General features: G+C 40.2%; 5 protein-coding genes and 1 long non-coding RNA gene across 11 annotated transcripts in view; 4 read left to right on the forward strand and 2 right to left on the reverse strand.

Moving 5' to 3' along the window:
• Nucleotides 1-2559, reverse strand: part of LOC309692447 (plexin-C1-like) — an 11308-nt gene extending 8749 nt beyond the window's left edge. The window contains exons 1-2 of one of the 2 annotated variants that reach the window (XM_082510944.1): nucleotides 1461-2559; nucleotides 799-921 (exon numbers count right to left, since the gene is read on the reverse strand). In XM_082510944.1, coding sequence (XP_082367070.1) covers nucleotides 799-921; nucleotides 1461-2456 — 1119 coding nt within the window. In that variant the 5' untranslated portion in view covers nucleotides 2457-2559. The remainder of the gene's footprint in view (nucleotides 1-798; nucleotides 922-1460) is intronic. The other variant, XM_082510945.1, reaches the window with a different exon arrangement.
• Nucleotides 2560-10085: 7526 nt separating this feature from the next.
• On the forward strand, nucleotides 10086-12160 carry LOC309692980 (C-C motif chemokine 25-like). Its single transcript, XM_082511892.1, has 4 exons — nucleotides 10086-10236; nucleotides 11300-11411; nucleotides 11546-11634; nucleotides 11722-12160. Exons 1-4 carry the CDS (start codon nucleotides 10173-10175, stop codon nucleotides 11727-11729), a joined length of 273 nt encoding a protein of 90 aa, XP_082368018.1. The 5' UTR covers nucleotides 10086-10172; the 3' UTR covers nucleotides 11730-12160.
• Nucleotides 12161-17073: 4913 nt separating this feature from the next.
• LOC309692830 (putative C-type lectin domain family 20 member A) lies at nucleotides 17074-25135 on the forward strand. Of its 3 annotated transcripts, XM_082511652.1 has the most exons (6): nucleotides 17074-17122; nucleotides 21580-21640; nucleotides 21916-21969; nucleotides 22096-22482; nucleotides 22953-23312; nucleotides 24232-25135. In XM_082511652.1, the coding sequence occupies exons 3-6, from the start codon at nucleotides 21936-21938 to the stop codon at nucleotides 24576-24578; spliced, it is 1128 nt and encodes a 375-aa protein (XP_082367778.1). In that variant the 5' UTR covers nucleotides 17074-17122; nucleotides 21580-21640; nucleotides 21916-21935; the 3' UTR covers nucleotides 24579-25135. The 3 variants fall into 3 exon arrangements, with proteins under 3 accessions (XP_082367778.1, XP_082367780.1, XP_082367779.1); XM_082511654.1 differs by lacking the exon at nucleotides 17074-17122 and having other exon boundaries at nucleotides 21546-21640; nucleotides 22953-23180; XM_082511653.1 differs by lacking the exon at nucleotides 17074-17122 and having other exon boundaries at nucleotides 21546-21640; nucleotides 22096-22371.
• Nucleotides 25136-25898: 763 nt separating this feature from the next.
• Nucleotides 25899-29876, forward strand: LOC309692832 (macrophage mannose receptor 1-like). 3 transcript variants are annotated; one of them, XM_082511656.1, is made up of 6 exons: nucleotides 25899-25984; nucleotides 26068-26112; nucleotides 26379-26531; nucleotides 26769-27155; nucleotides 27626-27982; nucleotides 28581-29876. In XM_082511656.1, exons 3-6 carry the CDS (start codon nucleotides 26498-26500, stop codon nucleotides 28925-28927), a joined length of 1125 nt encoding a protein of 374 aa, XP_082367782.1. In that variant the 5' UTR covers nucleotides 25899-25984; nucleotides 26068-26112; nucleotides 26379-26497; the 3' UTR covers nucleotides 28928-29876. The 3 variants fall into 3 exon arrangements, with proteins under 3 accessions (XP_082367782.1, XP_082367784.1, XP_082367783.1); XM_082511658.1 differs by having other exon boundaries at nucleotides 26417-26531; XM_082511657.1 differs by lacking the exon at nucleotides 25899-25984 and having other exon boundaries at nucleotides 26060-26112.
• A 2509-nt stretch (nucleotides 29877-32385) lies between these two features.
• Nucleotides 32386-34144, reverse strand: LOC309692775. The gene is made up of 4 exons (XR_014272448.1): nucleotides 34092-34144; nucleotides 33365-33470; nucleotides 33092-33279; nucleotides 32386-32852 (listed from the first exon to the last, which is right to left on the reverse strand). It is a non-coding gene; the product is annotated as an uncharacterized lncRNA (long non-coding RNA).
• Nucleotides 34145-37866: 3722 nt separating this feature from the next.
• On the forward strand, nucleotides 37867-40643 carry LOC309693067 (macrophage mannose receptor 1-like; the record flags this gene model as incomplete). Its single annotated transcript, XM_082512043.1, has 5 exons — nucleotides 37867-38011; nucleotides 38289-38342; nucleotides 38489-38875; nucleotides 39345-39701; nucleotides 40297-40643. Exons 2-5 carry the CDS (start codon nucleotides 38309-38311, stop codon nucleotides 40641-40643), a joined length of 1125 nt encoding a protein of 374 aa, XP_082368169.1. The 5' UTR covers nucleotides 37867-38011; nucleotides 38289-38308.
• Between the last annotated feature and the right edge of the window lie 22022 nt (nucleotides 40644-62665).

A 62665-nucleotide genomic window follows, 5' to 3' on the forward strand; every position in this document is an offset into this window, starting at 1 on the left:
GATTAATCTAGTTACAACCTTGCTTTGAAAAAAATGGGACTCTAGGAAGAATGTAAAAAATAAATAAAGCTGATAATCATATAATTAAGATCACAAGTGTTAATGTTAGAATTTACACTAAAAACAAAACTATACAGCTTTTACACTTTTCTTCCCCCCGTTAACCATCATCCAGTAAATCTTTGTTTCTGTCCAAATATTTATTTTTAGGCATCTTTGAGATGTTTTCAGCCAGGTCTAATCTGGTCTTCCTGTGCCCGAGTGTAAACAATGGTTTCCGTATATACATTCCTGAAGGTGTCTCTTTAACTCAAAGTTTGATAAAGGACGACAAAACTACTTCTCCAAGGGTTTTCTTGGGATTCCATGATGCTCTGTAGCTGTAAACTAATGAAACACTGCTGCAAACATCCACATCGGTTGTCTTCTGTACTTGTTCAGACTCGTTGGATGTTCTTGATCTGGAATGTTGATTTGGCTTCTCCTACAGGCTCTGCCGTCTGTCTGCTTTCTTTTGCTTGTTCAGCCTTGTTTACTTGCACTGACACTTCTTTGGGCCTAATACGTTGACTTCCAGCGAAATGTTGTGACATAACGAAATTAGGCCTCAACTGACTGTGAAAATGGCAGCCTGTGTATAAAAATGGCTGTAATTCCTAAACAGTTAATGCATTAAATTTGTTTAGTTAACAGTTTCTCAATAGACACCCTACTGCTACTAGATGGCCTCTGAAATACTGAACATTAGCTTTATTTCTTTCTGTTAATAATAACTGATATATGATAATTTATACAAACCTTAATGAGCTGTCCGTCTCCTGTCCCAATATAGAAAACCATCCAGCCTCTCTGCCTCACTGCCAGCACTGAGGTCATGTAGCTCTGCCTGAAAATCACTGCCTTCGGTTTGAGGATCTTTGGCTGAGAAACAGAAAAACATCAGAAATAACTGACCTGAAGAACTGAACATCAGAAGTACTGAAAGTCCTGAAGCCTCACTGAAGCATGTCTGTTGCTGCATTGTCACCAAAGTCAGTTGAATTTCTTGATTTTGTCATTTTAGTTTGAAATATGAGGTTCAGACATGAAGTGTGGCCATTAGGACATCCCACAGTTGGCTTAATAGTTAAACTGGTTCATAGATAACATTTTTTTTTGTTATAGTATGTGTGGAGAAACAAATATATGGATTATTTTATCACCAATTGTACAAAAGTCTTAAACTGCTCTCTCATCTTTCTTCAGTCTATGATGCTCAAACATGACAAGATTTTTCCAGCAGCTGAAATGATATTACAAAAATAACTCTATTAAGACGCACAAAAGAACAAAACTTTCTTTTTGTTGTAGTTAAAATGTATATTTTAGTTATTTTATTCTTTTTTAAAGGGACATTTATCCAGAGGATACTGGAGCCATTAAATTAAGAACCATTAAATCAGAGTTTGAAAAGCTCTCACCGTCACTTCTGATGGCACAGAGGTGTAGAAGTCTGGATCTCTGTCGGCATCACTGCTGTAATCAGGGCTGATGTCAAACACCATTAGCTGAGTGTTGGTGTCTCCTCCATCCACACTGAACACGCCGCTCCAAAGCTCCCCCGGGATGACCGAGGAGGCCACGAGTCTGCTGTTTTCACTGTCAGAGACACTGAGAGTCGCGCCCCGCAGAGACTTGAGTGTATCAGTTTTGCTCTTTTCGCCTTCGAGCCAAATGAGACGGACTCTGTTTGTTTGAGCTGAGAGCGCGTTGGAGAACAGATAGATGGTTGAATTGATCTGAAACCCGTCAACAAACTCCACATCACCTTTACTTTTGATCCCAGGTGTGCCTGAAGCTCCATCAGTTAGAGAAAATATACCTCCACCCTGTTTGTTATCTGCATCCTGAAGATTGACAGTCTGCCGATTAATACCACACTTGTTGTTTTCGGGCTTTTCTGTGTTTTGTTGGATCGCGGTCAGAATGTAAGTGTCAGCCTGAGTTTTCTTCTTCACATCCACCAGAAAGCTGACTGACCTGCTGCTGCGCTTCAGAGGTCCCACCTGGATGTGTTCTCTGTGCAGAAGCTTGGAGATGTTCTTCAGGTCCAGAATCTCGCAGTGGCCGCAGTCATCGTCAGTCACACCGCAGCTGATCAGCGAGTCATTCTTTGTGAAAGGCAACAACACGTTGATGCTGAAAGTTGCGTTCCACTCAGCTGTGTCAGAAACCCGGTAAAACTGCACATCATCCTGCTGGTTTCCGGTCTTTAAGATTCCCCTCTGGGTCAGACTGTTGATCAAAGTCAAGTCGTGGCTCAGCTGGTACAGCCTCTCCTCTGTGGCGATGTAAAGCATATTGGGGGTCACGGCGAATTGGCGGATGTCTCCATCAAAGTTGAAGCCTTCATCCTCCTTCCGGCACAGACCCAGTTCTCCAGAGAGAACAGAAAGCAGAGCGAGCAGCAGGATCATCTTATAATAACGATAATTCTACCTGGGACAGGCTCACACAGCGATGCTCTGCGTGGCTCTCTGCTCTCTGTGTCTCTAAAGTTGTGTGTGAAGCGCAGCGCGAGCAGCGCGCGCAGCTGAAAAGAGAACCGCTGGAAGGAGGAGGGCTGGAGCGTGCCAAGCGAAAGTGAAAATATTTGAACATTTTCACTCAGCAGCTTCCGTCTCATTTCCACCCCGTACCTCTGTACAGGTCAATGTTACAAAAAAAAAAAAAAAGCCGGATATAGTGCGTCCCTAAGCAAAATCACCGCAATTACAGCCCTCAGCTGTATTCTTTAAACCTTCCATAAATGTTAGTGTAAAGTCAGATTTGGCTTAAATCAATGGAAAGATATGACCTCAGAAATGATTCTGAAACAAAAGCCATTCACACCAGGTTCCCCCAATCTTATAAACAGTACATTTGCATAAGATTGGGGAAACCTGCAGTCAGCTGAGACTGAAGATGTCACTTGGATGAGTGACGAAACGTTTCTCCCACAAAACGCTACGTCCAAATGAACAGAATCAACTTTTGGAGATTTACTTTCCTGGATGATTGAGAAAGCATCATGACATCTTAAAAGGTGCTGTATAAATAAAATTTTACCTTTACTTTACTACTGTATGGAAGAAGGACAAAGAAAAGTCACTGTGCTTGACCCTGAAACCAGAACCACAGGTTATTCATTCTAAACAAAGACCTAAAGACAAATTAATGAAGTGCTATCATGTTTTTTTTTTTAAACAATACCCCAAAATAAATATGCATAGTTAAGTTCAGCTTTGACTTAGAATTATCAGAATGACATTGCTCATGTTATCCAAAATGACTTCACTTCTTGTTGGGCCAGCAGGATCTAATGACTGACCATCCTTCAAGAAATATCTCTAACTGATGCAGAGTCACTTTAATAAATGCATTTCATACTTCCATCCATCTCACCAATGCCAGATCCCTCGGTAAACAAACCAGATGAGCTGCAATCAGAGATTTACTACAACTGCTTTTTCTGTGAGTGTTGTTTGTAGCTGAATCCTTCGTCCAAACATCCCCAATGCATCAGTCGAGGTACCGGGCCAGACATTACACTGCCATGACGGCAACAAAGACTCTAAGGGAAGGGGCCTAGAGCTCTGTGCTCATGTGCTTCAGGGTTGGTGCCATAACAGTAGAATTATAGACAGTCACTGCTCACCAGTCTTAGAGGCCAATGTGGAGGGCGTCCATATTGTTCCTGAGGACTTTAATCAGGTATGTTTGAAATCTGTACTCCCCAAATTCTACCAACATGGTAGTGTCCTACCAGAGGAAACAGGTCACTGGACCATTTGTACAGTAACATCAAGTATAGGCAAATTTGACGTTATCTCTTGCCCAGTTGGGCGACATCTCTCGCCCAACTGTGACAATTTGACCACCTCTCTCTGCTCCCCATTCTTCCTCCTCAGGAACCACACACTGTAAAATGTAATTCTAGATGTTTGTTATTGTAACATATTATTCTATATCAGTTTGATGATAGATGACTGAAGTTGTTGTTATAACATAGAATTACAAGTTAAAAATGTCCCAATTACATAAAAAAAAAAGCTAACTTGAAAACTCATGTCCAGCTAAATCAGCAACTTATGTGAACTTGACAATGTGGGGAAGTTGAGCACAGCAGGATTCAAAACTGTCCCACGTGATTGCTATCAACAATATAATGGTGGACTCTGCAGATGCTTATCTCATGCAAGTCAGTAGTTTTTCCTTTGTTTTGCAATTGAGCAGAGTCAAACCAATGTTTCTGAAATATTCATATTATGAAATGTTTCAGAAGCAGGCAGCACTCATTTTCAGAGAAATTGGTTCTGTGGAATTTGTTGCAATTGTAATTGAAGACAAATACAAGAGTTTGATGTCTTAGTTGTTGTAAACTGATCTTTACTGTCACTTATCAAAGGTTTTGTACTATTTTAATATTTCAAGTTTTATGCGAACAGGTGTGACTGAGCACAATGAAGTTTAAAAATATTGCAAATGTAAAGAATAACTTTTCTAAAATGGCAAGTGTCCCGTTGATACATTACATTAATGCAGACTTTATGTTGTTACTTTTAACACAGCAGTTTTTTATCTCATCCTGTTGAAAGTCTGATAAGCTCATGCCATGGTGAGGGTTCGGTTGACCAGCTGTCCGCAATTCACAAGAATCACTACTGCTCCTAAAGTATTGGTCAGAATTTAATCAAACTTGTGCAAAATAATCACCCAATCTGTCTTCACCCAAACTGGGCTCAAGACCCAGTTCAAATTTATTGCTTCACAGGGAGCAACCTATGAGTTTTGATGGATTGTGAGCCTGATGAGCTACGTCACAGATTTTTCTGTTTCTCAGATGACTAAGATGGCACAATAAATGGTGAATGTTGGGTGCTCATGAGTAATTGTCTTGTCATGTTCTTGAAACAAACTTTCTGCCTGCAATGATCAGATACACTTTAATGGAATCTGTGGGGTTTTATTTTTTTCTGTAAACAACAGAAAATTTATTTAAAGGAATGTAGATATTTAAACCTGAGATAAACCTAACAGGTAGTTTTGCTGAAATGGACGAAATTGGAAAGCTAAAAAAAAAATACTTAAGATGTTCAATACACATTTTCTTTACATCCAGTCAATCAACCCTGATAATTAAAATGAAACTGATTTATGAGTTCACACAGCTACCTTAAAGAGCTCAGTAAATTAATAAACTTAAATCAACTTAGCTAACAAATAATTTTAGTTAAGCTAAAATAGATTCCTAAGTTAAAAGAACTACTAAAGTCTTTGAATTAACTAAAAAACCCAAGTCAACTGAACTATGACAAGAGTTTAAACAATAGATTATTTTAATTTAGCTGAAAGGGTTTTCCCAATTTTTCCCAACTTTAATGACAATTAAAGGAGTTGAACTGACTAACAAATCGCAGTCAACTAAACTAAGACAAAAGTTTAGACAACATGTGATTTTTCATCAACATAACATTTAGTTGTGTTACAAGAATAAACTCTATTTCTTGAATTAACTTAAAATTTTAAGGCAGCCCTTTACATCATATTTTTAAGTTGAAACAACAAGTTATATTTTACAGTGCACCCTTTTCTTGTACTTTTTAGTTTTTCTTCTTTATTTTGTATAATTTTAAAAACCTTTTTATGTTTGGAATTACATACATCTATTGGCATGCATTTAAATTACGACATTATTATGTTCTTGTTTTTGCCTTGTTACTCTTCTATTACCGCTTTATTACCGAGCTGTAGTAGAAAGTGCTACCTCCAGTCAACAGTCAAAACTATTAAGTAGCTTATAAGATAAAACTACATCTATGTTAAACAATTCAGAAATTGCTCGCAGATGCAACAAAAGCCAAATTTTGAAAGAAATCCTAATATACCAGGATTGTCCAACTCCAGGCCTCAAGGGCCTGTGTCATGCAGGTTTTAGATGTGTCCTTGATCCAACACAGCGGATTTAAATGGCTAAATTACCTCCTCAACATGTCTTGAAGTTCTCCAGAGGCCTGGTAATGAACTAATCATTTGATTCAGGTGTGTTGACCCAGGGTGACATATAAAACCTGCAGGACACTGGCCCTTGCGGCCTGGATCTCCCCACCCCTGTAATACATATTTTGAGACAAAGAGGGAACTTTTTCTTAGTCACCACCAGTCATACAGAAAATTCCCTGCTGACTTGGCCTCAGGATGTCTAGAGGAAAGAATCAAGCGCACCCAAAGGCAATGAGCTCATCAGTGGTCATGTGCGCAAGCTGAGGGAGAGAGACTGAAGGAGCAGCAGCAGAGCATCACAGTTGTAACACGGTTTTGTGTGATGACGTGTGTGTTAATGAACCTACATCCAAGCTCATATTCGCATATACTGTATCTTCTACAACTATAAGTACATGTATGGCTGCACCACATTTGGATTACACATGGGAAGCTCTGATGTAACCAATTCTTCTGTGGAGCTTAATTAAAGACAGTGAACTCAACTCCTGGTAGTCTTTCTGCCCGAAGACTTAGGCCAGACTTGTATATCCAGCACTTCTAGTATTATAGGTTATAGTATTGAATATGCTATACATAATCTACTAGCCTGGTTATAGAATATAACCAGTCAGCAGCCAGAGCTTATTCATTTCACTTGTGAATGTCTTCTGCCAAACTAAGATAACCACCAACACTGAAAGACAAAGAGCAGTATATAAACACAGCAGAAAACTAAAACATCATCAGTAAAGTTGAGTAGAAAACATGAACTACACATCTGCTGCATTTAATTTTCTGAAAATAGCTGTTTGAAATGTAAGATTAATTTAAAACAACATTTTATTTGTTTCAGGTTTAGGGCACAAAATAAAAAGCAGACAGAATCAAATCACTTACCAACAATAACACAAGGCATCAGCAGGAAACGCTGTATTTGAAGGACCTTGTGTAAAGAAGACTGCGGCCCAAGTCTTATTGTCCTGCCACCATACTTTATCTAGAAAGAGGTTAAATGAATGTCATAGAGGCAGGTCTCACATTTACACCAGGACTTTGACTAAGTCACTCCAAAGTCTTCATTTTGGGATGTCTGTAGCTCAGGTGGTAGAGCAGGTCACCTACCTACTCACCGGAAGGTTGGTTGTTCGATACCTTACTCCACGCTGCATGCCAAATATCCTTGGTCAAGATACAAACCCCATATTGGTCTCTGATGCAGCCATCGGACTGTGAATGTTAGATAGAAGGTGCTTAGAGCCTAGAAAAAGTGCTTGGGTGAATGAGGCAAGTTGTGTAAAGTGCTCAGAGTAGAAAGGCACTAATATAAAAACCAGTCCATTTACCATTTTGTTTTTCTTAAGTCATTCAGAGGTGGACTTGCTGTTGTGTTTTGGATCATTGGCATGCTACAGAACCGTGCTTCAGCTTGAGGTCATGAACAGATAGCCGGACATTCTCCTTCAGGAGATTTTGGTAGAAAGCAGAATTTATGGTTCCATTTACCACAGCAAGTCTTCCAGGTCCTGAGGAAAACAGACCCCGACCATCACACTACCACCACCCCATTATACAGTTTGTATGATGCTCCTTTTCTGTAATGCTGTGTTACTTTTACGCCAGATGAAACGGGACTCAAACCTTTCTAAGAGGTAAACCTTTGTCAGTCAACAGAGCATTTTCTCAAAAGTCTTGGTGATCAGGAAGATGTTTTCTGGCAAAACTGGCATGAGCCATCATGTTCCTTTTGCTCAGCAGTGGTTTTTGCTTTGCACACCATTTTTGCCCAGTTTCTTTCTTTTCGTGGAGTTATGAACTCTGACCTTAACTGAGACATGGGAAGTCTGCATGCAGGTTTGGGTATATTTAGAAACTGCATTTTGTGTTTGCTTGTATTATCTAATATTTAAAATTTTGTTTATGTTTATGTTAAGCCTTAATTATAAAAGAGTCCCTTCTCCAACCTGTTCTGTTTTTAAGTTGTTAAATTTAAACATTATTTTGTGCTGATATTGCACGTCTTTTTCAGAACCAAAGAGTTTTTGAAATCTGCATAAAATTGCATTTTAAATTACTTTTGGAATATTACTTGAAATACTTTATTTGTTTTTTTTAAAGTTCATCTAAAAGTTTAAACTAAAAGATCAGAATTGCTGAACTGCAAATTATTTTGGGTGCAGTGCGTTTTTTGCATACAGGTGTAACAGAATAGCTTTAGTGTTTTGTTTCTATTTACATTTTCAAACAATAAAGGGATATCTTATGCCAGTTAAGGAAAACTGGACTTGAGAGTACAAGTAGATCTGAATCTAATTCAGATCTACTTGTACTTTCTTATCCTCTAATTCTTCTTCTTCAATCAGTAAGAAACTTGTACAGATGATCAAGATCATTTTCTGCAAGAAGTAATTCACACCAACACTAGATGGCGCACTCGAGCCATTAAAGATTCAAGATTCTTTATTTGTCAAATGCAAAACGCAGTGAAATGTATCCTGACTCGCTCTTCGACTGTGCAAAAGGGGAGAGAAGAGCATTATATACATTAACGAATATATACAAGGGGGACATTGTGTGCAGCAAGTAGGTGAATTATGTACATTAAATGAATTAAATAAACAAATTAAATAAAATCCACTAAATGCATCATGTTGCCACGTGTCTTTTACGTATAAAATCAGTAATTACGATCATTATAGCTGTGAACGTATGTTGGACATTTTTTAAGGAATAAAATAATATATAAATAAATAATTATATTATTTACAAACATTTGCATTCATAGACCAGGGTAAAACCTTTATTATATCACAGTTCACTGTGTGAGCTGTTGAGTAAGTAAAGCATCAATAGGAGAGGAGACAAGGCTTAAATCCTCCAAGTATTAAAAACTTTCATACTTGGATGGAAACATAATATTTAAAATGATGTTTATCCAGTTACCTTTGAGTTCCATGAGTCAAAAGGGAAAAGAGAGAAGCCTGACAACAAAGCCACATATATTGACAAATACGTATGTGTGGCTGGAAAGCTCTAATGAGTGACTGGATCTCAGTTAATCTAATGAACATTCATTGTTTAGCGTTTGGTTTTGGAGAAATCCCTACCTGCCATCAAACCCAGACTACAGGTACTGCCAGACAAGTTCTTTATGTGTAATGTGTGAACTGGATTTTCTCTCTGCTGAAAGACTTTTTGATCACTATGACTTAAAAATTAATTTTATTGAATAATTATTTAAATGAGGATTTAAATGGAAACAGTTTGTACATACAAATGAGATAAAAAGGTGAAAAAATTTAGATGGAGCTCAAAATGGAGTTCAGTTTATGTGGGACAAGCCACAGATTTCCACAGCCACAGTTACTGTATGTTCTGTCTTTTTATGTAGTATAATCTGTGACTCTAAATGTTTGTCCAAGTATTAAAGTTAATAGTGTTAACGGTTGTTCTGGTGCTACTGGCTCTTCTCTGAATCCCCAAAGATTGCAGCTCAAAGGCTTCCCCAAATTTACACTGATGTCTTTTGATTAATGGCTGGATGTCATGTTGGCTTCCTCCCACACTCCAAATGCATGTTGGGTTAATTGGCAGCCGTGTAAATGTGAACAAGAATGTTTGTGTCTCTACGTTAGCCCCGACCTTTCCAGGGTCCACCTAAGCTTCGGTCCCTTTGTGTGCCTGAAATAGATACGCTATTACAAAAATGGATGGAAAAATAAATAAATAAAATACAATATTTTACATTTAAAAAATGCCCCTCAATTTAGTTCATCATCCTTGCACGACTCCAGTATCATGTTTATGACCTTTGATGAACTGGGTCATATTTCTTCTTTCAAAACAATTGAGCTAGCCTTTCACATGAAAGCTAGATTATCCTCAGTTTTTAAAGGGGACACTTGCTGATATAAATATTTTTTATTATTTATTTTTTTTAGCTAATAACTCTTTCTTTATGTATGTCAAACTGTTATCTTTGGGGTTTTTTGTGTTGATTCAGCTAAAGAAACAAAAAGTAATCCCTCCCTCTGTGCTCTTTCATAATAGCTCTGAGGGAGGGATTTGAGAAAAAACTATATATTTGCCCAACATTTTCAAGACAGTGGGGGTGATAGATTCTGCCTCTAACTTTCTGTGCAGTCTGCAACACAAGAACAGCAGCAGCAACCATGAAGTTTCATGCTTTTGTTTTCATGCTGCTCTTCCTCTGCACGTACCTGAGTCTGGCACAAGGTAAGTGAAACAGAATTGTCTGGTTTCAAATCACTACTTTAACATTTCCACTTAAAAATGTATTTTTAAGAGAATTCACAAAAGTTTAACCATGCAGCTCTTCATGGTATCTCAAAAGCATTTTCTGGACAAAGCAAATTATTGAAAATATGCACCTGAGTGTCTCTTTTTATGACCTGTTCTGGTTTAACCACAGCTCCTGAAGCCACATCTCTTTGAAACTGTGAGGACAATTTTTCAGTGAATGAGATTCTGTTCAAAGCCATTTATCACAACTCTTTAAATGCACATGATCACTTGAATGTGGCAATCTGCAGAATTTTAAAAAGGACATAAGGACAGCTGTCACATGTACAGAGGACTTAAATAATAAATGAAGTTCTAAAAAAATTCTTAAACAATTGAATAATAAAAGAAAAGTAAAGTTGGACTAAAACAAAATCATTTTATTAAGTACTGTATGTTTATGTCTAAAATAATTGTTTCTTTGATGCAGCTGCAACATTCAAGGGAGGGACACAGACATTAATCATGAACCAGTAATGTGGGTATGATTTTGAAATGAGTACTACTTATCTGATTAAATACTATTGATACCTTTATACTGTAGTATTGCTACTTTGATTAAAGTAAAGATTCCTAAAGGATCCAAATACTTTTCATGTAAAACCAGCCCTTTCATGTTCAAGTGCTTTCACTTTTTTTCAGTGCATGCTGTGAAATTATTTGCAGCTGCTGCCAAGTGCAACAGGTCTACAGACATCGTATTTTCTCAGCATTTGTGCAAGCTGGCTTTGTTCAGAGGAATTCTCAATCAGCAGCATCAGTTCAGGCAGAGATGTTGAGGTTAAGGTAAAGTCAGCTAAAAACAACAATAAAACTAAGGAGAGGGGTGAGCGGTGAATTTGCTGAAATAGATCCTGAAAAAGATCCCCAAGTAAGGGGATGTGGGAATCTTCCTGGGCTGCTCTGGCAGACGTTCAGATCTGTTCAAATCATCAAAACGGTCAAATTCCAGTGGGCTGGTTTATTTGATCATAATTCTCTTTAACTTTCTCTCCAGGCTCGTATGCCAACTGCTGCCTCGGCTACGTTCGTGAGATAAAAAAGAAGAGAAACCTTGTCAGTTACACTATGCAGGAAACAGATGGGGACTGCAACATCAGAGCTGTTTTGTGAGTATCAACTGTGAAGTCCTTCACTTTTGGCACATTTTGTCAAATTCCATCATAATGACTTGGCACAGACCGAGGAAGTGACTGATCCCCATTTATCCACAGATTTTTAATAACGATACTCATATGTGTAGGTTTAAGTGGAAGAAGAGGGAACAACCTGTGTGTGCCAATCCAAATGATCACTGGGTGCAGAGGGAGATGAGGAGGCTGGATTTAATGCGTAAGAAGTTACACAACATGCTCTTAAAATGGCATACACTTTCACAGGTTATGCACATGAATCATCATAACTCCTGCCTCTTTACAGATGGCTAAGCGAGAAAAGGAAGATCAGAGAGGACAGCGGACGCTTCAACGAACTGTCAGACATCGTATATCATCCTTTGGTCATGTGCACAGTTCACCAATACAGAAAAATACTGTATCCTAATCCTTTTAAAGGCTGAACCATAAATAACTGTCAGAAAATTCTAATTATTTTTTGACACCCATGTATATATCAGATAAGATACATTTGGCATTAAGACGTTAATGTTAGAACGGTTGTGGGGAAAATGAATGTATATAAAACATATATGATATTGTACTATTCAGCTTTGAATCGTGAGTGAATACAAAGTGCATCTCTGAGAGAAACATACACTTTATTTTTTCATTATATACAACAGGTTTGCTAATTTTTGTATCAGCACTATAATTGTACTTTGTGTTTTTCTATTGCCAATAAAAAGCAAAACCATACAAAACCTCTGTTGTCCTACAAAAGTTTGTAATTAATCAGAAAAGCCAGGATCTGTTTTAAATATCTGATCCCTGTTCTGGTGTTTTCTAGAAGGCCCAGATGAGGTAAAGCAACCAGCCTTTGATTCAGTAATCTCTGATATATTCTTTTGGCAGCGATTTGAGCTGTTAATTGTCTATGTGCTACAACTGTAAAATACATTAAACAAGGTATTTGTTCTACTGTACACTTAATCCAACACTCAGAGTTGAGATAAAAGTGAATGCGTTGCCTTAACCAATCAATCCAGTCGGGATTAAAGGACAGATTCAACATATTTCACATCTGTCTTAAAGCAACAGTCACATGCACACATTAAAACTGGTTCTGTTAGCTGTCAGTGCTCCATTGTAAGTGTGTTTCCAACATTAGTCATGTCTCCATATTACTCACAGTACTCCCACGAAAATGTATTTATTACATTTTATATTACATTCCTACATACTTGGTACATTTTCCACATAATGCGGCATATGTATTTCAGAAACTTTTGACCTGTTGGGATTTTCCACACGATACAGAAAGTGAAAAACAGAAAATATCTGTTGATGTCAGAGGTCAGAGGAGAATGGCCAGACTTCTCCAAGCTCATGAAAGCAACTGTAGCTCATATAAACACTCACTACAACCAACTTGTGCAGAAAAGGCTTTCTACATGCACCAAATATGGAACTTTAAAGCAGATGAGCAACAGCAGCAAAAAACCACACTGTGTGCAGCTGGGTGTCCTGTCAGCTAAGAACAGAAAACTGAGGCTACAGTTCACACAGTCTCACCAAAATTGGAGAGTAGTAGACTGGGTAAACATTGTCTGGTCAATTTCTGCTGCAAAATTCAAAAGTAGGGTCAGAATTTGGGATAAAAAAAAATGACAGCATGGATCCATGCTTCCTGATGGTGGTGGGGATGCAATGGTATAGGGCAGCGGTCTCCAACCCCCGGAGTCGTTTGGCACTGGGCTGCAAGAGTTGATGTTCTGGTGTGAAATTTATGGTTTTCTGGGTTTTTATTGGTTTTTACCGTTATTTTATTTTTTATTATTTTTATCGTTAACTCGTTTTCCCTGAGTCTTTTCCTGTCTGTTATGAATAAATCTTCTTTTTTTGGTACCAGTACTGGTTTTATTTTGTTGTATTTATCCACAACACCTTTAAAACATTGTTATAATATATTGGCATAAACCGTTCCGTGGCGCAAAAAAGGTTGGGGACTGCTGGTGTAGGGGATATCTCAGATTATACCAAATTGGTTTCCAGAACAATGGTCTCCACAGTCATCAGATTCCAGTCCAACAGAGCACCTTGAGGATTTACTGAAACAAAAGATTCACATCATGGATGTGCAACCCACAACTCTCCACCAACTGTGCAATAACAGAATGTCTGAGGATTGTTTCCAGCACCTTGTTGAGTCTGTGCCATGGCCAAATGTGTGCCAAATGAGCACTGCACCTGGCCAGGTGAATCTGGAAGTTCGGATGTTCATCCCTCACACATCACAATGCCACTCATTTATTAGAACATGACTAATGTACCGTGAAAAGCCCTCAGACGTCAGCAACAACTACAGGGTATACTGGTAGTCTAAGGGCAAAGACATGGCCCATCAAAACAGCATGTCCCTGATTGATAATGCAGCCAAGAACCTTTTCATCAGCTTCTTAATCCTCCCAAGCCCGCACCCTTAACTGGCTGGTTTTTTAATGTGCAAAAGAATTTGTGGTGCAGTGTGTGTGCAGCCATGTTTTAGGTAGATTTACAACAAAACAGGACAAAAAGAAAAGCTCTGATTAAACTATTACAGTAAGCAGCAGCATTTTTCTCCAAAACCATCATACTGATTTCCCCTCTGCCTGGTCTCTGTGTATTTCTTGAGGGCTGATGCATACAAGTAACAGTTTAGATAGTTTAATTTCTTCCAGCTGGGTGAAACTCCCCCACCTCCTCGTTTCAGTCCAGTGCAGGATACAAAGGATTGAAAACTGTTTTTGGTGTAAATCTGTCCCTGCGTGTCAGTCTTGCTGTTTTTGTCATCCTGCCTACAGCTTAGTGTCAGAGTGCACATTGTTGCCCTCTAAGGTTAGCTTGCTCACTAGCTTCACTAACTAAACTGGGTGTGTGAGCGGCAAGCCACTAGTTGCTGGTCCTTTTGTTTGTGGTCTTCTTACAGCTTTCCTGCATATCTCAGGGATTACAGTTCAGATGGTTTAGGTATACCGATGCAGCTGGGGAGGTTTTTGGCTCAGAGGAAGCTGCTGGTTTCTCAGTGTTTATTGCAAAGAGAACATTATTCATTGCATCCTTGAACAGTTTAATGAATAATTGCGCAGAAAGTTGTGGAGATTACAACTTTCTCAAGTGGAAACGATAACAGAGACTCTTCAAGTAGTGATATTGAGCAAGAACAGGATTCCTAAACAATCAGCAAGTTAAGACGTATTCTTGGCACCTATTCCGATGTTAATAACCCCTCTCTATGTTTGCTCTTGCCCACACAATGTGTGCACATTCTTGTGCAAACAGGCTGTGGGCTTAAAACCCTTATTGCAAAATATTAAGTTATAGTGCCAAACTCTCATAAGAAACAGAGCCAGTGTGTGCACACGGACACTGCCAGGTTGTGTCACACACAACACTGACTCCTGGTTCAGAAAGACTTTTGTATCCTAAATGCAAGTGACGGGAAACTAAAGGCCCATCACTTGCACGTTTTGGTGTGAAATGACATGTTACAGTCACAAATACACAAACACAATTAAAGTTTTCATCATTTTCATGAAAGTGTTTGATTTGATTCCAAAATCAGTTCCCCAGAACTGACTCAAGATTCACTAATTTATCAAATTTCAAGGATTACAAATAATTCATCATAAATAAAATTTTACACCCCAGCAGAATCCTTGTTGGAAACTGTAAAAATCTGGAGTCTTGCACATGCTGCAGAAAAAGACAGTCGTATCATCCTTGGGGGAAGATGCCGAAACTGCTGAAAGAAAAGAACCAGAATTGTCCAGACGTAGAGATTGGAGGGGAAATAGTTCAAAACCGGTGTGAAAAAATATCTATTCTGTTCAGTAAATCTGGCTTTACTCTTTGTAATACAGTGGCTTGCAAAAGTATTTGGCCCCCTTGAACTTAAAATCATACATGATTCCAAACATTTTTTTACAAATAAATAACTGCAAAGTGGGGTGTGCGTAATTATTCAGCCCCCTTTGGTCTGAGTGCAGTCAGTTGCACATAGACATTGCCTGATGAGTGCTAATGACTAAATAGCATGCACCTGTGTGTAATCTAATGTCAGTACAAATACAGCTGCTCTGTGACGGCCTCAGAGGTTGTCTAAGAGAATATTGGGAGCAACAACACCATGAAGTCCAAAGAACACACCAGACAGGTCAAGGATAAAGTTATTGAGAAATTTAAAGCAGGCTTAGGCTACAAAAAGATTTCCCAAGCCTTGAACATCCCACGGAGCACTGTTCAAGCCATTATTCAGAAATGGAAGGAGTATGGCACAACTGTAACCCTACCAAGACAAGGCCGTCCACCTAAACTCACAGGCCGAACAAGGAGAGCGCTGATCAGAAATGCAGCCAAGAGGCCCATGGTGACTGTGGACGAGCTGCAGAGATCTACAGCTCAGGTGGGGAAATCTGTCCATAGGACAGCCATAAGTTTGCCTTTTTGGAGTTGCAAGAAGAAAGCCATTGTTAACAGAAAACCATGAGAAGTCCAGTTTGCAGTTTGCCACAAGCCATGTGGGGGACACAGCAAACGTGGAAGAAGGTGCTCTGGTCAGATGAGACCAAAATGGAAGTTTTTGGCCAAAATGCGAAATGCTATGTGTGGCGGAAAACTAACACTGCACATCACTCTGAACACACCATCCCCACTTTCAAATATGGTGGTGGCAGCATCCTGCTCTGGGGGTGCTTCTCTTCAGCAGGGACAGGGAAGCTGGTCAGAGTTGATGGGAAGATGGATGGAGCCAAATACAGGGCAGTCTTGGAAGAAAACCTCTTGGAGTCTGCAAAAGACTTGAGACTGGGGCGGAGGTTCACCTTCCAGCAGGACAACGACCCTAAACATAAAGCCAGGGCAACAATGGAATGGTTTAAAACAAAACATATCCATGTGTTAGAATGGCCCAGTCAAAGTCCAGATCTAAATCCAATTGAGAATCTGTGGCAAAATCTGAAAACTGCTGTTCACAAACGCTGCCCATCTAATCTGACTGAGCTGGAGCTGTTTTGCAAAGAAGAATGGGCAGGGATTTCAGTCTCTAGATGTGCAAAGCTGGTAGAGACAGACCCTAAAAGACTGGCAGCTGGAATTGCAGCAAAAGGTGGTTCTACAAAGTATTGACTCAGCGGGCTGAATAATTACGCACACCCCACTTTGCAGTTATTTGTAAAAAATGTTTGGAATCATGTATGATTTTCATTCCACTTCTCACGTGTACACCACTGTGTTGGTCTTTCACGTGGAATTCCAATAAAACTGATTCATGTTTGTGGCTGTAATGTGACAAAATGTGGAAAAGTTCAAGCCACTGTAATTACTGAGGCAGAGTGGCTTTAAGCTCAGGCTGGCATCCCTGAAGGATTTATGAAAATATTCATACAATCATTTACACAGATATAAACAAAATTTAAATAAAACCATGGAAAACTTTCAACATTATTTGTGCTCTTAACGTTCCTCCCCAGTGAATAAACTTCATTATGAGAGCTTTTAATCACACAAATGTCTGTGATCACCTTGTTAAGAGCCACTACTTAATTGAGCAGCTGAGCTTCAGTCAGTGCTGGGTTGCTGCATTACTGCAGTGAGTAAAATCACGGCTTCGTTTATTACCTGCCACAACACTTACCTGCTCTTTCTTGTTGTGCAGGAATCTGTGGATCAGCGGTCTGGATACTGTGGTGAGCAATCAGAAATACTGAGTGAGTGTAAATATATTGTCTGGTTTGATGTCTCAAATCAACAAATTTGCTAAAAAATTTCAAAGTTCGGATTTAATGCTGACAGACAAAGAACTCCTCAGTTTAACTGCGCATTTATTGGATGTAGCAATACTGCTTCGCGTCCTCTCGTCATAAGTTACTGATACACTGGTTTTAGAGAGATTTTTTTTATTTAAATTGGACCTCTTCTGTTCATTTCCTGTTTCATATGTTCTTATTCTTGGACTCTCTAAAGTAGCTTTGCATGATTCACAGCTTAAAACAATTCTTGTTTATCACACTTGGATTTAAAACAGAGCGAAAGTAGTGAGATCAAGATTTAATGAAAGAAAGTACCATCCCTCCATAACTGGGAGAGCCTACAAGCTTTAATATTGTCCAGATCTGAACTCCAACTGGAAAAACAGAAAGACTAACCTTCATCTCTGAGTTCAACCACTGTTATCAGCAGCTTAACAATACGCATTGCAGACACTGGCACACTCTAGAGACTGAAGCATTGCTGAGTGCTGATACTGGAGCAACTTCCCGTCTTATTATTTTAAGGAGCTCAGACAGTTAGGGATCATCTTGTCAATATTGTTCAAATAAACTGAACGATGTTTCAGATGTATTTTACTCATCCACACAGTGGAAAGACGTCGCCTGTTAAACAGTTCACAAACTTCAACACAACATGAGTTATTTGTGTGCTTAAATACACCGGTGGTCAACCTTTACTGGACACACAAAGAGAGCACTTAAACAAACAAGACGAATTAGATAGCCAAACACTATTATGAGGCTAAACACAGCTCTCCTCCCACCCTACATTTTACTGGTATTGAGCATTAGACTTCCCACTCTTAGGGGAAGTCTATCTAAGGCGTTTTCTCAGAGAGAGACGTGTGCGACTTCAGTGCTGAGCACAATGACACCTTCTGGTGTGAATGAGGATTTTGCCTGAAAACAGTTTTTGTGAACAAGCTTGTATGATATACATGAAAATACAGAATGTTTATGATAAAACTGACACCCTCAGCACACTACTCTGTTGTAAGATTCATAATTTTTCTCATCATTAAGATGATGGATATGAGATTAGTGAGAGACTTTTACCATGTGATTCCTTTAAACCAATCATAGATTGGTTCATGGCGTGACGAAGGCCACACGGCTGAAATGAGAATATTTTTGTGTTTCAGAGGATCTAATGCTGTAGCATAGCAGACTAGTTGTAGTAGCTGAAGAGGACTTTTGCCACCATGTAATACTCCTTTAGCTTATTAGACACCAGGCATGCCTCTCTGAAGCAGGAGGTCCATGAAGGAGGTGAGACCGATGGTAGAGTGTGGATCAGCAGCATCTGAAACAGACACTGGATGAGATCTAAATCAAAGTAATGTGCAGGATATTTCTGCTGCTGTAGAAAACCCCACACTCAGTAGTACAATCACACACCTGTAATGGAATATCAGACTCCAGCTCAAGTAGCTTCTCACTCCAGGAAGTAAACCTCATTAACCATATATACCTATCTGTCTGTCTGTCTGTCTGTCTGTCTGTCTGTCTGTCTGTCTGTCTATCATGTACATTTCACATACATGTGGAACAGTTTCAGTTTATCACTGAAACAGAAAATACATGAACACAAAAGTGCGATTATACAGGGTCTGCTCAGTTTAATGATATGAAACAGGATTTTGTGTATTTACGATTTGGTTGCATTGAACATGTTCAATGACCCCCAAGGTGTTAAAACCACAACTTATTATTGAAGAGAAGAGAGGCCTTCTGGATGTTTGCTAATTCTGGATATTTGTCACCTTAAAGACTGAATGATGAACTTTTACTCAATAAAATGTTGTAGTTTGTTAATGACAAAAATTTGTTTTGGATGTTTTGAGTTTGATATGTGACTTGTATATACTGTAATGTTCAAATTTTAAAACATTATATATCACTGATTTAACTTAAACATGAATATATTTTCATTTTCAGTCAAACCCTCAGACTCAAACTGAGGCAAACATCATGCAAATACAGAGGATATCAATTTAAGGAAAGTTTCTTCCTCCTCTGCTGAGCAACCTCTGAATCATGGTGTGTCTGCTCAGACTTACAAAGGTAGTGGTTAATGTGAAATCGAATGACTGCTTAGAATTTGTCGACAATAGGTCGAGTGGGTCCAGCTACATTTGTGAGTAAATTCGATTTTTATTGAAAGGGTATTCGGAGGTTCTGCTCTCTTTGTGTGCATGTGGAATCTCTGTATTTGTTGTTCCATGAGGGCTGAATAATTACACAATCAATTCTGGACTTAGGAATATGATGCATATGGTCATTTCCCATTCATGTTTTACTGTGTTACACTCTTACACTCTTTTAATAAGATAAGATAAGATAAGATAACCTTTATTAGTCCCACACGTGGGAAATTTGTTTTGTCACAGCAGGAAGTGGACAGTGCAAAAGTTATGACGCAAAAATTAGAATACAATAAGAATAAATACAGTACACAACTGTACAGAATAGAATAAAATAATATACTATATACAGTAGAATAAAATAGAATAAAAATATACAATAAGATAAAAATAGAATACGAATGCTATATACAACTGAGTAAAAATACAACGATGCCAGAAAAGATTATTGCACTTAGTGTTATTGCACATGTGTGGATGTGTGTGTTTGTTCAGTTAAAGTCTTTGTTGTGGAGTCTGACAGCAGTGGGGAGGAAAGACCTGCGAAATCTCTCCGTCCCACACCGTGGGTGCCGCAGTCTCCCACTGAAGGAGCTGCTCAGTGCTGTCACAGTCTGCTGCATGGGGTGGGAGATGTTGTCCATCAGGGATGACAGCTTAGCCGCCGTTCTCCTGTCACTCACCACCTCCACTGGGTCCAGAGGGCATCCTAGAACAGAGCTGGCCCTTCGGATCACCCTGTTCAGTCTCTTCCTGTCCCCAGCAGAGATGCTGCCGCCCCAGCAGACCACACCATAAAAGATAGCAGAAGCCACAACAGAGTCATAGAAGGTCTTCAGGAGTGGGCCCTCCACTCCAAACGACCTGAGTCTCCGCAGCAGGTACAGCCTGCTCTGCCCTTTCCTGTAGAGGGCGTCTGAGTTATGAGTCCAGTCCAGTCTGTTGTTCAGATGAACACCAAGGTACCTGTAGCTGTCCACAGCCTCAATGTCCATACCCTGGATGTTCAGTGGTTGCAGTGGAGAATGCTTGTGCCTGCGGAAGTCTACCACCAGCTCCTTGGTTTTACTGGCGTTGATCTGGAGGTAGTTCAGCTGGCACCAGTCCACAAAGTCTTGAGTCAGTCCTCTGTACTCCTTGTCGTCCCCATCAGTGATGAGGCCGACTATTGCAGAGTCATCAGAGAACTTCTGCAGGAAGCACTGGGTGGAATTGTGGGAGAAGTCTGCAGTGTAGATGGTGAAGAGGAACGGAGCCAGAACCGTTCCCTGTGGGGCCCCCGTACTGCAGACGACCCTGAGTCCTCACATACTGTGGTCGGTCGGTGAGGTAGTCCAAAATCCAGGTAGTGAGGTGATGGTCCACTCCAGAGTTCTCCAGCTTGTCCTTCAGAACCGAGGGAAGAATAGTGTTGAAGGCACTGGAGAAATCAAAGAACATGATTCTCACAGTGCTTCCAGCGGTCTCCAGGTGAGCGAGGGAACGATGTAGGAGGTGAATGACGGCATCATCCGCTCCAATGCCAGGCTGGTAGGCAAACTGAAGTGGGTCTTTGCCTCCAATAATTTGCCTCCAGGATCCAGCTGCTGAGGTATGGGAGTGATGAGACAGTGTGAGTGTTAATGGAGATTCCCTGATTTTGGATATGAAAAACTGCTGAGTTGGATTTTGTGGGGGTTCCTGTGGGACCTTTCTTTTTTGGGAGAGGTGTGATGAACCCTGCTCATTGTTTTAAATCTTCTCTAAAGTGTTTCAGATCTGGTGGGTGCAGCAGGGTTCATCAGTGCCAACTGGGCCTTTGGTTCCCAGACTATAAATCTTCCTGCACTGCTTTTTCTTTACTCTTTGTTGTTTGTTGCATTTACAACACTTGCATACATCTCAGCATACGTGCATACCTTACATCATAGCTCCTATTGATTTGTGTAGCTCATTAAGTTCTGTTTCAGAAGTCTAATTTTGTTTATGAACCTTCCAAAGAACCTTCAAAATGCAAACAGTAAAGACATGCAGTTAGTTTAGTTTTATTATAAGTTTTATTATATATAAATACCTCTGAGAGAAGGAAGCATGTTGTTAAAGTAAATTATTTTAAATAACACCCTCTCTTTGTTTGACATTATGTAAATATTAGTATTATATTACCTCTGTTATGACCATCTTGTTGGAATATTTAAATGAGTCCATAGAATGATCTTTGTTGAAGCAGAGACATTTTACTGACTGCAGGTTTCTTTAACACAACACGCAGAGGCATCGGACTGAAGCAAGGAAAGAAGAATAATCAGATGTAAGTTCAAACTTCAGTCTCAATTTACATTGTTAGCTCAGCACTGGCTTTACATTAAACTTACAGTATTTATTCTGTATTTCTGCTGATTTTCAAAAGACTCAAAAACATTTTTAAAGTAGCTATTCCCCTCATGTGTAATGTATTTTTTTACAGTGCAAAATAAACTATGTTTTCTTACTCATATATTACCTTACCTATATTACCCTATTATCTGTGAAAGTGGTGCAGTTATATTAACTTTGATGGTTGTTTATCTGTCTTTCAAATCTTAGTTTCATCAAACAGAGGAAATATGCACCGGAGGCTTTTTCTGCTCATCCTGATGGGTAAGTCGATCATTTTAACAGTAAAAACAGCAGATTTGCATCACTTCAGATTAGTGCAGGGTTTCTGTGAACTGCTCACAAAACTTTTCTCAATGACCTGGTTTTTTTTTTTGTTGTTGTTTTTAGGTCAGTGTTCCTTGATTTTATGCCAAGGCTATAAATACTATTTTATTAAAGAGCCTAAAACTTGGGACGAAGTTCAGCGCTACTGTAGAGAAGGATATAAAGACCTGGCCACAGTGCCTAACATGACATATATGAAGACACTGTACACAGATTCTACAGAGAATCAAGGAAACGCCTGGATTGGGCTGTACAGCATCTCAGGAAAAGAAAACAGGAGGTGGCACTGGTCTCTGCCAGGAGTGGAGTTCAATGCTGAGGAGATGAAATGGAGTGCAGGTGAACCTAATGATGGAGGCGGATATCTTGAGAACTGTGCACTGATTGACAGCTCCAGTCGGTTGATGGATCTTAGTTGTTCTAATGGTTACTCCTTTATCTGCTATAATGGTGAGAATATGTGACAATAATTGTATTAATTAAACAAAGTGTTTATATTTAAACATATCTACAGCTCATCTCTAATGAAAATGAGAAGATGTGATAATTGGCTGCTGGTGTTTTAGCCCCTGTGTGCTATCCTGCTCATTTGAATACCCGTCCTCCCACGGTGCTTTCTCTGCCTCTCATGTTACACCAGGACACTGTTCATTTGCTTTGCTGAACCATCTCGTGGTGCCAAATGTCATTACACAAAATTTCATACCAGACCTTTGATCAGAAAACTGTTTCTCTGCCACACAGAGCAAAGTCATCCTGAGCATAATGTCACAGCTGTGGTTATTCCCATAATGTTGGTAGTTTAGTTTTGAAGGTTTCGAGCTATTTTAAGTTGTGTCTTTAGAAAATCAATTTAAAGATACATTTAAAGATAGAAATGCACATTTCTTATGAGTCTTGTCTTTCTCTTTATTCCACAGAACAAAACAAATCACTACATTTCATTGACAATAAAAAAAAGTGGCGTGAGGCTCAGAGCTACTGCAGAGAGCACCACACAGACCTGGCCAGTGGAGCAGAACAGTTAAAGGAAGCAGTCAGTACATTTAAGAGTTCTGATGAAACACGATCGTGGATCGGCCTGTTCAGAGACACCTGGAGGTGGTCAGATGGGAGTAATGACTCTTACAGACACTGGAGAGATGTTGGTGAGTTACCTGAAGAGCTGTCTGAAACTGACAGCGGCACCAGGAAATGTGCGATGACTGAATTAAACAAAGAAGGAAAATGGAAAGCTGATGATTGTAACACCAGAAAATCTTTCTTCTGCTACGGTGATGGTGAGATTTACAGAGATTCATTTTTCACATCTGGTTTCTGTCAGTTTTCTTACTGAAGGAATAAAGGTTAAAGCTAAACTAATATTTCTTCTCTCACTGAAAAAGTGTACATGAAGGGCTGGTATATGTTTCATCATAAAGCTTAATAATGCAAGCTGTTATGGAGATAGAGCTACACCCCAGACACATAATGCAGCCTCCCTATAGGAACCTTATAAGAACCAGGGGTCATATTAGTTTATAATAATACTTGTTTATGAATTCTCCAGTTTTTTTCCCTTTTTTTTAAAGGCTCACTCATACATGAAAGATTTTAGTTAATAGGACTTTAATAAAGCAAATTAGGAAAAGTTAAAATTCTAAATTGGAAAAACTTACATCAGGAAAGTAAAAAATATTTCCAACTCTTATTATTACTTATAACACCAGTAAACCTTTCTTCTGCTATGATGACGGTGAGATTTGCAAAAATGCATCTTTCACATCTGGTATCTGTCATGTTTCTTACTCGAGGAATACATATTCAAACTAAACTAATCTTTCTTATTCTTATTGAAAAGAAGTCATCATCAAAGTGAAATAATGCAAGCTTTTATGGAGATAAAGGTATACCCCAGACGCTTAATGCAGACTTCTTTTGTAAGGAACTTAAGACACATTAGTCACATCAGTTTCTGTCAGTGAGGGCCTGTAATGCAACTTACATGTAAATAATTCTTAAGAAAGAAAGAAATCTTCTCGATAACTTGGGGTGGTCGAGGTATACTCTGGGTAACAAGTCATATGACATTAATGATTTTACCACGGGTAAATCAAGAGGAGTAAAGATTTGAAACAGAAAATGCTTAAATTCTTTTTCTTTTGTTTTTGTCCTGATTTGTTTCCTTTTAACCGACCATCCTGTGTTTGTTCATGCCAGAAAACTTCATTCTGATCAAAGAAAACAAAAAATGGGATGAGGCCTTAACTTACTGCCAGCGGCACCATCATGATCTGGTCTCTATCACAAATTCCGAAGAGGAAGAATTAGTGAAGGAGAAAGTGAAGAACGCCACCACACCGTATGTGTGGCTGGGACTGCGCTTCAGCTGTGTTTTTCAACTGTGGCTGTGGGTCAGTGACCGGGTTGTCTGTTATGAGAACTGGGCCAATGAGGATCACGCTGGACGGTGTGGCATGTCTGTAGCCATGGAGACAGGAGGAGAGCATAAATGGTTCAAGAAAAATGATTCAGAGATGTTTAACTTCATCTGTTCGCTGCGATAGGCTTTTAAACCAGTCTAAATGACTGCTTATAGAGTTGATATTTCTCGTAATTATGAAGTCAAAAAATCAAAATCAAAACTAGAAGCAGATGACATCTAACAGTGATAATTTCTCTTTGTGTTTATTCTTAAGGTTGTTTTTTTGTTTTGTTTTTTGCATATTGTTTACTACTACCTACTACAGAATAAGAATCCCTTTTTTGTTTTGTTATTTCAAACTTAAAAATGTTTTATTTGTTGAAAAACGGTCAGGTTACAGCTTTCTGGGTGTTTAGAGCAAAGTACACCACAGCATTTATATGCTTATAATAGCTAATGTGTCTCAAAACCACATATATGTAATTATTAGTTTGGTGTCTAACATAAAGAGTTTATTCTGTTTCCGTCTACTTTTATTTCTCTTTTTTCTATTTTTTTCTTGAACACTAGATGGTGCATTCGAGTCAGCCAAGCCACTGAAAAATGTCTGAAAAGTCGTGTGCTTGTACTTTAAATGATTCATGTTACCCAGTTTGGTCTTTTTGTGTAAATCAACATTAAACAGTAGCTCTGAAATTATGTTGGACTATGCTTTTGTTTTAACAAAGTAAAAGAATGTGGAAAAACTAATAAATATATTTTTCATAAAGTTTTGTATTCTTAGACAGTTTAAACTTCATTTTTATGCTTTTCAGAAAGAAATAGACCAATATTTACAATCATATAGTAAAAAACCAGGAGGGCTTTGTGACTGAGCTCCCATCTTATTGTTTCCTTTTAGTTATTTTCAATTAATGTCCATGTTAAACACTAGAAGGTCTTTTTCTTTCTTTTCAATGTTGATGGTGGTTAAATTTGTGATAAAAAATCTAAGAACATGAAATATAAAATAGTAAAATGCAAGACTGTTGTAAATAGAAGATTAATGCTGCAGTCACTTGCAAATGTAGCAACAGCTTAGAGAATGGTAAAATAAAAAATAAAAAAGCTGAACTGATTTTAAACTGAAAACCTGAACACACAACCTGCTCTCAACCAGGTTGTGTGTTCACCATAAGTTGCCATGGTGATTTAACCAGGTAATAAAAGCAAGTTTCATGACACAGAACATTTTGTTTTTCCCTAAGTCTGATTTTTAAATATAAAAATTCGGTATGAACAACTATTTTAGTTTATCTCCCACAGAAGTGTCTTTCTGTGAAGTGACACTTTCTGTATTTATTTGCTGGACAGCCAACAGTGCATATTTCACTTCTTCCTCTTTTCTATCATTTAGTTTCTTAAGACGTGACGCGAGCTGTTACAGTTCACTGTGTCAATGAGGAGGACTGCACACGCAGGAGGAAGAGACAGCAACAAAAAACAAGTTTAAAAAGAACAAACCGGATATGCTTCCAGTAAACACAAAGTCCCACTGTTAAACCAAAAGTAGGAATATTTAAATGCGCACCACAGAATTCTCTTTGTTGAAGCAGAGTGGAATATTTTATTAAGTGCAGTCTTCTTTACAGCAACACGCAGACGCATCAGAGCGAAGCACAGAAGAATAACCAGATGTAAGTTAAAACTTTGTAGTTGAAATTAACATTTTTACCTACAATATTTATTTCTTCCTCATTTTCTGCTTAATATTAAAATGATTTGCATTTTTAAAATGAAAAACATTTTTAGTTTTAGAATGAACATTTTAAGAATTTTTAAAGTAGGAATTCTCTTGGTTTGTAATAATAATCTTTTTTATGTAAAAGAAACTGGATCCAACCTTTAATTTCTTATTCATATTATTTGAAATTGTCCTGCTTGTTGTGGTTCCTGTTTACAGCTTGATTTTTTCATCCATCTTTCACTGGTCTTCCTTAGAACTCATCTAACTCAAACATCTAACTATATTAACTCAAAATCGACACAATTAAAATCTTAGTTTCATCAAACAGAGGAAATATGCACGGGAGGCTTTTTCTGCTCATCCTGATCGGTAAGTCGATCAATTTAGCATTAAAAACCACAGATTTACTGCATCACTTGAGATTAATGAAGGTTTCTGTAAACTGCTTACAAAACCTGTCAGATAACAACATCCAAAACACAATTTCTGTCAACAACCATGTGTGAGACGTCTCTATGGGACCTCTGTCCTCCGGATATAATTTTATTAACAACATTTTTGCCATCAGTAGATTTCTGAATAACTTGTTGTTGTTGTTGTTTTTAGGTCAGTGTTCTTTGATTTTATGCCAAGGCTATAAATACTATTTCATTAAAGAGCCTAAAACGTGGGACGAAGCTCAGCATTACTGTAGAGAAGGATATAAAGACCTGGCCACAGTGCCTAACATGACACATATGAAGACACTGTACACAGATTCTACAGAGAATCAAGGAAACGCCTGGATTGGGCTGTACAGCATCTCAGGAAAAGAAAACAGGAGGTGGCACTGGTCTCTGCCAGGAGTGGAGTTCAATGATAAAGACGTGAAATGGAGTGGAAATGAACCTAATGATAAAGGCAGATATCTTGAGAACTGTGTAGTGATTGACAGCTCTGGTGGGTTGTTGGATTTTGGTTGTTCTCATGTTCACCGCTTTATCTGCTATAATGGTGAGAATATTTGACAATAATTGTATTAATTAAACAAAGTGTTTATATTTAAACATATCTACAGCTCATCTCTAATGAATATGAGAAGATGTGATAATTGGCTGCTGGTGTTTTAGCCCCTGTGTGCTATCCTGCTCATTTGAATACCCGTCCTCCCACGGTGCTTTCTCTGCCTCTCATGTTACACCAGGACACTGTTCATTTGCTTTGCTGAACCATCTCGTGGTGCCAAATGTCATCACACAAAATTTCATACCAGACCTTTGATCAGAAAACTGTTTCTCTGCCACACAGAGCAAAGTCATCCTGAGCATAATGTCACAGCTGTGGTTATTCCCATAATGTTGGTAGTTTAGTTTTGAAGGTTTCGAGCTATTTTAAGTTGTGTCTTTAGAAAATCAAGTTAAAGATACATTTAAAGATAGAAATGTACATTTCTTATGAGTCTTGTCTTTCTCTTTATTCCACAGAACAAAACAAATCACTACATTTCATTGACAATAAAAAAAAGTGGCGTGAGGCTCAGAGCTACTGCAGAGAGCACCACACAGACCTGGCCAGTGGAGCAGAACAGTTAAAGGAAGCAGTCAGTACATTTAAGAGTTCTGATGAAACACGATCGTGGATCGGCCTGTTCAGAGACACCTGGAGGTGGTCAGATGGGAGTAATTATTCTTACAGACACTGGAGAGATGTTGGTGAGTTACCTGAAGAGCTGTCTGAAACTGACAGCGGCACCAGGAAATGTGCGATGACTGAATTAAACAAAGAAAGAAAATGGAAAGCTGATGATTGTAACACCAGAAAACCTTTCTTCTGCTACGATGGTGAGATTTACAGAGATTCATTTTTCACATCTGGTTTCTGTCAGTTTTCTTACTGAGGAATAAATGTTAAAGCTAAATTAATATTTCTTAGTCTCATGGAAAAGCTTTACACGAAGAGGTTGGTATATGTTTCATCATAAAGCTAAATAATGCAAGCTGTTATGGAGATAGAGCTACACCCCAGGCACATAATGCAGCCTCCTTTCATCAGGAACCTGAGTCACAGGGGTCATATTAGTTTCTGAGTGTGGGTATCGCTACTGTTTCTAATAGGTTCTAGATTTACAGCTATAATGAGACATAATTCTTGTTTCTAAATCCTCCTGATTAAAAGAAAATTAAATATAAAAAGGGCTCACTTAAATTTAAATAATAAGACTTTAATAAAGTAAATCAGGAAAAGTAAACATTCTAAATTGGAAAAACTTACAGCAGGAAAGTAAAAAATATGACAAACTGTCCAGCTCTTATTTTTATGAAATTTGTTTAGTTTTTTGTTTTCTTCTGTTTGTTCCTCATGTATTTTTGTATTTGAGGTAGAAAATCTAGAAACCTGATTTCATTTAATTTGAACTGAACATCTGTTTGTTCATGGCAGAAAAGTTGATCCTGATCAATGAAAGGAAAAACTGGGATGAGGCTGTAAATTACTGCAGAAAGCACCATCGTGACCTCGTCTCCATCACAAACCTTGAACAGCAGGAACTGGTGCAAGAGAAAGCCAAGAATGCCAGCACACCCCACATCTGGCTGGGACTGCGCTACAGCTGTGCTCTTGATCTGTGGTTCTGGGTCAATGACCAGCTTGTCTGCTATGAGAACTGGGCCGATGACACAGACACTGGGGACTGTAACCTGGCTGTAGCCATGGAGACAAGAGGAGAACATAAATGGTTCAAGAAAAATGATGCAGAGATGTTTAGCTTCATCTGTTCTTTATCATAGGCTTTGAAACCATGCTAACTTAATTGTTTTAAATCTTATATTTCTAGTAAGTGTTGTAATCACACTTACTATATTTTTCCTTTATCCAGGCTAGAGATTGATGGGATATAACAACAAGAAGCACTCTGAGTGCAAACCTCCACTCTGGACAGGATTTTTGTTTAATACAATAACGCTGGATTTTGCATGTAATCATTTTCGTTTTTTTCTCTTTTTAAATGTACTAAGATGTTTGTAGTGCAGTAAAAAAAAAAAAAATAACTAAATAAATCCACACCATTGTGGATTTCAAATGTATCTATTTTGTGATACTTTTGAACTCTGATTGAGAGTGCTCCACATAAACTACAACAATACACTGGACTGTAAACTCTCAATATTGGCTGAATTATGCTACTTTATTGAAAGTGTGAAATGTGAGAAAAAAATGTGAAATAATAATAAGCAAGAATAATGAGTTAATGCATTGGATACATTCACTGTTGCCAAATTCCTCACTCGGATTTTAAAGCCAGCATAAAATAAATGTGCAGAAAAGTGACTAATGTGTTTGCACCACTTTAATATTAACACAGCAGAGAGTCAAAAAAAATGAAGATTTTTACTAGTAATGAAAGCTGTCGGATGAACGTTAGGTATCATTTGAAAATAAATTAACAAAGATCATTGTTTATTCTGAAGGAATAAGAAATTGTTAATGTTTCTTAGAAATCTGAAGTTTTATTTATTTTTTTCCAAAATACATCTCAAAAAGTAAAAAAAAACAACTCATTCGCCTATTTTTCATTAAATGTAGTCCCATCAGAAATGACTGGTTTTGGGGGGGTGGTTGATCCAAAGTTCAACATCGTGTTTGCTCTCCATTTAATGATATGATGCAAATATTGTTATTGTAGCACTGTTTGTATGATGATATCCAAATGCACACAATAAAATCCTCTTTACTGGAGCAGAATGGAATATTTTACTGAGTGCAGACTTCATTAGCAAAGCACACAGAGACACACTGTGTGCTATGCTGGCAGTGGCAGACTGTATGTGTAGCAAAAAAGGACTCAAATGCAGACCAAAACAGAAAGTGAAACGTGACGTGGAGTAACAGAAAACGAGCAGTTTACTAAGGCTGGTAAAATAAATACAAATGAAGGGCATGGGTGAAACGAAACAATAACCTAAACTGGGTGATCTAAAACTAAAACATGAAAAACCCTTAAACACGGTGAACTGACAGGAATACCTGAAGACGTGCACACAGAGACACATCATGAGTGTCTCTGTGCGCTCATCAGAGTTTCTGAGTTAAACCACACTGACATGTTTTTCTATGGACTGACTGAACATTTGTGTAAATGGTGCCTCTTCTGAGTAGAAAAAAGTGACCACTATGATATTATTGGGTTAAAAATATTTACCTCTTAAAAATTTCCAGCAGCAGCTGTCAGCCATAATTTAACCGTCCACACATTTTTATTTTTCTGTATATTCTCAATAAAATTCCTGGAAAGAAATGTTTTACAATAATTTTAAATGATTATTGACGACACAAATAAACTCTGTCCAGCGTGTTGGATTGTAAACTTTCCATACGTCTTTAGTTACATGCTACTTTCTGCTACTACTAGTATTCAAACTATGTCAGCAGCATCATTAAGAAGTTGTAGTTAAAATAGATATGAACACATCTAGAACACAGAAAAGTGTTCTAGATTTAAGATTATAAACTTGATTATCAGCATGAATTTAGTTTATCTTCTACACAAATACTTTCTTGTTGTTTAACTTGTTGGTCAGTTTTCAGAATGACCACAACTACAAAGAAAAACAAATCTCAATTATTAAAAACATTCATTTAATTTAGTCTTTTACCATTGCTCTAACAGAAAGGATGTTTTTAGTTGTGTCTTTCAGCATGTCAAACAGCAGGTTTGGCTTCTTGTCTGTCCTGTTTTCCATTACATTATGTAAATATTGTTATTATATTGCCTGGTGTTTGGCCAGCTTAGACTTCTTGTTTGCATATTCAAATCCATTCAACAGAGTCTTCTCTGTTGGAGCAGGATGAGGAACTTTATTGAATGCAGCCTTCATTAACACATCAAATAGAGACATCAGAGAGAAGCAAGGAAACACAAATAATCAAATATACATTAAAACTTTGTGTTGCTTTTCAAAATTTATAATATGTAGGTTGAAGTTTAAAGTAGTTTTTCTTTCTTTGTTTAAAATTAGATTTTTTTTCATATAGTTTCCACAAAGTAAGAGCATTGCAATAAGTCAGTGGTTGTTGAAGCATTTATTTGTCTAATCTTCTTTGTTTATACTTAGCTGCATTATTTTCATCTATATGTTTGTTCTTTTTTGTTTACAGTTTCCATATTTCTGTCATGGTCCTGCATCGGTGACCCAGCGTTTTGTGTTGTTTATTATTAATAGTCTTTGCTTTTGTCTTATTTAGAATCTCTAGTCTTTGGTTTCAGTGTTATTTAGAGTCCTTCTGTTTCTGTCTCTGTGTTCCAGGTTTGCTGTGCCCCTTGTCATGTCTGCGTCTCTGTGTTAGTTTCCTGTTTTACTTTGACAGTCTGTGTCCTGTGTCAGTGTATTCTGTTTTTCTTCCTGTCTTGTAATGTTCAATTAGTCACAACTTTGTCCAGTTTTTATTGATCCATGACAAAAATGACAGCAACATTTACAGTTAACATATTAGTTTCAAAAAACATGCAGTGCTGGTTTGCCTGCTCATTCTGGTGGGTAAGTAGATCATTTTACCAATAAAAATTACATATTTGAATCACCTTAGATTGATTGAGTGCATTGTTAAGTGATTATAAGGACCACAAATGCTGATATGGCAGGCAGAGATTCCTACAAAACTCAGGTTATGCTCAGTTTCTAGTACATGTAGTAGTCCATAGTTCCAGCCCAAATGATAAACCAAAAACACAGAGAGATAAAAACAGATGATGCAACAAAGGAAAGACGGCTTTTCAAAAATAGGACAGCTGTGTGATCTGAGTCAGACAGGCTCTCTCTCTCTCTCTCTCTCTCTCTCTCTCTCTCTCTCTCACACACACACACACACACACACACACACACACACACACACACACACGCCATGAAAGATAATCGGGGAAGTGGATACAGCTGGCAGGACAGGACAGGTGTAGACAATTAAGACAATGAAAAGGTGGAACCAGAACACAACAGAAAACCAGCTAATAAAATAGGAAATTACCCAAAATATAAGAGATAAATACTGAACATAATATGATGGGAACACTGGTGTAACTAAATACCAGTCACAAACACCACAGAAAGTTCAAATAACACACAACACAGGCTTCTTCTCACCATCAGTGAGAGTGATGCTATTCTAACATTGAGCTTGCCAATAATTGGAGCTTAATATTTACTTTCCTTTAAAGTTCTTCATCATTAGAGACAAAAAAAAAAGATGTTACTTTGATTTATTTGTTTATTGTGTCTGATTGAGAGATACTTACATGCACACATTAGTAGCCTTTAGATTTATAGCCAGGTAGATGAATAACAGTTATAATATTAACTTTGTACCCAAACATAATTCAGCAGTGCAGTACAATTTTCAAATAGTTGAATCATAATTACATTACATCGCATTGTTATTGTTTTCAATAAAAATGTTTGTTTGGACAACAGAAATTCGCTAAAACTCTTTATTGTAGCAGAAAGTAAGAGAAAGGGAAATACGTAAGTACATGAGGTGTATGTATTTTAATTTTGTACTTTTTGGTTACAATTACTTTCCAGTGGCTCCAGGTTGTGCAGTCACAGGATTTTGAGATAGCACAGTAGAGCTATTCTTACGACGTTTTAGCTCACGATCAATCTGACACCAGACACATAGGTTGCAGAAACAAGTGTGTACGATGTCTCTCTGGAGAGTCCCCTATGGAGGAAATAGCTGTTTGTTATTTCTATCCTTTAATTATAACATAATATTTGGATTATAGATAACTGCACTTAGGTTTGCAATGTTACATTAAATGTGTTTTTTCACATTCTTGGTTGTTTATTAAAATTATTTTGTGTAAAGATTTTTATAAATCTGCATTTCTAGATGAAGAAATGCATCTTATAAATGGTATCTGTTAAAAAAAATTGAAAATTGTTTTATTGGTGTCATACCTCAATTCCATATTTCTTTCTCATGGCAATCCTGAATGACAAGGCTACGGGAGCAACAAACAATGGTATCCCGAGGATCGATAGTGACCCAGGGGAGCACATGTCCAAAATCGGGAGGAAAGGGTTCTCTCCAAGTGATTTTGAAATGGTGATCGCATAGCATGGCCAGCACCAAAAAGCATAGCAACCTGAAAATCATGACACAAATAGTAAAATATTGGCATTTTTTACACATATCAAAAATACAAGTTAAAGTCCAGTATTGATTCTTACAAGACAACTTGTCTTCCATGCAGTGAAAGAGGCCAGAGCCCCACTCTGCTGACGACGGCTCTGTCATTGGGCTGCAGATGATGACCTGATTGGATCTGAATATGTGCTGTATATGTTTAAAAAAAAATTGGAATAAAGAACAAACACACAAATATAAAACACCCTCTATGCTCCATGTTTCTAAATATCATAAATATGGTTTCATGTAAATCAGGATTGCCACTGTGGATCCTTCAAGAAGATATAACATTGTACAAAATGAAATCAGTTTACTGTGAATGCATCCATATGGAAATTCTTTGTTGGTAAGTAAAATTCATTTATTAAGCGCTGTGCACAGAAAGAGTCAACTTGATAAGAACATGATGTTCCACAATGGCCAGTAAAAATTTAGTCAGCTACATTCCAAGTCCTTCATTTTAAAGGTACAAATATATAAGTTTTTAAAAAGGCAGGGACAAAATTTGTTGTAGTGCATTCTGATTCATATGTGTGCATTTATTAATATTTTAATAGGGATAAATCCCTTCAGTATACTTCTTTATCCTCCAATCCAAACTATAGCAATTTCAATAACTTTGAAACTGAAAAATAATAAATTAAAAAAGGACTTTTTTTCCTTATTAAATCACACTTTTTGGATAAATATCTATCATTACTTATAATATTTAAACTTATATACTTAAACAACATATAAGTTGCCATGTTAAATTTTAATTTGTCTTACCTGATGTAGATGGAAGTGCTGTTGTCACCTTTTAGGCTGTGAGAGAATTAAACAGTGTACTCTGAGGAGCGGCACTTAAAGCAAATTTCCTCAGTTATCAACTATCATCAACATTTTTTTGTAGGCCCACAAAAATGTTGACATAAGTCAATATAGAGTGAAACAAAAAGCTGTCAAAAATATTTCTACGGAACTGAAACAAATGAAGTTGGATCATTAATTTTGTTCTCACCTTACACACCTGTAAAAATGTGTTACTGTTGTGTTGCCAAAGTCTGTCCGTGAGCACACAAGACAGTGAGAGACCGCTGCTGCAGTGCTCAGAACCATGATGGTCCCAATGCTGGGGGCAGTGTGCATGTGCTTTTGCAAAAACTGTACCAGGGGGAATTGTTGTATACTTTAAAGTTATGCATAACTTGCAAAAAAATCCAAAATACTGGCTTGACACTACGTAGATGTTACATGAATATACACACATACTTCTTGTGGTTACCTGATAGATGTGTTTCTCTTTCAGCTGATATGAATACTTCCATTCTCTAAAATGTCATCAAACACCATTAAGCTGGAAGCCTTGTGTTAATCTCCACAGCTGTGAAAACACTTAAATGTTATCAGTTACACAGATTATTCTTTGCATCCTTGAACAGTTTAATGAATAATTGCACAGAAAGTTGTGGAGATTACAACTTTCTCAAGTGGAAATGATAACAGAGACTCTTCAAATAGTAATACTGAGCAAGAACAGGATTCCTAAACAATCAGCAAGTTAAGACGTATTCTTGACAGTTATTCCGATGTTAACAACCCCTCTCTATGTTTGCTCTTGCCCACACAATCTGTTCACATTCTTGTGCAAACAGGCTGTGGGCTTAAAACCCTTATTGCAAAATACTAAGTTATAGTGCCAAACTCTCATAAGAAACAGAGCCAGTGTGTGCACACGGACACTGCCAGGTTGTGTCACGCACGACACTGACTCCTGGTTCAGAAAGACTTTTCGCCTCTGTCAGTGCGCCCCAGGGTGGCTGTGGCTACAATGTAGCTTGCCATCACCAGTGTGTGAATGTGTGTGTGAATGGGTGGATGACTGGATATGTAAAGCGCTTTGGGGTCCTTAGGGACTAGTAAAGCGCTATATAAATACAGGCCATTTACCATTTACCATTTGTATCCTAAATGCAAGTGACGGGAAACTAAAGGCCCGTCACTTGCACTTTTTGGTGTGAAATGACATGTTACAGTCACAAATACACAAACACAATTAAAGTTTTCATCATTTTCATGAAAGTGTTTGATTTGATTCCAAAATCAGTTCCCCAGAACTGACTCAAGACTCACAAATTTGGAGGGCAAACGGTTCAAAACTGTGAAAATATCTATTCTGTTCAGTAAGTCTGGCCTTACTCTTTGTAATAATTACTGAGGCAGAGTGGCTTTAAGCTCGGGCTGGCATCCCTGAAGGATTTATGAAAATATTCATACAATCATTTACACAGATATAAACAAAATTTAAATAAAACCATGGAAAACTTTCAACATTATTTGTGCTCTTAACGTTCCTCCTCAGTGAATAAACTTCATTATGAGAGCTTTTAATCACACAAATGTCTGTGATCACCTTGTTAAGAGCCACTACTTAATTGACCTGCCACAACACTTACCCGCTCTTTCTTGCTGTGCAGGAATCTGTGGATCAACGGTCTGGATACTGTGGTGAGCAATCGGAAATACTGAGTGAGTAAATAGATTTATTCAGTAAAAGGACCAGATGTTACAGTTATGAGGAAAAGCAGCCCAGAAACTTTACCAGCTGCACACATCGTTGTGTGCCTCAACTTTCGTTCTTTGGCCTAAGCTAATCTGCCATTTTTCCTTGGTTAGGTTTAGAGATCTGATCTATATTATAATTTTACAATTTGGGACACATCGTCGGTAGTGGACCTTTGATTCATCGGGTGTTTCGGCCATTATCACTAGACACCCTCATCCAAGGAGGCCCTGCCAGGGTTGATCAGGGTTGTCACTGGTTTATGTAAAATTTTTATTTCTCTTCTTCTTTCTAATGTTTAATTTTCTACAGTTTATTCTATCTATTCAATGCAACTGAGAAATACTTACCTCTTTAAAATTTATGGAGCCTCATTTCTTCAAAAGGGACAGAAAAGGTGATAGAGAGATGTAAGACAAGTAAGTAAGATAAGATAGGAGAGAGGAGAGCCGGAAGGGGGGCGCCCGATCTGGCTTCCCACACCTCCCCGCCGGATTGGACTGTACGCTCTACCTCCCCATTGCCTCCCAGAAAAGGGAAGAAGAGCAGAGGGGAGAAGAGCAGAACTTTTTTTTCCTATTCTTTCATTCCTCCTTTTAGTTTCACTACCATGAGCTTAACTGCACAGTCCCCATGAGGCCCTGAGACAGCTGTATCAGTCAACCAGAAAAACTAATGTTATGTTTTACCCTTTTGATGCCCCCTGTTGAGGCAGGCCCACCATAGGCCCACGTGATGTCAGCCCTTTTTAGCCATTCTAAGAAGTTCTGTGACTGATGTAGAAGATATTGTCTGATCAAAGTTCGGATTTAATGCTGACAGACAAAGAACTGGGAGGTGCAGGTTTCTTTAATTGGGAGAGCCTACAAGCTTTAATATCGTCCAGATCTGAACTCCAACTGGAAAAACAGAAAGACTAACCTTCATCTCTGAATTCAACAACTGTTATCAGCAGCTTAACAATATGCATTGCAGACACTGACACACTCTACAGGCTGAAGCATTGCTGAGTGCTGATACTGGAGCAACTTCCTGTCTTATTATTTTAAGGAGCTCAGACAGTTAGGGATCATCTTGTCAATATTGTTCAGCCAAATAAACTGAACGATGCTTCAGATGTTTTTTACTCATCCACACAGTGGAAAGACGTCGTCTGTTAAACAGTTCACAAACTGCAACACAACATCAGTTATCTGTGTGCTCAAATACACCGGTGGTCAAGCTTGTACTGGAACCACATAGAGAGCACTTAAACAAACAAGGAGTATGCCATAGCTAAACACTATTATGAGGCTAAACACAGCTCTCTTCAGAGGATCTAATGCTGTATCATAGCAGACTTGTTGTAGTAGCTGAAAAGGACTTTTGCCAGTTTGCCAAACTGTGTTCATGCACATTTGCACATATACACACACATTCAGTAAGATTCAGCCAATTAAGAATTTCTGGCTATTAGACATCTCAAACGTGCGCACTATCAATCAGGTAATGAGTAAACTTAAAATGTGCTGCTGAATTGGATTTTGTGGGGGTTCCTGTGGGACCTTTCTTTTTTGGGAGAGGTGTGATGAACCCTGCTCATTGTTTTAAACCTTCTCTAAAGTGTTTCAGATCTGGTGGGTGCAGCAGGGTTCATCAGTGCCAACTGGGCCTTTGGTTCCCAGACTATAAATCTTCCTGCACTGCTTTTTCTTTACTCTTTGTTGTTTGTTGCATTTACAACACTTGCATACATCTCAGCATACGTGCATACCTTACATCATAGCTCATATTGATTTGTGTAGCTCGTTAAGTTCTGTTTCAGTAGTCTAATTTTATTTATGAACCTTCCAAAGAACCTTCAAAATGCAAACAGTAAAGACATGCAGTTAGTTGAGTTTTATTATAAGTTTTATTATATATAAATACCTCTGAGAGAAGGAAGCATGTTGTTAAAGTAAATTATTTTAAATAACACCCTCTCTTTGTTTGACATTATGTAAATATTAGTATTATATTACCTCTGTTATGACCATCTTGTTGGAATATTTAAATGAGTCCCATAGAATGATCTTTGTTGAAGCAGAGACATTTTACTGACTGCAGGTTTCTTTAACACAACACGCAGAGGCATCGGACTGAAGCAAGGAAAGAAGAATAATCAGATGTAAGTTCAAACTTCAGTCTCAATTTACATTGTTAGCTCAGCACTGGCTTTACATTAAACTTACAGTATTTATTCTGTATTTCTGCTGATTTTTAAAAGACTCAAAAACATTTTTAAAGTAGCTATTCCCCTCATGTGTAATGTATTTTTTTACAGTGCAAAATAAACTGCATGTTTTCTTACTCATATATTACCTTACCTATATTACCCTATTATCTGTGAGAGTGGTGCAGTTATATTAACTTTGATGGTTGTTTATCTGTCTTTTAAATCTTAGTTTTATCAAACAGAGGAAATATGCACCGGAGGCTTTTTCTGCTCATTCTGATGGGTAAGTCGATCAGTTTAACAGTAAAAACTGCACATTTGCATCACTTCAGATTAGTGCAGGGTTTCTGTGAACTGCTCACAAAACTTGCCATCAGTAGATTTCTGAATGACCTGTGTTTTTTTTTTTTTTTTTGTGTGTGTTTTTAGGTCAGTGTTCCTTGATTTTATGCCAGCGCTATGAGTACTATTTTATTAAAGAGCCTAAAACTTGGGACGAAGCTCAGCGCTACTGTAGAGAAGGATATAAAGACCTGGCCACAGTGCCTAACATAACATATATGAAGACACTGTACACAGATTCTACAGAGAATCAAGAAAACGCCTGGATTGGGCTGTACAGCATCTCAGGAAAAGAAAACAGGAGGTGGCACTGGTCTCTGCCAGGAGTGGAGTTCAATGCTAAGGAGATGAATTGGAGTGGAAATGAACCTAATGATGGAGGCGGATATCTTGAGAACTGTGTAGTGATTGACAGCTCTGGTGGGTTGTTGGATATTGGTTCTTCTCATGGTTACCCCTTTATCTGCTATAATGGTGAGAATATGTGACAATAATTGTATTAATTAAACAAAGTGTTTATATTTAAACATATCTACAGCTCATCTCTAATGAAAATGAGAAGATGCGATAATTGGCTGCTGGTGTTTTAGCCCCTGTGTGCTATCCTGCTCATTTGAATACCCGTCCTCCCACGGTGCTTTCTCTGCCTCTCATGTTACACCAGGACACTGTTCTTTGCTTTGCTGAACCATCTCGTGGTGCCAAATGTCATTACACAAAATTTCATACCAGACCTTTGATCAGAAAACTGTTTCTCTGCCACACAGAGCAAAGTCATCCTGAGCATAATGTCACAGCTGTGGTTATTCCCATAATGTTGATAGTTTAGTTTTGAAGGTTTCGAGCTATTTTAAGTTGTGTCTTTAGAAAATCAATTTAAAGATACATTTAAAGATAGAAATGCACATTTCTTATGAGTCTTGTCTTTCTCTTTATTACACAGAACAAAACAAATCACTACATTTCATTGACAATAAAAAAAAGTGGCGTGAGGCTCAGAGCTACTGCAGAGAGAACCACACAGACCTGGCCAGTGGAGCAGAACAGTTAAAGGAAGCAGTCAGTACATTTAAGAGTTCTGATGAACCACGATCATGGATCGGCCTGTTCAGAGACACCTGGAGGTGGTCAGATGGGAGTAATTATTCTTACAGACACTGGAGAGATGTTGGTGAGTTACCTGAAGAGCTGTCTGAAACTGACAACGGCACCAGGAAATGTGCGATGACTGAATTAAACAAAGAAAGAAAATGGAAAGCTGATGATTGTAACACCAGAAAGCCTTTCTTCTGCTACGATGGTGAGATTTACAAAGATTCATTTTTCACATCTGGTTTCTGTCAGTTTTCTTACTGAGGAATAAATGTTAAAGCTAAACTAATCTTTCTTAGTCTCATGGAAAAGCTTTACACGAAGAGGTTGTTATATGTTTCATCATAAAGCTAAATAATGCAAGCTGTTATGGAGATAGAGCTACACCCCAGGCACATAATGCAGCCTCCTTTCATTAGGAACCTGAGTCACGGGTGTCATAATAGTTTCTGAGTGTGGGTATCGCTACTGTTTCTAATAGGTTCTAGATTTACAGCTATAATGAGAAATAATTCTTGTTTCTAAATCCTCCTGATTAAAAGAAAATTAAATATAAAAAAGGCTCACTTAAATTTAAATAATAAGACTTTAATAAAGTAAATCAGGAAAAGTAAACATTCTAAATTGGAAAAACTTACAGCAGGAAAGTAAAAAAATATGACAAACTGTCCAGCTCTTATTTTTATGAAATTTGTTTAGTTTTTTGTTTTCTTCTGTTTGTTCCTCATGTATTTTTGTATTTGAGGTAGAAAATCTAGAAACCTGAATTCATTTAATTTGAACTGAACTGTGTTTGTTTGCAGAAAAGTTGATCCTGATCAATGAAAGGAAAAATTGGGACGAGGCTGTAAATTACTGCAGAGAGCACCATCGTGACCTCGTCTCCATCACAAACCTTGAACAGCAGGAACTGGTGCAAGAGAAAGCCAAGAATGCCAGCACATCCCACATCTGGCTGGGACTGCGCTACAGCTGTGCTCTTGATCTGTGGTTCTGGGTCAATGACCAGCTTGTCTGCTATGAGAACTGGGCCAATGACACAGACACTGGAGACTGTAACCTGGCTGTAGCCATGGAGACAAGAGAAGAACATAAATGGTTCAAGAAAAATGATGCAGAGATGTTTAGCTTCATCTGTTCTTTATCATAGGCTTTGAAACCATGCTAACTTAATTGTTTTAAATCTTATATTTCTAGTAAGTGTTGTAATCACACTTACTATATTTTTCCTTTATCCAGGCTAGAGATTGATGGGATATAACAACAAGAAGCACTCTGAGTGCAAACCTCCACTCTGGAAAGGATTTTTGTTTAATAGAATAATGCTGGATTTTGCATGTAATCATTTTCGTTTTTTTCTCTTTTTAAGTGTACTAAGAAGTTTGCAGTGCAGTAAAAACATAAAATAAAAAATAACTTGTCAGATCTTAACATTTAAACCTCAATTCATAAGCTTCAGCTGTAAATTTATCCATCCATTCTCTTCTGCTTGTCCAGTTCAGGGTGGGAGGGGGCCTGGAGCCTATCCCAGCCCTGAAAGCGGCCCAACAGGTAGGGTACACACTGGTTAGACTGCTAATCTGTCACAGGGCTAAGACAGACTAATGACCGTTCACACTCACATTCACAACTATGGGCAACTTAGAATCACCAGTTAAGCTAAACATACTGACTATATGTCTCTACCCAAGAACTTGTTGCTGTGAGCCAACAGTGATACGCACAGAGTGACTGTACTGCAGTAAATTCATTCATGGGATAAATTTATCGCTCCAGAAGTGTGTTCCTTTCTCTTATATATATACGCCGTTGTGTCCTTATTTAAATGTATCTATTTTGTGATACTTTTGTACGGTGGCCCCTAGAGACAAAGCACGTACAAACTCCAAAACACTTGCAAACTCCAAAACACATGCAAACTAAAAAGCACATGCAAACTCAAAAACACATGCAAATTCCAAAACACATGCAAACTAAAAAACACTTGCAAACTAAAAAACACATGCAAACTCCAAAACAAGTACAAACTCCAAAACACTTGCAAAATCAAAAACACTTGCAAACTCAAAAACACTTGCAAACTCAAAAACACATGCAAATTCCAAAACACAACGGAAGTGCTCCAGGACGCTAGGGGCAGTGTTGAGCTTTTGTTACCTAGTAACTACACAAGCCAGGAAGTACCAATGACCGGATTTGGGGTTTGCAGCCTTAAAGGCCGCATTTTAAGGCCGATTACCTCACAGCGACAAGAGAAGGCTTTCCCAATTCAAAGGCTGCCCGAAATGCGGCCCTGAAATGCGTCCTTAATTTCCCTGAATTTTAAGGATGGGTCGGTGTAGCCTTCATGGCCCAACATATCCCAGACTTCATAGTGCGGTGGTGGTGTGGATAATTTTGCCGAAAAAAAACAGTGGAAGCGGAGCGGAGGAAGAGTAAACTTTCAGAAGTAAGTACTGAATATTATGCCACTTATTTATGCGCAAATATTTTTTTAATGAAGAACATTAAACCATTATTGTTGGCCACATGTCGGGAAAGTTGACATTAGCGATGTCTGTACTTTCAGAATTAACTTGGTTTTAAAGCCTTTACTTTAATAAATATATATATATAGTCGACCTTAATCTTACAGAGATTGTGATGATTTTGTGGATAATTAAAGTCAGTCATATATCCACAAACACAACAAGCTGAAAGTCAGTGATGCTGCTCGGTTTGCAGTCCTGAATATCACGGCACAAGCAGGATTCACTGCACTGTTAATGTTAGCTATGTTATATTGCTGCCTCTGTTCGGTGGTGTCGAGCCAAACGGACTTTAACGTGTGTTTGAACGAGCTGACGGTTCACTCGTTAAGCTGAAAGAAAGATGCTTTAATCACAGGAGCCACACATGTGTCCACTGCACCATCTGGGAACTCTTCTTGTTTTGTAATAACACAAACTAAATCCTCCTTCTTTTGTGCTGTTTTGTAGCAGTGTGTACACCTGAGACTGCCACCCGTCTGTCTGTCCTGCACTCTCTCTCTGTTTCTTTCTCTCTGATTGTGGAATAAAAGTATGAACATGTGTTTATAAGTTACACTTGTGTTTGAATCCTGCAGCTTATCACACATTTGATTTCCATGTGTGACAACTGCAAGTGTCCAGAGTGAGGACAGACTGAGGGACCCACTGCTGCACATCATCTGTGAGGCTTTACAGCCCTGATGATCCACCGAACTCAACAGTGTGTGAGGAAGAGGAGGAGGAAGAGCCAGCAGCAGCTGACAGATGGAGAGAATAGACAGACTGTTCCCTGTTTGTGAAGGACTGCTAGCAACGTTTAACATAACTAATTGTCTGTCCTGAATCAGTCTTATTAGGTAATGTTCAAATAATTTTATCCTCCCAGTGTTTTCAGTGTGGGAGAAAGTACTCAGGGCCTTCAAGTTACACACTATGAAAGTTTAATATTTAGAAACCTAAAGTATGTATCAGCAGCAGAATGGACCTAAAAATAAATGTTTGTTTCAGTTCTATGAAGCTTTGAGTATTTTGGATTAGTAGCACTGCTGTGTTTGTTGCATCATATTGCTGTAATTGTTTATATGCTTTATATATTCTGAGGTAAGTTGATCTATAGTGTTACATCATATTCTATAAGGATATTATGTGTTTGTATACTTTCTGCCCAGTTTGACCCATTTAGCAGAAGTCAGCCTGTCTAAGGCTCTGATATCTATTCTGTATGACTTAAAGCAGTTATGACATGGTCTGATTTTCTCACCCAATAAAGGAATATTTCATATATCAGTCTACTCTTCATTTTATCAGAAACAGTTATCACAGCTTGTACATTTTCTTTTTATAAATATATGTAAGCAATGAGCCAAATTTAGTAATGGCAACATACTGAAGTAACAACATTTGTCTCTTATATATGATACACCTATATATACACTGTCAAAGATACTTGTCTTTGAGTGAAGATTTAAGGTGATAAGACATATAAATAACTGCAACTTGAATCTGTACTGAAGCTCAGTATTTGACACAGAGTTCATGTTCACTGCTGTAATAGCTAATAATGATTAATATAATAACTATAATATTGGCCATATTATATTTACATTACCAAAGTGATATGACTTTAGTCTCATGAACAACATCAGCTAATTCTTATTTACTAACTAATCTTAAATAACTGTTCAGTACAGAAATGAAGCCCAAAAATCATGTTTTACTGTCCTGTGGTCTCAGCCTCAGATACTTATCAAATCACACAAAGCTCTTGTAGAAGCAAACAAACAAATGAACAAAATATGCTCTCCCTCATTTCTGTCAAACCAAGTTGTATGACACGTTTCCAGCGGTTAGTATCATGGTTGCTAGGCAACCTGGGAAGCGCGACAGAGACTAGACCGTCCCATACAGACAAACTTGCCGTTTATTTTGCAAATAGAGCTCAACACTGCCCCTAGCGTCCTGGAGCACTTCCGTTGTGTTTTGGAATTTGCATGTGTTTTTGAGTTTGCAAGTGTTTTTGAGTTTGCAAGTGTTTTTGATTTTGCAAGTGTTTTGGAGTTTGTACGTGTTTTGGAGTTTGCATGTGCTTTTTAGTTTGCAAGTGTTTTTTAGTTTGCAAGTGTTTTGGATTTTGCAAGTGTTTTGGAGTTTGTACGTGTTTTGGAGTTTGCATGTGGTTTTTAGTTTGCAAGTGTTTTTTAGTTTGCAAGTGTTTTGGATTTTGCAAGTGTTTTGGAGTTTGTACGTGTTTTGGAGTTTGCATGTGCTTTTTAGTTTGCAAGTGTTTTTTAGTTTGCATGTGTTTTGGATTTTGCAAGCGTTTTGGAGTTTGTACGTGTTTTGGAGTTTGTACGTGCTTTGTCTCTAGGGGCCACCGTACCTTTGAACTCTAATTGAAAGTGCTCCACATAAACTACAACAATATTCTGGAAACTTGATATTTGCTGAATTATGCTACTTTATTGAAACTGCCAACTGTGTGAAATTTGAGAAAAAATCAAAATAAGCAAGAACAATGAGTTAATTCAGTGGATACATTCACTGTTGCCAAATTCCTCACTCGGATTTTAAAGCCAGCATAAAATAGAAGTGCACAAAAGTGACTAATGTGTTTGCACCACTTTAATATTAACACATCAGAGAGTCAAAACGATGAACATTTTTACTAGTAATGAAAGCTAGTAAAAATTAATGTTAAGTATCATTTAAAAAAATAAATTAGCAAAGATCATTGTTTATTCTGAAGGAATAAGAAATTGTTTATGTTTCTTAAAAATCTGAAGTTTTAATTTTTTTTTTCACAATACATCTCAAAAAGTAAAAAATAATCCCCATTCGCCTATTTTAGTTTCATTATATGTAGTCCCATCAGAAATGACTGGTTTTGGGGGGGTGGTTGATCCAAAGTTCACCATCGTGTTTGCACTGCATTCAATGATATGATGCAAATAATATTATAGTATATGTATTGTATTGTATGATGATATCCAAATGCACACAATAAAATCCTCTTTACTGGAGCAGGATGGAATATTTTACTGAGTGCACACTTCATTAGCAAAGCACACAGACACATCATGAGTGTCTCTGTGTGCTCATCAGAGTTAAACCACACTGACATGTTTTTCATGATTTAGCTCGCTAGCTTCTATCTAAATACAATATAGCATGTCCTGACTGCAGGGTTTTGGAAACAAATTAAAACGTACAGCTCAGCTATCACTTCCAGCATAAATGAAGACAGAAAACTAAACAGCAGTGACGTTTGTAGGGTTACTGAAGTTGGGCTAGCTGGTTTATAATGATGTGCTACGTGACCGCTAGCGACACAGCTATGTTAGCATAATATAAACAAGCTAACTTTTTTTCCACTCGATAAAAGTTAACGTGAGTGTTCTCAGTGGTCAGGAACAAATGTAATCGCATGGCAGGATGCTGTAAAAGGACCAAACTTCAGCCAGGAGAACAACTGAGATAATCCATCCACAATACGAGGTTAGTCATTCATATACTGCTGCATGGGCTGGGCTGTAGTTACACCGTAAGGTTTTAAAAACTGAGCTTAAATAAATGATTAGCGGTAATAAAAGCTGAGGGAGGTCAACAGTGATTAGTTTTGAGATCAAATAGAGGAAAATACATAACATTAAACATGTTAACAACACAAAAGCCATATTAAACGCAGACTACTTTAGACCCGGAAGTAGGATTCGTCGCGTCATCACTGAACAACCGGATTGCCTGGTGTTTGGCCAGCTTAGAATTCTTGTTTGCATATTCAAATCCATTCAACAGAGTCTTCTCTGTTGGAGCAGGATGAGAAACTTTATTGAATGCAGCCTTCATTAACACATCAAATAGAGACATCAGAGAGAAGCAAGGAAACACAAATAATCAAATATACTGTTAAGAAATATACTCTAAAACACTTCTTCAGTAAAGACTCAGAGAAGAGAAACACACAGAACTTCTTGCTAGCAAGGGCAGTCTCCAGAACTGAGACTCGCACTGAGGACTGCCCTGGTCTTTATTTATATGCTTCATTGAGCGTTTGTTCCTTACATTGGAATGTGGAGGTGGAGGTGTGTGTGTGTGTGTGTGTGTGTGTGTCAGAGTGTGACCCCATAAACGACTTCCCTTAACCTGCTGGTCTGGAAAATCCAACAGTTCATCTATATGTAAAAAAGCAGTTAGACTAAAACTGACATAGCTACGTTAATCCTACCGTAAAACAATAAGACAAGGTACGACCTCTCCCATACTCCCAGGATGTGGGGGTGAACGCCAGAACACCCTGGAATGTCACAGACCCCCTAGGATGAGACATTCTTTCAATATGCCACCAACTAGGGCTGGGCGATATATCAAAAATTTATCGTTACCGAAATTTATGACTCATCGACGTCATTTTGCCCATGTCGGTAAATTCGGTATTTAAAAAAAAAAGGAAAGGCATGTGCAGGTTGGCGATGTTCATGTCCCTTTAAGACGCTGTGCTACGTTACAGACTTGACGGGGTGGAGTCACATGACTCTACTACCTGTAACAAGACGAGACACGGGTGAACAAATGGAGGACGATTTAACCCTTGTGCGCCCACCTGTTCTCGGGGCGTGGGTCGTGGTGACCCCCCGAGGTGTGTGTGTGTGTGTGTGTGTGTGTGTGTGATGATGATGATGATGATCCTGATGATGGTGGTGGTGGCGATGGGGGGTCTTGGTAACCCCCTGGGGGGGGGGGGGGGGGATATGTGTGTTTTATGATGATTAGGGTGGGGGTCGCTAGGACCCCCTCGGGGCATATGTGATGATGATGATGATGATGGTGATGGTGATGGTGATGATGATGATAGGTTTGGGGTCACTAGGACCCCCCGGGGGGGGGGCATATATTGTGTTATGATGATGATGATGATGATGATGATCAGGATGATGATGATAGGGTGGGGTGGGGTGGGGGGGGTCGCTAGGGGACCACCGTTGGGGCGCTTGTGTTATCACGGCGTCGGTGGCATCCGGGGAGCGGCGGCGCGGGAAGAAGAAGAAGCGGCGCAGTTGGGACAGTACGTGACGGCGCAGTTTGTACACACGTGCGCTCGGCACTCGCGGCACAGGATCTTGGTCTTGACGTCTTTGCTCCTGGGACACACGCGGCACCTTCGCCTCTTGACCGGAGAGGAGTCGTGTGGCGTAGCGTTGTTAGAGGCTGCCTCGGCGGTAGCGCCTCGGGCCGCGACTCTGCCTCCTCTTCCTCCTCCTCCTCCTCCTGGTCCTCCTCCTCCTCCTCCTCCTCCCGGTCCTCGCGCTAAAGCCGCCCTGGCTTCGAGCATGGGGCGCGCGAGCGCTTTGCCCAGTCGCTCGAGGAAGAGCCGTCGTCTGTTGAGCTTGCCCGGCATCCAGTCGGGGTGAATTTCCCTCCACAGCACGAACGCGTTGTAGGCCGCCACGTCGACCATGTTGTGGAAAAGGGCCATGGGCCACCTGCGGGTCTTTCTCCTGCAGCTGTACGTGCTCACGACCTTGTCCAGGTTGTCCACTCCTCCCTTGGTGCAGTTGTAATGCAGCACCAAGGGCGGTTTCGCGCCGCTTCTGTTGCTGCCGCTGCTGTTGCTGATGCGGCGGCTAGGCCGGGGCTCGGGGCCGGAGCGATGGTGGTAACGAGGAGCTGTGGTGAGGAGCAGCACGTTCTTGTTCTTCTTGGCCACGTAGGAGAGGATGATCGTGTCGGGCCCTCCTCCTCCTCGTCCTTCTCGTCCTCTTCCTCCTCCTCCTTCTCGTCGTCCTCCTCTTCCTCCCCCTCGTCCCGCGGAGCCGCCGAGTACCACGGATTCGACGGAGCCCACGGCCCTGCCCTTGACGCAGCGCAGCTCTCTGGGGATCTCGGGTCTGTTTGACCGCAGAGTGCCCAGCACGGTGTGGCCTCTCTCGCGATAGAGCCTGTCGGCGAGCTCGCGCGAGGTGAAAAAGTTGTCACACGTGACGTTGCGTCCCGGAGTCAGTCCCTCGGTGAGGTCCACGACCACTCGAGTGGCCAGGTGCTTTTCGGGAGGGCCGCGCTTGTCGGGCTTGCCGGTGTAGACTTGCATCTTCCACGCGTAGCTGGAACGCGCGTCGCACGCCACCCATATCTTGATCCCGTACCTGGCCGGCTTGCTGGGCATGTACTGTCTGAACGGACACCGTCCTGATGGATGGAGAGAGAGAGAGAGAGAGAGAGAGAGAGAGAGAGAGAGAGAGATGGGGATGGAGATGGAGAGAGAGAGAGAGAGAGAGAGAGAGAGATGGAGATGGGGATGGAGAGAGAGAGAGAGAGAGAGAGAGAGAGATGGGGATGGAGATGGGGAGAGAGAGAGAGAGAGAGAGAGAGAGAGAGAGATGGAGATGGAGATGGGGAGAGAGAGAGAGAGAGAGAGAGATGGAGATGGGGATGGAGATGGAGAGAGAGAGAGAGAGAGAGAGAGATGGTAATGGGGATGGAGATGGAGAGAGAGAGAGAGAGAGAGAGAGAGATGGAGAGAGAGAGAGAGAGAGAGAGATGTGGGAAAGTGTGGGGGAGATTGGGGCAGAAACGCAAGGAGAAGAGACGTGAGTTTGATAGAGAACGCGCTTGCTTGCTTGCAAGCGTGGAAGACATTCAATTCAATTCAATTTTATTTATATAGCGCCAAATCACAACAAAAGTCGCCTCAAGGCGCTTCATAGATACAAAGACATAAAGAGTCATAGACTTCATAGCTTCATAGCTTCATAGACATAAAGAGTCATGCGAAAGCAGCACAAACGCGGAACCCAACACGAGTATACAACAGAGCGAGCTAGCCCGTTTTCGCCATTCCCGCTCCTATTCCTCCTCTCTTCCCCCAGTCACACACACACACACACACACACACACACACACACACACACACACCACATAGTACGTACGTACCTCTGAACGGCACTAGTCTCTCGTCGACGGTGACCTCCGGTCCCGGGCGGTACATGGCGGGCAACCTCCCACACAGCTCTGATGGGGGCCAGTTTGTCGTAGCAGCTATCGCCCTCGCCTCGCCCGGCCCTTCTGGTCTCCCTGTCGTCGAAGCGCAGCGCGCTCGAGTAGGCTCGAAAGGTCTTGAGCGGCATCGTGGCTCTGAACACGGACCTGCCGCTCTCGGCGTCCCACAGGCTCTCGCAGGCCTCTCCCCGGGACCTGTACACGCCGGCGAGCACGAGCAGCCCCAGGTAGGCTCGGAACTCGACGCGGCCCATGGGCTTCCATCCGTCGATGGCGGGCCTGCGCCTGCCCGCTTCCAGGTTGGTCATGGCGATCACCGAGTCCTCTATCTCCGGCGGGAAGTAGGCCATGAACGCGGAGGCCTCGTCTCGCGCCACCGCCACGGCCTCTTCGGTGGGGCCTCGTCCCGGCGGGTCGAGGTCGTCGTCTTCTTCTTCTTCTTCTTCTTCTTCTAATTCTAATTCTTCTTCTTCTAATTCCTCTTCTTCTTCATAGTCTTTGTCTTCTTCATCGTCATCGTTATAATCATCAGCGAGGACGTCTTCTTCTTCTTCTTCTTCTTCTTCATCATCATCATCATCATCATCATCGGCGAGGACGTCTTCTTCTTCTTCTTCTTCTTCATCATCATCATTGGCGAGGATGTCTTCTTTTTCTTCTTCTTCTTCTTCATAGTCTTTGTCTTCTTCTTCTTCTTCTGCTTCATCATCATCATTGGCGAGGATGTCTTCTTTTTCTTCTTCTTCTTCTTCATAGTCTTTGTCTTCTTCTTCTTCTTCTTTTTCTTCTTCTTCTTCTTCTTCTTTTTCTTCTTCTTCATAGTCTTTGTCTTCTTCTTTTTCTTCTTCTTCTTCTTCATCATCATCATCATCATCATCGGCGAGGACGTCTTCTTCTTCTTCTTCTTCTTCTTCTTCTTCTTCATCTTCTTCTTCTTCCTCTTCTTCTTCTTCATAGTCTTTGTCTTCTTCGTCATCGTCGTAGTCGTAATCGTCGGCTACATCCGCGTCGCGAGTTTCACCGACAGCGCCGCGGCCGCGATCGCGCCCAGGATCATGAACCTGCAGCGCGGCCGGCGTCGTCCTCTTGCCAAATCTCCCGAGTCCCCCGCCCCGGTGGGTCGGCGCCTGCTTCTTCTTCCTCTCCCTCTCGGCGGTTCGACTCGCCTTGCGAGCCGCCGTCCTGGCAGAGTTGCGACGCCATTTCGTAACCGCGATCATCTTCCTCGCAACTATCCACCCCATCGTTTTCGTCCTCCTGATCCTCCGAGTGGCTCTCCTCCTCGTCGTCTGCGAGCGTTCGGGCCGTCGGGTCGTCGTTGTCGTCCCCCTCGGCCTCTTGCTCCTCTTCCTCGCTCTCGTCCTCCTCCAAGTTCTCCTGTAGCTGCTGCTGCTGCTGCTGCCGCCGCTGCTCTTGGTCGCCCTCGATAGCGAAACGTGGCCGGTCGCAACAACGGAGCCACCGGAGCCGACCACGCAGCGTACGCCAAATGCGATGGCGATGGCGACGGTGATGGTGAGCGGGAGGAGGACACCACTGGCGATTGCGATCCGCCTGTACCGACCTTAGTGCTTTTTGGCTCCCACGGTCTAGTGCGTGACATTGTCTTCTTCTTCGTCTTCTTCTTTCTCGTTGGCACCTTGTCGCCGCTGTTGTTGTTGTTGTTGTTGTTGCTGTTGTACAGCACGCGCCCGGACACTGCCTCTGTAACCTCTGTAACCTGTAACCCCGACACGCTTAGTACCCGCCATCCACACTCTTATCATCTCGTCGCGCGACACGCTGTGCTTTCGCCGGGGTGTTTCTCGACCACCTTTTTACAAGACTTTATCGTCCACGCTTGCACGTGTGGTCTCTGTCAAACTCACGTCTCTCTCTCTCTCTCTCTCTCTCTCTCTCTCTCTCTCCAATCCCATCCCATCCCCATCCCATCCCCTCGGGGGGGGGGGATCTCGCGACCCCAACCTCCTCCCTCCCTCCCTCCCTCCCTCGGCGGGGGACCCGCATCCCCCCCCCCCCCCCCCCCGAGCCCGCCATCCCATCCCATCATCCCATCCTATCCCATCCCATCCCCTCGGGGGGGATCTCGCGACCCCAACCTCCTCCCTCCCTCCGCGGGGGACCTGCATCCCCCGACCCCGCCCTCCCATCCCATCCCATCCCATCCCCTCGGGGGATCTCGTGACCCCAACCTCCTCCCTCCCTCCCTCCCTCCCTCCGCGGGGGACCCGCATCCCCCGACCCCGCCGCTCTCCCCCTGGCGGGTGCATCAGGGTTAAATGTTGAAGCAGCAGCGACGGAGGTAGAGCTGGTGGAGGAGGAAGAGGAGACGCTTGTTAACAAAAAAAATGCATCATCAATCGTTTGGCAACATTTTGGATTCAACAAGGATGATATTGATCAAAAAATTGTTAAATGTAAACTCTGCAAAAAGACTGTTGCGTCAAGTCAAGGTAACACAACCGACCTCTTAATAAATAATATTTATTATTAAACTATTTTGTTTACAAGGGATATACACTTTTTAGAGAGCATGGTTACATATTGTATCCTACACTTTTTATTTTGTTCAGTTAATAAATCTTAACCACTAAAAGTACTTACTACTATTGTCTTCATTTATTTTCAGTGACATTTTACAGTCCTTTAAAGTGGTAATAATATAATTGCAATGAATAGGTCTAGGGGGAATAATATTATCAAAATAACTGGAGGAACTATGCTGCCTGCCACAGCCCCATCAAATGAAAAAAAAACCAAAACATTTGTTTTTTTGGCACTTGGGGTGGTTATCGTCCATTTATCGTTATCGAGGTTAACTGCTCAATTTATCATGATATTGATTTTAGGCCATATCGCCCAGCCCTACCACCAACTATATACTTCTAAACACTAATGATTACATGCAGTATTCTACCATATGCAAACTTATATCATTAAAAGATTATACTGACTACTAAGTATAATTTTCTATTGACATATACATTAAAACTTTGTATTGCTTTTCAAAATTTATAATATACAGGTTGAAGTTTAAAGTAGTTTTTCTTTCTTTCATTGTTTAAAATTAGATTTTTTTTTTCATATGCTTTCCACAGAGTAAGAGCATTGCAATAAGTCAGTGGTTGTTGAAGCATTTATTTGTCTAATCTTATTTGTTTATTCTTAGCTGCATTATTTTAATCTATAATGTTTGTTCTTTTTTGTTTACAGTTTCCATATTTCTGTCATGGTCCTGCATCGGTGACCCAGCGTTTTGTGTTGTTTATTATTAATAGTCTTTGCTTTTGTCTTATTTAGAATCTCTAGTCTTTGGTTTCAGTGTTATTTAGACTGCTTAGTCCTTTGGTTTCTGTCTCTGTGTCCCACGTTTGCTGTGTCCCTTATCAACTCTACGTCTGTGAGTTAGTTTCCTGTTTTACTTTGGCAGTCTGTGTTCAGCACAGCTGGACTGCCCATCGGGCAAACCGGGCGTTTGTCCGGTGGGCCAGTTGTGAGTTTTTGTTTTTATGGAACGATGGGGTTTTATTTCTTTTTTTTTTAACGGTATAAATGAATTGTGGTTAGGGTTGCCAACTCCCTGAAAAATAAATAAGGGACACCTCGTGGCCAGGGCCGGGCAACCCAGTTGTCTTCACCCTTCCCAGTGTGGTAGCTCTTTTTTTGTGTGTGAAATTATTTTTTAACCATTTGACTTGAATTTGATTTAAGCAGATGCATATTCTTTGTGATATGACCATATGGGAAACAAATAATCATTTAGCCATTTATTTTTAGCTCAAAATGACAACATTAACACAATAAAACAGGTCTCTTTCTTAAACAGAAGCCTTTCATTCTTAACTTTTGAGAATATAAGTAAATCTTTCTTTAAAAGAACTCTGTCCTGCTTAACTTAAAATTATATAAATTAATAGAAAGCAATAGAACAAAAATATTCTTGTAACAGTGCACATATAGTGCATTTTACGGAAGAGGATTAGGGCCACTGGAAAAAAAAAAAAAGAATTCTGACTTTTTTCTCAGAATTCTGACTTTAATCTAAGAATTCTGACTTTATTCTCAGAATTCTGAGAAAAAAGTCAGAATTCTGACTTTAATCTCAGAATTCAGAATTCTATTTTCACGGTTGTTGTGGTCGTGATAATTTTGTGATGCCACATCGAAAAGGCTCGGATGAGCTTTCCAAAGTTCTACAAGTTGTGCCTCCATCGCTTGTGTCCTAGCGTGCTAGCAGCCGTGCTGCTCCATCTTTTTCACCGACGTTTACGTGTTTGTGCGTGAGCAGTGTGAGCGTCTGTGGTGACACCCTCACGAGCGATTGATGATCGGGAGCTGCTCGAGGTGTTAATCGCTTCTCGTTACCCCACGTATACTACACGATGCACGATGAAGGCCAAAATTGGGCCGATCACCAAATCGGTCGCACGACTCAAAAATCGGCTCAAAATTGGTCAAAAATCGCACAGTGTGAGCCCAGCATTAGAGCAGCAATGTTTGTTCCCCTCAGAGAAAGAAAAAAAGGCTGCAAAAGTACAGGGAGGAATGGGAAAAGAAAAACACCTGGCCTGGAAAATGCACGATAACACCTATAAAGCGCACTGCACTGTGTGCCGGCGCACTTTTTCCATAGGCATGCTTTTAGCGGTGGGCACATGAAGAACATGAGGGGCGTGAAAGCTCGGGGAACCCTTAACCAATTTTTTGTCCACCAGGCCACGGCAGAAGCAGATATGGTATGTAAACACTGGTTTGTTTTTTAAACCCTCTGGTTAAGGTTAATATGGGCATGTGCAGTGAATATCAGCGCTATGTGGGCAGAAGTGTGATAATATAATTTATTTTGTGTAATAAACAACTGCAAGGATAGATGATTACAACAAATAGATGACTAATACATAAAATTAATACATAGATGAATAACGATGATGAGTTAAGATGCGTAATCATGGGAACAAGTGGGTTTACAAGCAGGAGCAGCTGATTAGCATTAGAAAAGCTGAAATAATACCTCAACTGAAGCCAGTTGTACTAAATGCTACGGAAGAGGATTAGGGCCACTGGAAAAAAAAAAAAGAATTCTGACTTTAATCTCAGAATTCTGACTTTTTTCTCAGAATTCTGAGATTAAAGTCCGAATTCTGACTTTATTCTCAGAATTCTGACTTTAATCTCAGAATTCTGACTTTAATCTCAGAATTTTGAGGTGGGCACCTGCAGGCTTCCAGCTTCAGTGACAGCGATGTGTCCAGTTTGGCAGGTGGAGAACTAATTCACTAAATATGGTGGATATAAGTGATTTTTTGCGTGGCCGAGGGGTCCCCGAAGATGCTATTTTATTAATGGAAGAGCAGAAGGTGAGTAACAAAAAGAGAAATAGTTTGGTGTCTCCTATTTCTACAGGAAAACAGTTACGGTACAGTTACAGTTAGCATACTTGTTAGCTTATAATGTTATATAGGAATGAACGTGTTTCACGATGTTACAGTATACTAGGTGAATTGACGTTTTAACTGTTGTTGATCGCAGGATCATCCCAGATGGGTTCGTTGCATTTTATTTTATTGTTCTACTATTTCAGAGTTTTTCAAGGCAGTTAAGTGGAGCTGTGTTACAGACAGTGTTGGGTAAGTTACTTTAAAATAGTAACTTAGTTACATTACCAGTTACTTCTCTCAAAAGTAACTCAGTTACTTCAAGTTACTCGTTACTTTCAAAGTAACTAGTTACTAGGGAAAGTAACTTTGGTTTTACTCAGAATTCTCTTGTTAATGCGTTTCTTCCATAACTTTGCCAGTCTTCTAGCTTGCTTACTTGCCACAAGTGCACTGTGCCACTTACCAATAGAAAGGAAAAGATAATGTGCATATTTCCACAAGAGAAATCCCACGCCTGGACCGTCATTGACTGCTGCCATGATTCTAGCCTACGTCACAGTGTCATGTGTGCCTTTTACATCCAACACAAAAACTGCAGTCGTGGTGCTTTCGATTGTACTCAGAACTCGGAAATTCTGCCTTCTGAATAGGAAGATGTAGGCAACACCAGACTGCAGATGAGCTGCATACAGGGCTGGACTGGGACAAAAAAATCCTCCTGGGCATTTTGACTAGAGACCGGCCCACCATTATAGGAAAAATCATAAAGCCTTTGAATGAAAACAAACGCTGTTGTGACAGTGATGTACACTGTTTTGATGGTATATATGCATCAATCTATCAATCGTTTTTTTGTAAGATTCAGATAATTATTTTTTAAAAGCTAGGCATTTTAAATGAGAATAAGAAAGAAAAGTATTTCTTTGTGCCCCCCTTTCCCTGTTAATGCCCTACCTGACCCCTGGCAACACTTTGCTAGATCCGCACCTGCACAGTTACCAGCTGTCAGCTACGTAAAAAAGGATCCTGGGGTTATTTGTCTCTCAGAAACAGTTCATAACTTCCCTTCAACTCATTCATGTCACCTAAAAGGTAAACCTGTTTCTCCATCACAGCTCTGATGATTCAGTAAGGACATCTCCTGGTTTCATCTTCATGTTTCCCTCTCACCAGATAACCAAACCATATCATGACCAGCAGCTTTACAGCTGCGGCTCCAGCAAACATCAGCTGATACTAGAAATTAATATTAAATAAATTCTAACAACAGCTGATCAAGCTTAAACGTGCTGCTGTTGTTTAGCGCGACATCTGCTGGTTTCCGCTTTCGGCGCAAAGTGAGCGATAAACAAACAAGAGAGCCGATCAGCTGATCACTGATCAGTTTTCATGATTGAAGTAGAAACGGGAGAGGGAGGGGGGAGAATGAGAGAAGAAGAGGCAGCTGTGCAGCGTAAAGACACAGAATAACTCCAGCTTTGTGCCTTTTCCATTGTAGCTGAATTACGGGACAAACTGTTCCTTTTCACCTCAATAAGAAAGGCGTAATATTTTCTCTGAATACCAGATGGGACGGTTGGAAACTCTAATAATTAACCTTATGAACAAAATAAAGTTCAACATCAGTAACATAGCACCCACCCAGCTGTATAGAAACTCCGTCATGCTAGCTAGCACGCAGTACGGGAAAAAGTCAGAATAACGAAAATAAACTCCAACTAAACTTGGTTTATATCTGACCCAGAGAGACTGCAGGTCATAACTTCTTACCTGAAGTTCAATTCACACTTGGACCGGCGGCCGCCTCGGGTCTCTCCTCTTGCCTCCCTTTTCCTTCATCCACCTGCTGGCTTCCACCACTTGCTAATGTTACTGTATCCAGTGTTGGGGAGTAACGGAATACATGTACCGCCGTTACGTATTTAAAATACAAAATATGAGTAACTGTATTCCGTTACAGTTACCGTTTAAAAAGGTGGTATTCAGAATACAGTTACTTTGGTGAAATAAATGGATTACACTGCGGTACTTTCCTGTTTCATTTTGTCGCGGGTCAGGACTGTTTGGGTTTTGTTTGACAGCTATGTTCTGTTGTTCCAGGCGGCAGCGTTATGGTTGCCATGGTTACATGGCGACGCTCTCTCTCTCTCTCTGCGACTGTGTGTTTCCTGGGTGAGAGAGCGCCTTTTCGTTGTTGTTGTTCTAAGCTAACAGGCAGAATGCTACAAGCATAGCTCTAAAGAATGTAGCATCATGGGCAGTGTAGTCCGTGTTGCAGGGAGAATGGACTGCCATACACTTTATGGGTCTGTGAGCGCGAGGAGGGAGAAAAAGGGGAGTGGAAAGGTACGAGTTGTCATCGAGGAAAAACGGGAGCTGGAAGCATGTAAATATAATTGTTGTGAATTTTAGCACTACGGTTAGCATTTACAGGATATGGTTTTATAGTGATATTATACAGGAAAACTGTTACTCAATAAGGTCCATTTACTAGTTGTTTTTCTCTTTCTCTGTGACCTAAGAATTAATGTGTAAGAATCACAGGCTGGTACTTCAAGGTCGAAAATACCACAGAGACCACTTCCTTACTCCCATCCTCCCTTCCTTATCTCTTAGAAAGGAGCTTGTTAAAGGCCAGGTGGTTCGTTTCAGAATTCATTAATGAAAGAACTCTGTATTCTATGTCTAGGAGTGTATTTTGCTGGGATGATCATAAATTGTAGCTGAACTGATAAACTACACAAAGGATACTTCTTTGCTCACAAGGCAGGAAGACGTTTCCTTATTTGGTCTGTACAGGTTTGAACTGAGAATCTGTTGACACACGAACCTTTTTCCTCTATATATACTGTTGTAAGATGAATAAACCTTTGAGTTGGTTTGGGAAAGCAACCTGAAGCAGTCTGTGTTTCCTTGTTCTCCCAAGCTACTCCCGGCGCTGTAACTAACATGCTGAATGGCATATTTGACTGTTACTTTTGAATATTCCTTTGAGTTCTATAGGTTATGGACAATCTCTGCTGATAGGTGCCCGCGCCTCGAAGGAAACCCGATCCACGGATGACCCGGGACGGAGATTTCTTTCAATTTGGTGTCAGAAGTGGGATACGCTGACGAAGGTAAATACGTGTCTTTTATATTTATATGGGACTGTATTATACCGTTCTCAGTGACCCATAAAGAAACGGGATATGCTGACGAAGCTTTCCTTAGTGGCCCAGATAAATGGGATACACTGACGAATCTTCCTTAGTCCCCGAATAAAGTAAATTAAAAGCAGAGAGACACAGGAGGTTGCCTGTTGTTTTGAAAACGAAAATTGCTAGCAATAAAATCGAAAGTAACCTCAGCTTTGCCTCAGCAAAAATACTAACATAAATCCTTCAAGCGTGTAAACCCCTCTGGAAATCACTGAACATGGGTCAGAATAATTCAAAGACCTCAGACAGGTCCGATGAAAAAATCGAAATTAACTGTAAAACAAAACAAAAAATAAAATATAAAGTTACAAATAACGGCTCAGTACGACTCCCACTTCCGGTTACGTGTAACCCACGTCCGCGAATCGGTGAAGACTTCCATGATTATGTATCCAGAACATGCGGAAGTACTTACGTGACTGACTTTGTCTACAACTTAAGAACTGTAAATTCAATGCATTCTAATTTATTTCCGGAGCCCTATCCCAAACGATTATCGCCAGAAAACAGGTCAGTAAAACTGGAGGCCAGTGCAGAACTTTTCCCTACTACCACGAAAGCTAAAAGTGTTAAAATGATGCAGCCTCCAATAGAGCACGCGCGCCTCAACCACAGAACGCAGGACAAGTTCCTGCCACTAGGCGTCAGCAGAGCTCTTCCAGTCAAGGTAACTGGCAACAACGGGAAGCATGCAATAATGGCCCCACATCCAGGCTGCAGTCTTAATCCGCATTTTAACCCACAAGGTAGACAAGCTAGAGGTGCAAATTTAGCTCAGTCTTCCAGCAGCCGCAGACACCCAGAGCAAAAATGAATTTGTGTATTTCATTTAACACAAAGGGTGAAATGTTTGCTGACACTGATAACAGCTATGTTTTTTCTGCCCTATGCACCGACATCATGGAGAAGGAACAGCCTCTGTGTCAGCTGGACGCCTCAGCAGAGAATGAAATCAACATCCTTTTTGTCCGGTACTCAATGTCACACTGTGCCAAACACGTGTACAGACACAACTAACAGGTAATCGCACATCTGGGAGCCACACTTTTGTCTCTCTCACACTGTTCAACAACATGATAACTGCTCACACCAGTGAAGGTCAAACAGTGGTTTTGTCACATAACTCAGACATAGATCTAACCTACTCTATCCACTGTACTATTTCTGCAGTTACGTTGCCAGCTGAATACCAGAATATGACATTATGGTCAAAGGGTGAGAATGATGTAAGATTTGTTGACTGTACACCTTATCACGCACAGCTGAAACACAACAAGCCAGTATATGTCAAGCAATATCCCATTTCCGCCGAAAAAGCCGCAGCCCTAGATGTCATCATAGGAGATTTATTGACTACAGGAGTAATAAAGCCCACAGTATCTCCATATAACACTCCTGTCAATCCTGTGCCAAAGCCTAACAAACCTGGCGTATGGCGTTTTACACAAGACTTAAGGCAAATTAATGCAGTCATTATGCCTCTGCCACCTCTCGTCCCAGACGTTCCCAGCATCCATTCCATCCACAGCTATACATTTTACCGTGGTGGACCTGTGCTCCGTTTTTTTTCTCAGTGCCTGTGCATGAAGACACACAGCCGATATTTGCATTCACACATAGAAATAAGCAGTACACTTGGACTCGTTTGCCCCAAGGCATGGTAGATAGCCCTGCTGCTTTCTCAATGGTGGTCCGTGCTACCCTGGACAGCTTCACTCCTCCGGAGGGCTGTACCTTGATACAGAAATGACTGATGACCTCCTCCTCTGTGCTCCGAGTGAGGAACTATGTCAAACTGCTACACACATGCTTCTCCAGCACCTCCAACAGACTGGCCACAAAGCATCAGCAAAGAAAATGCAGTACTGTCAGACTTCTGTTCAATATTTGGGATTCACACTGTCTCACGGAAAACGTTCCATGACTGCAGACAGGGTCAAAGCTGTGACCTCCGTCCCTCGGCCCACTACACAGAAGGAAATGTTGTCCTTCCTAGGCATGGTGAACTATTGCAGACAGTGGATACCAGACTGTTCTTTTCATGACCACATTCTGCGTGACTGTTGTAAAAAAGACAAGCCTCCTCGAATACTGTGGTCCACAGAAATGACTGCCTCTTTCAAAACATTAAAGGGAGTGCTGACCTCCGCCACTCAAAGGTGCTGCCTGTGGTTGTTCAGGGGATGCCAGCCTGCCTGAGGGCAGTAGCAGCTTGCTCTATCATGATAAGGGACTGCGAGAAGCTCACACTCTCACATGACACTATTCTACACACCAATCACCAGGTCACGACCATTCTAGCAAACATAACTACACAACACATGACTGCACAACGTCGCTAAGGTTATGAAGCTACACTGACCTCCACAGCAAATCTTACTATAAAGGCGAGCAGCACACCTAATTCGCCAGCACATTTATTGATCCGTATGCTGTGTTCCTCTGACCGACAGGATGGCTCAGACGGGCTTGACGTTCATGACTGCATGACACGTATACAGGAATCCACAGCACCACGTCCAGATCTAGAGCAAACACCTATCCCAGACTCAGCCACGGTTTATGTGGACGGGTCCTGTCCAAGGCCGAATGACAGCTCATTTCTTTGTGGCTATTCAGTGGTGACATTGCCTGACATCATACTAGAGGCTCATTCATTACCATTTCACTCAGCACAAAAAGCAGAGCTCATGGCTTTAATACGCGCCTGTGAGCTACATGTGGATAAGCGTGTGACAATTTACACGGACAGCCGTTATGCATTTGGCGTCGTACATGACTTTGGCACATTGTGGAGACAAAGAGGATTTAGATCGGCTGACGGAAAATCAATTGCTAAATTCTGATCTTGTTCAAAGACTTTTGCAGGCTATACAGCTACCATCGGCTGTTGTAGTCGTTAAAACGAAAGGACACAGTACAGCTGACACAGACGAAGCAGCAGGTAATGCCCTAGCAGACGTGACTGCCAAGGCTGCAGCTGCGTCACAGCTCCCACCTCCACAGGAAGTATTATCTGTGCCCCTACAGCTGCCACTTGTTACACTTCCAGACTATTTAGAAACAAATGTTGATTTGAAATTTATACAAGAGCAAGCCTCTACATCTGATTACACCTATTGGGAGGATAATGACTGTACCTTAGATGACAGAGATGGCCTATACAAAAATCTTGAGGGTTTGATTGCCCTCCCATCTTCCCTGCTGCCAGTCCTTGTCCGACATTTTCACGGTGTGGGTCATGTCGGACAGGGAGGGGTAATAGGGGCAATAAAATCGAGATTTGTAATTGAAAAAACATTGCATGCAGTAAAAAGCATATTAGCAACCTGTCTAACATGTGCACGAACTAATGTAGGGAGACCAAAAGCGAAACATCAGCATTTATCACAACCAGATTTTCCATTTCATACATTATGACTCCATCCGCAGCAACCAAATTATCTCCATTTGAAATAATCATGGGAAGACCATTCCCAACACCATGGTCAGCCTCCAGAGGGGCACCGCTATTGGAAGGGGACATAGACACTGCATTGTTACTATGTTCACAATCTGGTAGAAACACTGAATAATAACTATCAGAAAGTTTGTCTCTCTCAGCCTCTCCCCTCCACAGTTCCATCAGTGGAGACAAGGAGACGCGGTGTTGGTGAAGTCGCTAAAACCAAGGACACTCGGGGAGGCCGCGCGTTTTCCAGCCCCCAGACTGTAATGGCAGTGACGAAGAACCAGCATCCTCACAGACGGACAACCTCAGTGGATTCATGCCAGCAGGGTTAAGACCAGCCCAACCAGACCATCTCAGGTGTCGGATCAAGCAGACGACGACTCAGGCGAGCCAGCGCCGGGAACCAAAACAAATAAATACACACAGGTAGATGACGTCTCCGGCGAGCCAGCGCCCGGATCCAATACACCTACACACACGCAATCACTGATTAACACACAACGCCTGAAAGAGCCAAGGCTCAGAGCTCTTTGATCCTCCACGTGAACAACAACAAGGTACTCGAACATTCAGCAGGAACAGAAAGCCGAGAGTACCACATGATGTCTAACCTGATAAAGATAGACTCATTCCATCTTGATAATGGAGAAAATGAAATGCCCATTGTCATCATACGACGCTTATTCTATGTCTCTCGAACCTGGGACCAGGCCAGGAGACAACTGAAGAACTGTTTCTCTTATATTTTTTCTTATATATTTAGGTTATTTATCATATCTATCGCATTAACTTTAGGAATTTTCTTTGCTATTTTGTATTGTAGACTGCAACCATGTTCACATTTCTGCAGGTCGTATTTTGCTGACAATACCTCATGTTCCATTTGGCAAGACACCCACCTAGTACGCTTATGTATTATTTTGTTTTTGATTATTATTGTCTGTTGTGTGATACCATGTATACGCTCTCAGAATTTTTGATATTAAGCTTGCTCGAAGGACCAGTTACATTTATGATTTGTTTTACGTTTATGATTTGTCTTTAGATTATGTTATTACATTCTGTCTTTATACTATGTTATCATTTTATGATAAAAGGAGAGAACTGTTGTGAATTTTAGCACTACGGTTAGCATTTACAGGATATGGTTTTATAGTGACATTATACAGGAAAACTGTTACTCAATAAGGTCCATTTACTAGTTGTTTTTCTCTTTCTCTGTGACCTAAGAATTAATGTGTAAGAATCACAGGCTGGTACTTCAAGGTCGAAAATACCACAGAGACCACTTCCTTACTCCCATCCTCCCTTCCTTATCTCTTAGAAAGGAGCTTGTTAAAGGCCAGGTGGTTCGTTTCAGAATTCATTAATGAAAGAACTCTGTATTCTATGTCTAGGAGTGTATTTTGCTGGGATGATCATAAATTGTAGCTGAACTGATAAACTACACAAAGGATACTTCTTTGCTCACAAGGCAGGAAGACGTTTCCTTATTTGGTCTGTACCGGTTTGAACTGAGAATCTGTTGACACACGTACCTTTTTCCTCTATATATACTGTTGTAAGATGAATAAACCTTTGAGTTGGTTTGGGAAAGCAACCTGAAGCAGTCTGTGTTTCCTTGTTCTCCCAAGCTACTC

The sequence above is a fragment of the Aulonocara stuartgranti genome (genome assembly GCF_965226115.1).
Source record: "Aulonocara stuartgranti genome assembly, chromosome: 17".
In the NCBI taxonomy this organism is placed as follows: Eukaryota; Metazoa; Chordata; class Actinopteri; order Cichliformes; family Cichlidae; genus Aulonocara; species Aulonocara stuartgranti.

Bases quoted from the DNA above. Each gene is read 5' to 3' on its own strand.
- LOC309692830 (XM_082511652.1), top strand. From the start codon at position 21,936: ATGCACCGGAGGCTTTTTCTGCTCATCCTGATGG. The intron at 22,483-22,952 runs GTGAGAATATGT...TTTATTCCACAG, and splicing joins CTCCTTTATCTGCTATAATG to AACAAAACAAATCACTACAT. The intron at 23,313-24,231 runs GTGAGATTTACA...TGTTCATGCCAG, and splicing joins TTTCTTCTGCTACGGTGATG to AAAACTTCATTCTGATCAAA.
- LOC309692980 (XM_082511892.1), top strand. From the start codon at position 10,173: ATGAAGTTTCATGCTTTTGTTTTCATGCTGCTCTTCCTCTGCACGTAC. The intron at 10,237-11,299 runs GTAAGTGAAACA...CTTTCTCTCCAG, and splicing joins GTACCTGAGTCTGGCACAAG to GCTCGTATGCCAACTGCTGC. The intron at 11,412-11,545 runs GTGAGTATCAAC...TCATATGTGTAG, and splicing joins TGCAACATCAGAGCTGTTTT to GTTTAAGTGGAAGAAGAGGG.
- LOC309692832 (XM_082511656.1), top strand. From the start codon at position 26,498: ATGCACGGGAGGCTTTTTCTGCTCATCCTGATCG. The intron at 26,532-26,768 runs GTAAGTCGATCA...TGTTGTTTTTAG, and splicing joins TTTTCTGCTCATCCTGATCG to GTCAGTGTTCTTTGATTTTA. The intron at 27,156-27,625 runs GTGAGAATATTT...TTTATTCCACAG, and splicing joins CCGCTTTATCTGCTATAATG to AACAAAACAAATCACTACAT.